At 38.5% G+C, this 58,664-nt stretch overlaps 4 protein-coding genes and 1 long non-coding RNA gene across 5 annotated transcripts in view; 3 read left to right on the top strand and 2 right to left on the bottom strand.

Annotated features, from left to right (window-relative positions):
- Positions 1-3,717: 3,717 nt before the first annotated feature.
- LOC121951888 (E3 ubiquitin-protein ligase RNF126-like) lies at positions 3,718-12,721 on the bottom strand. The gene is made up of 9 exons (XM_042498376.1): positions 12,601-12,721; positions 10,557-10,615; positions 10,397-10,457; positions 10,071-10,309; positions 9,463-9,531; positions 8,728-8,797; positions 7,587-7,680; positions 6,944-7,059; positions 3,718-4,865 (listed from the first exon to the last, which is right to left on the bottom strand). The coding sequence occupies exons 1-9, from the start codon at positions 12,673-12,675 to the stop codon at positions 4,713-4,715; spliced, it is 936 nt and encodes a 311-aa protein (XP_042354310.1). The 5' UTR covers positions 12,676-12,721; the 3' UTR covers positions 3,718-4,712.
- A 1,240-nt stretch (positions 12,722-13,961) lies between these two features.
- Positions 13,962-26,023, top strand: sugp1 (SURP and G patch domain containing 1). Its single transcript, XM_042497318.1, has 14 exons — positions 13,962-14,071; positions 16,785-16,953; positions 17,186-17,289; positions 17,701-17,949; positions 18,107-18,230; positions 18,327-18,427; positions 20,028-20,151; positions 20,228-20,556; positions 21,653-21,759; positions 21,964-22,141; positions 22,272-22,378; positions 24,021-24,166; positions 25,118-25,247; positions 25,455-26,023. The coding sequence occupies exons 1-14, from the start codon at positions 14,053-14,055 to the stop codon at positions 25,479-25,481; spliced, it is 1,914 nt and encodes a 637-aa protein (XP_042353252.1). The 5' UTR covers positions 13,962-14,052; the 3' UTR covers positions 25,482-26,023.
- A 2,931-nt stretch (positions 26,024-28,954) lies between these two features.
- On the top strand, positions 28,955-50,733 carry stk11 (serine/threonine kinase 11). The gene is made up of 11 exons (XM_042497524.1): positions 28,955-29,118; positions 30,466-31,161; positions 31,240-31,432; positions 40,085-40,168; positions 40,342-40,431; positions 40,801-40,933; positions 42,599-42,735; positions 43,401-43,528; positions 47,298-47,355; positions 48,113-48,306; positions 50,558-50,733. Exons 2-11 carry the CDS (start codon positions 31,152-31,154, stop codon positions 50,731-50,733), a joined length of 1,203 nt encoding a protein of 400 aa, XP_042353458.1. The 5' UTR covers positions 28,955-29,118; positions 30,466-31,151.
- Positions 50,734-50,760: 27 nt separating this feature from the next.
- Positions 50,761-54,131, top strand: LOC121951773. The gene is made up of 2 exons (XR_006106404.1): positions 50,761-50,798; positions 52,580-54,131. It is a non-coding gene; the product is annotated as an uncharacterized LOC121951773 (long non-coding RNA).
- Positions 54,132-57,474: 3,343 nt separating this feature from the next.
- LOC121951637 (voltage-dependent calcium channel beta subunit-associated regulatory protein-like) overlaps positions 57,475-58,664 on the bottom strand; it is a 16,243-nt gene continuing 15,053 nt past the window's right edge. Inside the window, exon 11 of the mRNA XM_042498037.1 lies at positions 57,475-58,664. This exon is cut by the window's right edge and continues 1,089 nt beyond it. Coding sequence (XP_042353971.1) covers positions 57,884-58,664 — 781 coding nt within the window. The 3' untranslated portion in view covers positions 57,475-57,883.

The raw sequence follows: 58,664 nt of genomic DNA, 5'->3' as shown, positions 1-58,664 counted from the left end.
CTGCTTTCAGATGAGGCCTCTCAGTCATGACCTAAAGCTTCAATTGCCTCAAGTAGCTCTTTCCGGAGAATCACACGGAAATAGATGCTTAGCATGTTGTCAATCACGGTATATACTAACCTCAAAAGTTTAATTACCACGTGTTAATGGAAACTCAAATGATGTCATATGTTTTAGAAGGTGCTTTCAATGACAACCTCCCTGAACTGACGCTGCCCCTACTTGGTGTTTAGCGCACCCTAGCGGCCACACAAAGGTGGCACACAAGGTGGAAGCCAAGTGTTCAATGTGATATGACTCTGACACAACAAAAATGTTACATTTTGTGGTCAGAAACAGAAACTGTTTAAAAAATTTAGGTCAATTTCTAAACAAAAAGGTACACTCACTACACCTTTAGGGCTACACATGTAGCTACACATGAAGCCCTAATGGTGCCTGATCCTCTGGGTGCTTGTGGCGGGGTTCATGCACCCCGAGGGAACATGCTGTACCCTCTACTTCTCACATGGTGCATTTTTGACTTTTTGAGTTATGCCCACTAGAGTCTGGTCTTGTTAGCATAGAGGCACAGATGACATGAATCCAAAATGGTGTTGGTGCATTGAAAGTACACAAGCAACAATCATTTGTACTGTTTTGTTAATGTGCATTCTTGGTTTCTTATTTTCTAAAAGTGTGAGCAGGCTACACCAAAGAAGCATGAGCAATAATCAATTAGCTATTCACATCAGCTCAGTCAGCTGCTGCATAATCCATGCAGGTACAGGGGTCAACAAGTGCAGCAGAGGTATTCATGTGGTGCACATGCTGACAAAAGGATGCTGCTGCAGTCAGATGCAGGTTCAGCATCACTCTTTTGGTGTTCTGGTTTAAACTGCATGTTATGAGCATAAAAGCAGCTGGTTCCACATGTTGTAATAACATTAGCATCTCTGTGTAAAAGAAAATAACATATGAGATAGCCTAAATAAATGTTTGTGCCAACCGCAGCTGCAGAGCTGCAGAGCATCACCTCAACACAGTCAGGATATGGGGCATGATAATCGAGTGCTTTGTCACTTCTCAAGCGACAAAGTAGTTAGCCTATTTTCTTTGTTCTAGTTTTGGTTGAGTCTAATTTTGGTCACATGCTAAAAGAATATAACAGCAATATAATCGGTGCCAGTCAGTAGTAATTTACACAGTAGCCCTGCTGCATACCAACTTTTCAAATAAAAATAGTATTGAATTTTCTACCTACATGTTTCTTACCTTTTGACATCAGTGCTGGGAAGTCATAAGCGTCATCACTCCCTCCCCCGCCCCTCTCCTCTGTCTCTGTCTCCCTCTCTCTCTCTGCCATCCTCACTCCACCTCATTAGACAAAACGCTGCATCTGCACCATGGTTGACTTTAATTTCCTGGTGGGATGATGTGGCGGCGTGACGCTCTCAAACTGTTTAACTGATGGAGACCAAGAAGACGTAGTGATTCACTTAAATGGCCATCAAAATGTTACAAATAACACAACCTGTAAACAAGTAGGCAATGGTGGCATGAATGACCCAGAAACATGTTAAAGAAAACAGAGGTTTTATCCACTGATCAACATGATGAGCATTAACCCATACGGGGAAGATAAAGTGATGACCTCACTGATTTGGAGCAAAAGACACACAAATATTTTGAACAAGTAAAAACAAATAAGAGGAACATTTCTTTTTACACAGTTTTACAACCAATTAAGTCAGCACTGAGCCTCTGTTCTGTCAAGGTCATGTAAATAAGCTATTAAAACCTATCTAACAGGTTTTTCTATTTGCAGAGGGTGGCAGCACCTCCTCTGTTTGCTTTGGTAACTTCGGGGCCATCAGGAATATTCATTTAATTTCTTATTTGTATTTCTGAATATAAAAACCTTCGGTCTGGTGACTCAGCCACCACCTGCTTGTTAATTTTTGCAAAAATATTCATGAGCTCGCTGTGAATGTCTGACAAACACGATTGGCATGGTGCCTTGTTTTGGGAGGTACTTGAAGACTTTTGAGTCACTTTATTCACATTGATTTGGAGTTTGTCATTATTTTAGCTACAAAGGTCTAACGTGCAGTGCCTTTAAATAGTATTTACATTCTGTGGAAGTTTTCATGTTTTTTTCCCCAATGACTAAAATTTTCTTGTACCAAACGCGGCTTTGTGTTTTTCAGAGTTACTTGGCATGTTCCTTTGTCTTCATGGTGTAGGCTTTGCCTCGATACTGACACAGCTAAAGTTAGACCATCCAGATACAAGTACATTTATACTACAATCAACTGGTGACGTATGTGTGTCCTTTAACCCTTTAAACCTGAGTTTGAGGTCTTTCAAAAACAGAAGAAAATTACACACACAAAATTCTTGATGAACTGAAGTCATTTGGGTCCCTCTTTAACAGCAGCAAAACTGTATCAAAACATCTGTGTACATATTGTAACATATCTCGTGCAATATAATCGAAATGTCATTTATCAGGTCATATTCTCAGAACCTCCCAAGCAGACAGGGGACTGAACTAAAAGTGAGTATCAATGCTCCCCCCAGAGTGAGCCTCCATTGACAAATATAGTAATTTATCACCTGAAAATAAGAACTGTTGTATTTTTGTTGCCATTGGATGATCCATTTATATTTCCACACAGAGCAAGACTTCATCCAGGCTGTTTCTACAGTAGCCCAAAAAAACTCAAACACTGGCTCTAGATAGGGTCATTTGCATTTTTGCGTCGACCACTGTTGTTCTTCGACATAAGCATTTCCCAAACCTGTCCTCCAGTTCAACTTGTCCTGCATGTTTCAGATCTCTCCCTGCTCCAACACAACTGAATCAGACGATGAGCTCATTATGAACTCCTGAAGCTGATCATCTAATTCAGCTGTGCTGCAGCAGGGAGAGATCTGAAACCTGCAGGACAGGTGGTACTCAAGGAGAAGTTTGGGAAACACCATCCTTCCTATTTAGAGCACAGAAGAAGTTTCAGCTGGTTACAATCTACAACCTCACCGCTAGATGCCAATAAATCCCAGGGTTCCTACACATTTTCATAGACAAATTTCAAAACTTTTCCATGACTTTTTAAGGATCCCATATATTCTTTTTCCTTGCCCCACCTGCCCAGCGTTTTTCAAACTTATATTATTCAAACTCTGTTCAAACATACTTCAGCGCTGACACATAATTAAGCTACATTATGCTGCCAGCTAAAGAAAATACATTCAGTGTTGTGTTACATAAATGTAATTTCATTTATCACACACGTCACGTTTCCATGACTTTTTCCAAATCTTCAAGTGATTTTTACGAGTTCCATTACTTTTCCAGGCCTGGAAAATGTGACTGTGAAATTTCAAGGTTTTCAGTGACCGTGGGAACCCTGAAATCTAACCAACTAAACTTTTAAAGGATTAGTTCGGATTCACCAAATTCACACAAAACCACCAACTTTCAGTCAAGACAGTGGTAAACCAGAAGCTCCCGTGTTCAGAAAGAAAATATTGTTGTTGTAAATGGAATCTGGTGCTGAAGAAAGCATCAGTTCAGTTTCCCTTTCCTTTCAGTTTTTCATAGGAGAGGGCTTTGGAGGGTTTTGGGTAGTACGACCAGACAAATGAGACTTGGATTACACTGCAGGGTTTGTTGGAGTTTGCAAAGGATAGGATAAAATTTAGAAACAGTTAATTACCAGCAGAAACTACAAATTTGTTTGTTTTAGCACTTTATTGTGACTGTACGAAAATTCAGTAAATAAAATAATTAACACTTGTTTTGTGAAACACATTTGGCCAGTTTCATAGAGGTAAGATGTTCCCATGCCTTTTTTTTTTTTTTTTTTTTTTTTTTACATTGCTCAATTTGTCTCATGGGCAGGGACTCAATAAATAAGTAGGTTTGTGAATTTTCTTGATTTACTTGAGGAATAAAAATGTGTCTGCTGTTAAGCTGTGAGGATCTTTACCTTGTCAAGATGCACCAAATACACCAAATAAAGCTCTAATAAAAAGAGAATCTAATAAAAAGAAAAAAAGTCCCTTAAGACTTATTAAATGCAAAATTGTGAAATCTTTTTTTTTTGTTCAGTAGTTTACCCAAATTCACATTCTCAACATCAGAGAGAATTTGTGCAAAATAAAAAAAAAAAGGTGCAAATAAATAAAAATCAGATGCATACACTCAGTTTCCTTTCCACATGGTTTTAGTTTGATCCACCAGCTGTACAGTGTTTCAAAATTATTCTCTATCTACTACACATCTATGGACTCTGCACCACCACAGGCTATGTTTTTTAAAAAAAGAGCATTCTGTCTTTTAAATATAAAATGTGCCCAGCCTTGTGGCAAAGACATGTCTCCATCAAAAAGCAGTCCACTCTGGCTCAAACTCCGCTCCAGTTCTGGTCACAATCCCGCTTTCATTACTATTCACAACCTCTCTGGATCCTCGTTCAACACTGCCCTGTCCCACCTCCTCAAATACTCGGCAACAATAGCAGCAGGAGCTGGACCCAGTGTCCGTTCAGCACAGGGGAGGAATGATGTCTTTAAGTCTGCAACTTCAAAGTTCAACTCGACTCACATCGTCCCCTAGAATTGAGACAGACTTTTGCCCTGGTCTCAGCTGTAGATGGGAGCTGTTGGGTCTCATTTAACGTACGTTGTGAGGTCTTCGGATGTGAGGTGACGGTGACTGTGAAAATCTATGAGTTGCTGGCTGCATTCTCATTGCTAGGTGAGCTGGGGGAGGAAGAGGATGAGGACGAGGGAGAGAAGTTCATTCCTGATAACCCTGGTGGGTCTGTGGCTGTGTTTTGTCCGCTAAGACTCTTCCTGCACACAGGACACGTATCATGCTGTGGGAAACAAGGAAAACCAAGACTCATGTAATCACTTTAAATATTTTCAATACATTTAAGTTATAATTTCCAAGATTTTCATTTAAAATAAATGTCTGTCATGTCCCTACCTATTACTGAATTAGGTAACACCATGGCAATTGAGCCTATGGCCCACTGATGGAAATATTGCAATAATAATGTTTGCAGTATTTTGATACTCACTATGTTACTGCAAATGCAACCATTTCCTACTGCTGATGCTTCACATTAAAGTTCCAGTGTGTAGCATTTAAGGGGATATATACAGAAATGGAATGTAATATAGTAAGTATGTTTTCTTCAGTGTAAAATTACCTGAAAATAAGATCTGTGTTTTCCTTACCTTAGAATGAGACGTTTCTATCTATATGGGGAGCAGGTCTTCATCTACAGAGATCGCCATGGTGCTACAGTAGCTCAGAATTGAAAAGCCAAACACTGATTCTAAATATGACCATTCACGTTTTCGCGTCGGCAGCTGTAGTTAGCAGCCCCTTCGCAACAAGGGCGTCGATGAAACATTCACTTGTAACGGGAAACTGCTTTAATCGGTGTTTTTACCCATTTAAATCCCCACGTCTGATTGTTCAGGAGAGGAAGAGACCTCTACGAATAATTCTGCTTCCGGTTAAAACCTCCTGAAAGTCTGAATCAGAATAGGGGAGAACTCATTAGCAGGTGCTAGGCTAGCAGTCAGTCTGCTGCTGCTGTTTATTTGTGTCGCTTTGCAGTTCACTCGCTCACACTGCAGCATTAAGAATAGCTTCAGATGTTTTCACAGCACGTAATGGGTTATAATTAACAAATTATCAGAGACAATTCAGACTTCACGGATTTGTTTAGCTGATATCAATCAAAAACCATGATCAGCGTCTGATATCAGTCTTGCAGATCTGTTTGGGATCTGCGTTTTGTGTACGAGAAATATTGATTTGGAACATGAAACTGCTTAATTTAGTCTTTTTACCAGTTTTAACCACCTGGTCCATTTGTTTTGGAGAGGAGGAGATGAGGAGAAATAATTCCACTCCCAGTAAAAAAAACAACAACAAAAAAAACCAAACCTGAACACTGGAAGAACTGTAACCAAGAGACGTTTTAGCTGGTTGCAGTCTATAATCCTCACCGCTAGGTGCCATTAAATCCCCCTAAATCTTACGCACTGTTCGTTTAAGAAATAATTTAACTGGCAAAACAAAGTTGATTGTTATTATGAAACAGTCACATTAAATGCAACATGTTTTTTAATTAAGCTTCGCACTCATGGCTATCATTCATCAAAAAAAATGCATCTCCAAAACAAGTCAATGTTCATTTTGGCATTTTTGATAGCAGATAAGTTTGAAATATTGCAAGAAGCTATGAAAGCGTCAAGAGCACCCACAGTGAGCTGTTAGACGAAGAGCTGCAGGCGACAGGCTGGACACCAACATAACGGGGTAACTAACTTTCACTTTCACTGTGCCCTGCTGTCTGCAGACTCACGCCATGTGCAGCATAAAATCAGATCGTGGTTGCTCACAGAAGGATGGAAAAAGGCAAACAAAAATTGCCTGACTTTTTCATTAAAAACGAAGAAGAAAGCTGTGACCTGTAATATTCAAATGCATTTGCTGTTACCACCAGAAACTACAGGTGTTGCCAAATGAGCCAGGACTTAAGTCTGTCAGATTGCCACGTAAACAAATCCACATTACTGGTAAACAAACAGTTACGCCCAGGATTATCATATAGTGTTTATCATGCCATACAGTCAACCTACAGCAGCACTCAGAAGTGTTTCTTAAAAGTAGGGGTGAAGCATCAGTTTTTTCAAACCCAAAGCATCTCTGCCTTACTTTTCGTGAACTGGCTCAGTGCCACTATTAATACATTCAACTGAAACTTCTGGCTGCTGTTTAAGGTGTTTTTGCAGTTCATGTGTTACATTAATAGCTTCAGAGGTTTTCACAAACCAACATAGGTTATAATTAACAAATTATCAAAGACAAATCAGACTTGATCACGCTGATACCAATCAATTACCATAATCAACTTCTGACAGATATACATACCTGTTCAAGCCATGGTACTATACAGTCATTGTGAAACAAATGATTGCACGGCAGTTGTCTAACATTCTCCTCAATGCTGTAGTCTTCTTTGCACACAGGACACTCTAAACCAGCACCTGCACAAACAGAAAGTGACATACTGTTCGTCTGTCTGTGTGTGAGAGACCCACAGACTCAGCTACATGAGAAATCGTGATCACACTGATTGTTTATTTGAGTTTAGGCAGTGTTGTGCCGTGTAAGATTCAATTCAAGCACTTCATTTCATACCACTAGAAAGGAGAAGAACATATATATGCAGGAATCTTTTAGCATTAGTCTGTAATTGTGTAAGACTAACAGAAAGTTATATATAAAAAAAGCATTTTCAGAGGTTGCTAATTGTCAGCTGTCTTCTCTTAATAGAGAAAACGGTTATTGAATCACAGGTCTATGCAAACAAAAAGTGTATTTTTTATGTGGCATGTTAGGAAGGTTCGGTGACGTGTGTCTGTATGAAAGCAGTACAAAGAACAGCACTGATCAAAAGGAGAACTTTTCTGTTTTGAAAGTAACTCAAAAAAGCTGCCTCTGGAGCAGAATGGGTGTTACATAATGTTTGAGTAACTGTACGAGAGAGTATGAGATAGAGACACAGACTTACCCACGTGCTCCTCTGTAATGGTAATGGTGGGTAAACTCTTTATTCTTTCTCTGTCTGCAGGGGGGGGGCCCGTGTTTTCAAACTGGTTCAATAACTACAAGTAAAGAAGAATCTCAATAAATCATTCAGCATGGCAACATGACTGTTTTGTGAATGACAACTTTTAGACATTTACTTACAATATCTATCCATGTGTCAGGTCTAATGGACAAAGTTAATTTACCAGCTAAATTCTGGCACAAAAGTGCTGCTTGTTTAGTTTGTTTAGTAGCAGGGTACCATTCATATATACTCCTTTCGAAAAAAGAAAAGCTATTTTTTGAAGGGGACCTACCTAAAACCTCAGGCTTCAGACCATTCTGAATACTTTGTTTTAAACAGTTTTTTTCTACTATGCCTACAGTCAAGGTATACTGATTTTCTTTACATAATCATTTTCTCCAGGCACACAACAGCAAGTGTTTACATTAGGTAGCCTCATGTATAGACTACGTAATGTAAACACTTGCTGTAGTGTGCCTGTAGTTTGGAGTGTGCCACCTGATGTTGGTCATTTCTCCCTGATTTTGGATCATAATCCTGCTAGAACACGTCCAGTTGTGTTTAGAAACTTTTATTGGCGATTTTTCACAAAAGAAAGTGCTGCAACTCAGTCATTCCCATAGCTGCAATAACGGTGCAGAAACAGCAATATGGAAGACCCCGATATGCTGACCAATGAGAGCTCCTGGGTTTTTTCAGGAGGGGAAAGAGACAGGCACTAAACAATGCCTTCTTAGACAACGGTTGAATACAGGTGTCCCAGCACAGTCTGTATATATATATACATAAAAGTGTTTTTGACCATTAAAGAATGTAAACATTTTCTATGAGAAACCTTATATACATGTATGAACCTGAAAATTAGCCTAAAAGGTTCCCTTTAAAAGGCAGAAATAACTTTAAGGACTTTGAATCCTGCCATTATGGCACTGCTATGAAATAAAATATACTAAACCACTATACAATGAATCAATAATAATGATTTTTAAAATAGTACTTTTCCTTGGGCTCTATTGAAAAGATTCTTAGAAGGCTGAAGCTGCCTAATTGACATGCAGTTTTATCTCCATTGTTACAGAACAAATAACCCATTTTATACCTGTGTAATGATAGCATCGAGACCATTGGCGCCCCAGGCATAGTCCATTGGATTGGAGTGTAGCATACCCCTACAAGGCAAGAGGACAATCAACAATAACAAAAAAAATACTTAGTAATAATAATAATAATAATACACTGGATTTATATAGCGCCTTTCCTGAACTGAAGGTCACTTAACAAACAAAAAGGGGGAGGGTCTAGGAATAGAGGACAATGCTCTGTCCCCAAAAGTGCAGACTATAGATTTATGGGTGGAGAGGAGGTTTGATGAGGCAGATCTTAGGGGCCATGACGGTTGGTAATGGGAGAGGAGGGCAGTGAGGTAAGGGGGGGCTAGAGGGTGAAGGGCTTTGAAGATGAGGACCAGGATCTTGAAGGTAATCCAGTGGGAGACAGGGAGCCAGTGAAGGTTTTTTCAAGACTGGGGTGATGTGGTGCCAAGATTTGGTGCAGGTGAGGAGTCGGGCAGCTGCATTCTGGACTAGTTGGGAGTCTATTGAGGTGGAGCTGATGCCATAAAGGAGTGAGTTGCAGTAGTCCAGATGGGAGGAAAGAAGGCGTGGATTAGTCTTTCAGCAGCGGGAGGTGTGAGAGAGGGTCGGATCTTGGCAATATTGCGGAGGTGATAGAAGGAAGTTTTGACAACTTGGCGGAGATGAGGCTCAAGGAGAGGGTGGAATCATAGTGATATGAAACAAGTAAACAGACATGGATCACATTTTTTTATACTTACCACGGCCCCATCCCGATATTTGGCATGGCTGTAGGAGCTATGATTCCATTTACTAACTGCTGGATAATTCTGTGTCCGGAAAAAAAAAAAATCACACAAAATAACAACAATTTCAAAACTTGAATCAAACTGAGAAATTAAACTTGTCTTTTACATTAATTGCACAAAAAGAAAATGCCTGTACGTAATAATAGTTTTACAATCGCAAAACTGCATTAATAATACAATCATATACAAAATATCTACTGTTTGGTATTAGTGGGAATATTGGCTCCTTGTTATTTATCTAGTATTACTAGATATTAAGTGTTTTTGTTGCTGTTGTTTTCTTTGAATTAGGTAACATGCTTTTACTAAGAAGCATACCATATAACTTTATGTTATTTTTCTTGGATCTGTTATTTTAGCAAAGTTCTACATTATGTTTACATGCATCTAAACACATCATGTCAACGTGTTCTAAAACTGGAAATAATATTGTTTGAAGTGTTTCCTACTATAACATAGGAGGCAGGTACTACTCATACAAAAGCAGCTTCTTGTTTCCCCTAAACCCTCTCGTGTCCCACAACAACCTCCAACACACTCAACTGCTGAAAATGTCTCACCCCTCTAATGTAGGCACTCCTTCATGGCGCGTGACCTGTCGTCGAGGAACATGTCGACCCCGCGGTTGCCGCGCACTGTATCGTTGCCGTGATGCCATTTCCCTTTCTCTCCTGTTCTCTGTCTCTCGGTTGTCCTCCGTGGGTAACCGCGTTCGAAGGTCAAAGTTCTCATCAAAAATCCCAAGGGCAAATGGACCGTATCCAGAGGGAAATGTGAACAAGTGTTGGTGATCCATGCTCTAACAGAAAAGACAGAGGCAATGTCAAATCATGGTGCAGTGTGCAAAATGTGTCCTGAACCAGCATATTTAACAAGTCACACTGACCTCAAAGGCTGGGCGGTTCTGCTCACTGGTGGAGGATGTGGATGCGGACCCATTTTCAGTACTGCACCAAAACAGTGGTAAAGACAGTAAAAAGCTAAGACTCAGAAATCCACTTTAACATGGAATTAATCAAATTGATGAGACACAAGATCGTCCATACCTTCTTTCCTCAGGCAGCTCCTCAATGAAACCAGATTCACAGCGTGGACAGGTGTAGTCCTACAGTAAATATATATATATATATATACACATGTGAATATCAAGTATGTATTAACGTAGCAACTGAATACATTTTTATGTCACAATTACAGTCTCAGAAAAAATGCATCACAGTATATAGTATGATGATTGCATAATGCATAATGATTATCATTATTAGAAGTTCAAATTTCCCTTAAAAAATGAAAACATTTTATTATTTTACTATAATGGGAAACTGGATTTTTTTTTAGTACCATCCAGTCACTTTTTTAAAAATTATTTTTAACACCATCGATGAGAAAATGTACATAGTATGATAACTGTCAGTTTTTATTCCACGATATACCTTGATGTCTAATGCTGGAAATAAAATACATACTTTCCTGTAAACATGCCTCTGTGATGTGCACACCATGCCAATTTGCACATCCTGCACAAAATTGTACAGCTTATTCAGATACAGCTACATTGTACATATTTGTTATGTTATAGCATAATCTCAACATTATTTTTTCTAATTGTTTCTATTCTATATTTAAGTTCTTTATTGTTCTTCTAACTATTTGTATTGAATGTTTAATTTATGCACCAAAAACCAAAGCAATTGAAAGTGAAAACCTACTTAGCAATTAATTCTTTTCTGATTCTGAGGTTGATGTGGACCATTAGGGTAATCAATACCATCCATCCAAGATGCCTCACACACACACACACACACACACAACACACAGCAGTGGAGAAAGTATTCACATCCTTTACTGAAGTAAAACCATCCTGTGAAAATAGAAGAAACTCGAAGTAAAAGTCCTGCTCTGAATTTTTAACTTAAGTAAAAGTAATTACGTATAGTCAGGAATATGTACTTTAAGTATTAAAAGTAAAAGTAACCAATGAAGTCATTTTTTTAAGGAAATCAAAATTATAATTACAATGTCAAAATTATTTTAATGAAAAAAATACTTAAATGATTATTGAAATATTTGACAATTAGTTCTCTGTGATCTCATTAATAAGTTAACTTTCCATTGCTGCCGTACTTGTTTAAACTGTTGGGTAATTTCATTCATAACAAATCATCATATTTTTTTACATAATTCTTGTGTTTTTTTTAAGCAAAAATCATTATTTGTAAACTAACTGAAGCTGCCAGATACAAGTAGTGAAGTAAAAAGTACAATATTATGAGATGTAGTGGAGTAAAAGAACAAAGGAGCATGAAAAGAAAATACTCAAGTAAAGTACTAGTAATTTATACTCAATACCTGACAAGCTTGTGGTTAAACAAATTTTACATGCTATGCCCAATTAGTACACATGATCAGCTGACAGTACGCTGTCACACAGGTGTGCAGCTGAGTTACTGTCCATAAAGTAAATGTTACTGTAACATTCAAGAAGCTTCCCATGAATGGCTTGACACACACTGCTGTGGCAGGCGGGCGGGTTGTTGCAGCAATGTTGACTGACTCTGGATAGGAGCGATGTGTGGTGAAAGTTTTACTTCTTTTTGCGGTATGACCACAATAACCTAAAAGCAAGCCTTATAGAGAAGAGGTTTAAATCGAGACTTTTACATTATCTGTCTGAAGTCATTAAATCAAAACCAGAATGAGCCATGCACCCCCTGAAATAAACGAAATCTAATACAGAAAGTGCACCTACGCTTTCTTCTGTTAGATCGCCTGCTTACGTTAAACGCCACCACTATGAGACCTAACAGACTGTTAAGATGGACGCTGACCAAAAGCCATATAATACACTGCGACATAACTTCGCTAAAATTATATATTTAAAACACAGGAGAGTAACGTGAGTGTACCAGCCAACTTAATTACAACCACTTGACTGTCACTGTGGACCGTTGTTACCAATGGGGCTAGCTAACTAGCGTAGCTCAACAGCAGTAACGGGTCGACGTGGGGTGCGCCACAAATACACACATAAAACAACACAAAATCATTTCTCATTTCTCAAGGAGGCAAATATCTCTCTTTTGTACTTACCGGTAAACGCGGACTTATCTCTGCTGAACACCGGTGACAAAAAAACCGGCAGGGCCGTGGGGGAGCTTCAGCCATTTCTAAGCAGGAGAGCAGTTCGTACGAAACGGACGGGTAGCAGCAAGGGACAACAAAACCTGATTTTTACAACGAGAAAAACGATGGTGGAAACGGAAACACACGAGCACCAACGTAACGTTACCATGGCAGCTAGAAAAAATTACTAACAAGAAGGTTTCCGGTTTAAGATTGACCTTCAAATAAAAGAGAGAAATATAACAAGTTTGTCAAGGGTCATTTATTTTTCGTTTTATAACACAGGGCTCTCCCTCACACACATAAAACATTTACAAGTATACAAAACAGATGTGTTTTAAATTATGTTTAGCCAGAGACTGTTCTTTATCAGAGGAGGAGGTTCCTGATTATTCCTGGTTCTTATTATTAATTTTATTATTATTAATGCTATTTTTATTATTTTGTTATTAATGTTATCATATCAATTATAAGTTATTCTATTCTATCATTTATAATAATAGTAGTAGTAGTAGTGGTAGTAATCGAAGTAGGCTGGTAGTAGTAGTAGTAGTAGTGGTAGTAGTATTACTATTATTATTATTATTTTGACCCTCCCCGAAGCTACAAGTAGCCTACTTTTGAGTTGAGTATCCCTTAGTGACTGGCAAAAACTGCATGACTCATCCCTCCACCATAAATTGGTTATTCAGTTTTTAAAAATTAAAAATAACTAAGAAACTACTTTAACTAGGAAAGTTAAAAGACTTGAAAATCCCTTCAAATAATACAGAACATTTAGGAGCTGTAGTTTGGGGACAGTATTGAGGGGAAAACTGTACATGCATTTTCTAAAAATGTTCCTTTGGGGCTGTCATAATAGAAAACTCTGATGTCTGATGAAGCTATGGTGCCAAATTGGTTAGTAGTTTAGTCCGTGCCTGTGGTCCTACAAATTTGTAGACATCAGTTGATAGCAATGATACTCAGCTTAAGGCCCAGCCAAATCTAGCCCCTGATGGGGTGGCCCACTAGCCCCAATAAAAATAAATTGATTTATGGATTATTTTGTACTTTGAACGTAACTTATGTTGCAAGATACAAAAAAGTGTTGAAATGGATCTTGTTGATAATAAATAAGTGCCAGGGGAACTGATTTGTCTTATATATTCTTGTTTTCTGATAGATATTATCATTGTGTGTTTATTAACTTTCCCCTGGCCTCATGCCATTTTGGAAAAGTGGCCCCTAGGCAACTCTTCAGTATCTAAGGTCCATAGCTAAAATTGGTGCTTTTATTCTGGAAAAACTAAGACCGGAAAAGTGGTTCTCGCGTTTACCAGTGGACTCACTTCACAGATAAGCTAACGTTAACAAAGCTATAGTGAGAGGCCGTAAGCGTCGTTTTTGAAACATATTTGTACTCCTGCTGCTACGACTATGGAGCCCAGCGATACAGGTAAATCTTTACTGTGAATCTGACTTTGATACTCACGCTAAATGTCTAGCAACGCCCTTTAGGAAACATTTTAGCTAGCCAGGTTAGCTGTTAGCTGTTAACGTAAACTGTTAAGCTTCGGTAGCCTGAGGAGAAATCGCTCGTTGGCGTAACCAGTATACAACGATAGCCAACAGTAGCTGTCGGCAACATTTAAGTTAGTTATCAAATAAAACAATATGCATTCACTCAAAAAACGCTAGCATATTTTTTTTTTAGCTTTTTTTTGCAGCCTGTTATATATGAATTTATTGACATGAATATTGTTTCCCCCCTCAGTTCTTAGCTTTTTAAAGTTGTTATGTTGTTTAATTTAAAGAAGCTTTCTTGTATGTTAGACTGCAATGCAACGTTAGATTAAGTTTCAAGTTTTATTTTCTATGTCTGCTTCAGACAGGGAATAAACATAGTTTTAAAACAGTTATTCCTGTAACGCGTCAGACATATCAGTAGACAATATTGTAAGCTACCATATGTTGCCATTTGTGAGAAGATGGATGGATGGATGGATGGATAGATAGATAGATAGAAAACTTTAATAATCCCCAAAGGATAATTGCATCGTCATAACAGCGACATATGATATAGATAAATTAAACAACAGTGATATATTAAAATAGACAACAATGATCGATCAGAACAAAATATATAAATTGAAACAGTGATAGATTAAGATTGAAAAACAGATGCAAACACAGGAGGCTATGTGACTAAAAGCAGGTAATTGAATACCTAGATAGACATATGAATAAATATATGTCCATGTTATTGGACTTTGTGAAGTTGATACAAAAAATTGCAAAAATTGATACAGCGTAGTATTGCAATGTTTTGCACGGCAATATTACATCAGTACATGACACCAATTATCACATTTTATGAATTAATAATAACAATAATTTTAACTGAAACAAAATGTTGCAAATGAAAATTAAATTTTTAGTATCCCAATACAATACAAGATCAATTGCTTTTTTCAGTTTACAGTTTGTGACAGTACAAATGGCTGAAGTGAGATGAACAGGCAGATAAACTTTATTGTATTAGATAAAATAGATGTTGTCAAAGTTTTCCTTTGGTATAACTTGCAGCAGAAATAACATAATAAATCTCAATATATAGAAATATATAAAGTATTATAATTAGCATATCACAAAATGTTTTAAATCACAATGACATTGTATTATGACTTAATTATTTTTCATAATATCATATCGTGGAGCCTCTGGCGATTCCCAAAACTAAATCTCAGTCAGCTAAAGATTATATGAGACAGCTATGCTTAAGGTCATGGTCAGGTCAGCAGCAGGCCTGAAAGAGACTGTTGTAGCCATGTTTCATCCGTGGTCTCCCGACTATGAGGGAGGGAGCACAGCTGTTCAGATAAGGAGGCGCTGCCTGGCTCCATCACTATAGCAACCAAGGTTAGAGAAAGAAGTGTAGCACTGTGTCCCGCACTGTGCAGACCAAATGTCTCTTCCTAGATATGTGATTTAGAGCCAGCAAGTTCAGCATAGTTGGCTTTTTAAAGTTAGCGACCAGTAGAATCTCCACACACTTACAGATTGGTGCAGCATAACCTTATTAGGGAACACATTGTGATTCTCAAGAGAAAACTGTTGGGGTTAAATACAAGGCTTAGACAAGGACACTAACACAGTGTATGCAGTCCGGAGATTTTGTCAAACTCTGTATGTTCAACTGTGATTCTCCTTGATTAAACCTTCATTAAATACTGTGTGTAATCAATGGAAATCTGCAGTTTTCTTCAGCCAGTAAAAAAAAAACTCCCCTCCCAAAAAAACCCTTTAACTGAGAAAAAAATGGTAGAAACCTCAGGAAGAGCAGCGGACAGATGTGCAATAGATGTTGTGTTTATAGAACAATAAAATTACAGTAATCAATATGGCAAAATGATACATAGGTAGAGAGAAAGAAGGAGCAAGTGAGAGATGCACAGCAACAATAATAATAATAATAATAACATAACATACACCAATAGTAATAGAAATAGGAATATTAATAAATGCAGTTTATGATAATACAAATATATGTGATATATATTGTAGTTTATGTATCTGGCAATAATAACCTCCCGCAATTTCTCCTTATCAATACATGTTGGCCTTTAAGAAGTTGGAACATAACAATATCCAGTAGTTTGGCAGATGTCATAGGATGCATGTCAGAAAATGTCAATGTTACCTTTGCTTATTGAGCTTATGACTCCATTGCACCTAAAACTTCAGAATGCTCTGCCAGCACCCTTATGGTCTGCTGACTCTGTGGTTTATTTTAAAAGCCAGCCAAAGATGCACCTGTTTAGACAGGCATTTTGGTAACCTGTCTGCACAAGCTCTGTATTTTCTTAATTTTCTTTTGTGTATTTTTGTTGTGAATTGTCATTTTTTTCAACATGTATTGTTGAAATAGTTTTGCACTTTTAATTATGTGGCTCAGTTACTCACTTTATCCTCTATGCTTTCATTCTGGTTTGTTGTATATTGCCCTTGTAAAACATCTTTTGATCTATGTCTGCGAAAAGCACTCAATGAATACATTTTTACTAACTATTAACTTCACTTACTTACTTACTGTCTCAACTGCAAGCTTTACAACTGAATAAAATGCTTTCTTTTTTAATATATTGCATTTTCCTTTTTATCTTTTTTAGGGCGAGGAGGATGGAAGTCAAAGTCTATCCCCCCACAGAAAAACAAGATGAACATGTATATTATCCGTCAAGAGAATCTGATAGCTCAAAAGAAGAAGGAGATTGAGGCCAGAATGGCAGAGCAAGCAAAAATGAACGTGCAAACCACAAGCAAACCTCTGCCTCCAAGGTAAGGACATACTTATGGAGCTGCAGATCTGGCACAGATGTCTAAAAATTCAACATATGGACAGTCTTGTGGAAATAATTTTAGTATTTTAAATACAGTGTCTACTGTATGTCTGGTGCTTCTCATCAGTATTATTATGTATTAATGTTTTCTTTGACACCAGCATTTGCCTAAAATCTATTTAAAAAATTCTATAATTTGTGACATATTTCATCCACTCTGATCCCATTAGTTCTCCCACTCTTCAAGGAGCCTCCTCAAACAAGTTTGCAAATGATGGAAGCTTCTTACAGCAGTTCATGAAGATGCAGAAAGAGAAGTCCAACAATGTGTCTGGTAAGTACCCTGATCAGTTTTAACTAAAAGGTTACAGTGATGTTTTTTGTCATTGTCTTATCACAAGTTATGTGTTACCTTAATGTTGTATATTTAACATAGCAAATGGGGAACAAAATTATAATAAACATAACAATGTTGTTGTGGCTTATGTAAAAGACAGATAAGAGGCTGTCTACTATGAGTTCTTGGCTGCTGTAGAGTTGTGGGAGGAAAAGGTTTTTTAAAAAGGGCTTCCTGACCTAATGAATCTACTAGAACAGGAAGCATAAAAATACCTACTTGTGTTGGTTATATGGCAAAAGTAGTGGTGATGAACAGACCTTACCATCTATAGCAGAAAGAATAAAACCTTTTCCATGAAGGCGTGTACTAAATTTTTAATAATTGGTCCTGTTTCACTCTTTCTAGGTTCCACAAGTGATACCAAACCTCCCACAACATTGACTTCACCACCAGGAGCAAATGCACTGCAGAAAAAGAGCATTCTTGTTGGCAAGCGGCCTGGCCTTGGAGTCAGTAGCATGCTTAGTCAGTTCAAGAACTACTCGCACTCCAAGAAGAATCCCGTTCTCAGCCAGAGGCCAAGTGTGTTTTGTTCTCCCGATGATGAAGATGAGGAAGAAGAGGCCGATTACTCCAGATTCTTAGAGATGAAAGGTAATTCAAGGCCTGTGTTTTTCAGTGTATCTCTGGACAACTCCGTGGCTCGGACATTTCAGTGCATCTTCTGCATTCTCCAGTGGCACAGTTGCCGTGTGACTGGCATATTGTCATAGGTGCCGTTAGAGTAAATGTACTCATAGCCTGCTTAAAGTCTCTCCCCCAGAGGATTCAGACACCAGACTAATTATCAACAAGATGGCCTCGTTTGTGGCGGAGGGAGGAGCTGAGCTGGAGAGAAAGGCCAAAGAAGACTACAAGGACAATCCTGTTTTCTCGTAAGTTCGAAGGACAGCAAGGCTTATTCAGATTTATTTACACATATATTGTTATATATAACACATCTGATTTCAAATGTCATCTTTGTCTTTCAGGTTTTTATATGATAAGAGCAGCCTGGAGTATCTATACTACAAAAAAAGAGTTGCAGAATTGAGAAAGGATTTGCTAAGACCCGAGGATACGTTGGATTATGGTAAGATTACCTCTTACACTCTGTCTTTTGTCTCTGTTTTCTTTGTCTCATCTTTCCTCACAGAAATACTACTATGTAATTGCAAGGGGGGTGAATATTATGTCAGAAAAGCATCGTCAGTTTCAGTTCAGCGTGACTAGTGATCACAGTATGAATTCACATAAACGTATGCGTATGCATTCACACTCAAGTGTGTGACTGTGTTATTGCTGCAAGTATTCAGTTGCATTTAAAAAAGCATCTTCATACTGGCTTTCAAGACCACACCATCATACAAAAATGGTTCATAGTCAGGGTTCTAATGTGGTTCACCATCAGACTGCTTCTTATTTTATGCTGAACATATACAGGCCATGGCTTTTTTACTTTTGTTCTTATTTTCTGTATTTAATAAAATGGGTTCCTATGCAGTATGTAAAAATATAGAATCTGATTTTAGGAAATTCCAAGTCTGTATAAGTGTGGAAAAAAGAAAAGAGCATGGAAGACATGTTTGTGTTTTTAGAATTTATCTGTTACAGAAGCCAGACAGTCAGCGTAGCCAAAATGTTAACCTCCGTGTGAAAGAGTGCAGGCCAAAACAAACTTGATGTTGACAAAGTAAGGAAAGAAGTATTTCGGTGGCTGAATTTACACTCTTACACAAGGTTGCCTCTGCACCTGTATGTTACAGCTTACAAATAGCTCAAAGTGCTTCATAACTGAACCAAACTCGGATATGTGCGACCAAATTAGTTTGAAAGAAAAAATGTGTCAATATCTTTCAACTGCAGATATTGACACAATGCTATTTTTACTGCACACAAGTACCACAAGTCACAAGTACCCAAATATGAAGCTTGGCTGAAAATGTATTAGTTATAATAGAATTAAGTGGTGATGTAGTTAACAGAAACAGATTATTGTTTCGGCCCAGGAAAATCATACCATTATCGCTGCATTCATCAACATTTACACGACAGTGAATTAACAAGACAGCACAGATACGGTGAATATGTAATTGTATAACTTTTTTCAACTTCTTTTCAGTTCTTATTCATAAAACAAGACAAAAAATTTGGGGCAAACAATTTTATTTATTCAGTATAATAAGGGAAAATTATTTGAGCAGGTAGCAGTACCTGGCTACAATCTTCTGGCAATCCATACATAATGGCATACATTGCCAGGATCCCTGAATTAAACATATTTGTTTTTGGAGTGGTCTTTGAAAGCTGCAAATTGAGTTCTGCACTTTAGCCAGTTGATTGTGATGTACACTTTTTTGTCCATATTGCTCACCCTATGTTGTGCTTCATTGAATTAAGAATTTAAAGATCGGGTATATTCTAGTCATAAATTGTTACACATGCAGACACAAGATTCACAGCAGGCAAAGTGTGTGTGGTGGAGCCTCTCTGGGCTTTACATGGTTTTCGGTTTTTGTTAAAATAAAAGCCTCACAACCATACAGTTCCCCATTTACCACCCCTGTCCCCCTTGCTCCTCCTTCCTCTTCTTATCCCCTACTGGCTCTAGACTGGTGGTGTGTGAGGGCCAGTTGAGTACGTTACAGTTGTAGAGTGTGAATTGAGTCCCAGTACTGATAGGCTGCTTAAAGTCTCCCCCCCAGTGGACGCGGAAACCCAGCAGGTGGCTGAGAAGCTGGCCAGGTTTGTGGCGGAGGGTGGCCCCGAGGTGGAAGCCATCACTGCTGAGCGTAACCGAGACAATCCTGCCTGCAGGTCAGTCACTGTTTCTTCACTCATTGTATTTTTTAAAGCCTGCTTTTACACAAAATATCTACTGTTCCTACTGCAGTTTTTTATTTGACCACCAAAGTCCAGCGCACCGCTTCTACAAAGAGAAAATACAGGAGTTTCGTGCTGCAGCCGCCCAGAGCTCTCCACCTCCAGCATCAGAGTCAAGGACAGACCTACAGCGACCAGCTGCTCCGTCATCAGCAGGAATCCCTCCACCGCTGAACCCTGCGTCTCTACCCCACATTCAGCAGGCAGAAACTCCGCCTGTCAAACGGAAGAGAAAGAGTCGATGGGGGTCTGAGGATGACAAAGTCGAGTTGCCCATTCCTCCCATTATTGTTCCTCCAGAGATTAATGTTCCAGACCCAAACACACCCTCTCTCTCCGGTACGTGAACTTGTTTTTTACATGCTGTATGCATCAAAGGTGCCCCTGACAAGAATTTACAGAGTCCAATCTGATTCATCAATTCTTGCCTGCTGATTGCTGACTTGAATCACTTTTGAATTTTTGCTCATTGATCCACATTCTTATTTGCAACTTTAGTTTCCATTCTTTCACCAGGAAAAAAAGAGCTTAATCACCTAAATGAATAATTTGTCTTCTTGACTTGGTATAAAAACTTATTTTGTAATAGGACGAATTCCACCCAGCACTGTATGTTGGAGGTACATGTATAGGTGCTGTCAGTGACGCTGTCCACAGTACTGAAAGGGAGCAGAAGAGATTGATAGACAGAACATCTGTTCATGCTTGCTTTTGTGGTTTTCAACAGAACTTTCCACTTTCTCTCAGAGAGGGAGAAAGAGATTCAAGCCGCAAGCTGCAAAAAGCTTTTTCTGCTCATCTACTGATTTTGATAAAGATTGGCTCATAAGCTCGAAAAAATATTTAGCACTCTGCAAGCGCTACACTCTAATGTGAGTTCTCTGATTAATACATTTACACCAAAATAAGTTTTATGTTGTGATGAATAGGCACAAACCAGAAGGTTCTGTGTAACATTAGGCATTCAGCACCCCCATATAGGCTGAATGGAATGATCCTTAATTTCATAACCACAATTTCTTGCAATTGAGACAATTTAACAGTGAGATTCAGGCTCCTTAGATTAAATCATCACATGGTGAACTATTACCAATCACCCTTAGTATGCATGCACATTTTGTTCTTTTGGGACATTTAGGTAATTAACATAAAACCTAAACTTGGTGTAACCCTTTTAAAAGGCAATGTCAATATGTTTTGGGAGCTGATGCTATTGTCCAATATTTTGCAACCTATATATACTAATTTTAGTATGCATTTTTGGAAGAGTCCTAGAAGATAATGTAAATATTATAGAGAAATAGGTAGTCCTGTCAGAAAACATGTTGATAAAATGGCACATAGTTTCATTTTTAATTTGCTACTTTTGCCACACTGTCAGTCTGTCCAGTAATTAATTTCTGAATATATAAGTTTGTTGTGACGTCTGTTTCAGCCCAGGAGCTGAGAGGCCTTGGTTATAAGAAGGGGAAACCTCTTGGTCTGGTCGGAGTGACAGAACTATCTGAAGACCAGAAGAAACAACTCAAAGAACAACAAGAGGTATAAATGTACCAACTAAATGTATTTATTAAGTGTAAATTAATTACACAGCTGTATTTTAACTAAACTTGAACTCAACCTCACAATACTTTTTTTCACAATCTATTGTTTTGTACCCAATCTTTTAGATCTTACACCCTGAATCTATTATCAGAAGATGTTTGCTCACTGCATGTGTGTTGCGTTTTCCCACACACTCTGTAGATGCAAGAGATGTACGACATGATCATGAAGCACAAGCGAGCGATGGCAGAGATGCAGGTGATGTGGGAGAAGGCCATTAGAGACCACCAACATGAATACGACAGTGATGAAGAAGTGGACCAGCAGGCGGGCACCTGGGAACATCGTCTCCGAAAGATGGAAATGGAGAAGACCCGTGGTAAGGCTGACCATCAGTGTGGAAAATTGCTCTTGCCTCTGTAACACTAGCAGCTTGATAGTAAGTTTTTATCAGTGTGAAGTGATCAACTGTTGCTGTAAAAAAAAAAATCTTGTCTGTGCCTTTCCAGAGTGGGCAGAATCTCTGACAGAAATGGGTAAAGGGAAACATTTTATTGGTGACTTCCTGCCCCCTGAGGAGCTGGAGAAGTTCATGGAGACGTTCAAGGCACTCAAGGTTAGTTTTCCTCTGAATTCACTTCAATTTTAGAGGGAAATGAAAATGACTTCTTCTTTGAGTGAGAGAAGGAGACAGCAAACTTTTTCCACATATATCTTTATTAGGCTGTCAATGCACAACATACATCCGTCTAAACGTACATGTTATCCGGTTTTAAATCATTATGAGAACAACAAACGCAGCACACAGCCCTAACATATCCCCCACCCCCACAAAGGGAAAAAAAACCAGGAAACAAACATATGCATGGGTAAGAGATTCAATACACAAAGACAAAGAAATAATATTTGCATATAGATAATAGTTCAGTTAATAAGTCACACTAATCCTCCAAGGAAGCGTCATCATTAACAAAAGACAGACTAGGGCCCCACGTTTTCTTAAAATTATTAGGGCAACTCTTAGTATTAAATTTTTTTTATCTTAATATAGAAGGACATTAAATCTTTCAGCCAAGAATGAGAAGGTGAAGGCTTTTGATCCTTCCAGTGAAGTAGAATTTGCCTATGGGCTGCAAGAAAAGCAAAAGCAATAATATTTCTCTCTTTGGTTGTGAATCTTGTTAATTCTTCAGTAACACCAAAAATAGAGATTAAAGCACTAGGAATCACAGGTTTATTGAGGGCTTGTGAGTGAATAATTATTTTCTCACAGGTAATTAAATGTTTGTGTAACCGTAAGAGGTGTGTTGTGGACAGAGAGAATAAATAGCTTCACCTCTTCTCTGCAGGATATTTTCAGAGTACTTGTTATATACATCTTTAATGTAATTTTTGGTAGCATTAGACATTAAATGCCTGCTTCTCCACAAGAGGGCCATACACATTTTCGTAGAGCCAGGGTCAGTTGGTAATGTCTGTAAACAGGATTGTGATCGTCCATCCATGCCTCTGTTTTCAAGCTGCTTATCCAGGTCAGGGGCACTGTGGTAACAGCCAGCAGAGCAATTCCTTTAGCTCCTCCTGAGGGATCCCCAGGAGTAGACTGTGATTGCCACTTGTTTGTTTGGAAGTTAAACCCAATGTGCCGCTGTTGTTGAAACCACACTTTTTTAAGTCCCTTTTGAAAGTTGAAAAAAAAAAGCACAGTATGTTATTAGAGATATATTTAAAGCCACTACTATATTTATGGAAAGTTATTTGAAAGTCAGCAGTCACATAAGATCCAGGATGTAACGGTTACATCCTGGATGCATTGGAGGCATGCAAGAAAAACAGTTTTCTGATATGTATAATGGTCATTTGGGGGGTGTAGTTTTCCTGTACTGTATTAAGTATGCTTCTTCATGGCATACCATTTGAGTGCAATAGCAAATAGAAATAAATGGAAAAGTCTTTCTGGGAGAAATATAATTAGTACTTGAGTCTTTGCAGGTTATATTCAGTGAGAACCACCAGTGCAGAATACACCGACTCTGCTGGATTTAACAGACTCAGATGACAGGCAGTGTTTTTGTTTGGTTTTTTTTTTCAGTTAAATCAGCTAAATAATAGAAAATGATCTTGCTTCACCTATATATTTAATGATTCAGTCATCTCTCCACCCTCCTTTAATTTTAGAAAGAGACAAAATGGTTAAATGGTTCAATACTTAAGTGTGGATGGCGTGATTGCACAACTTAAGTCTCCTTGACTTGCAGGAGGGCCGAGACCCAGACTACTCAGAATACAAAGAGTTCAAGTTGACGGTGGAGAATCTTGGTTTCCGAATGCTTATGAAGATGGGCTGGAAGGAAGGAGAAGGCCTGGGCAGTGAGGGACAGGGCATCAAGGCTCCTGTCAACAAGTAAGCATTCATCTTCAGTACGTTTACCTTTTGTTGCTCTCACTCGGGGTGCACTTGTCATTCTTGTAAGTGAAGCAACACTAATATTTTTTTAAAGCGTAAAAAAAAATAAATTTCCAGTTCTGTAAAGTCAACCAGATAAAGTGCACAGTAGATTACACAAGAGAAACAAATTTCAAGTGTTTATTTCCAATTATTGTTTTTGTTGAATAGAAATTCGTCTTTTGTTTTTCGTGAACACAAATTTCTTACTATCTCTCAAGTCTAGGCTGTCCACCTGTGAGACGCAGTGTGCATCTTTTGTTGCCGTTTACACCCGAACAGACCTTTCTTCACAGCAGACGCTTTGACTTGTTATAGTTGGCATTAACGCCGAAAACGCACCAAGTAGCAGCTCGCCGCAACAATTACATCTTTATACAGATGGGAGACGTGTTTGTCTTTTAGGCAGGAAGAAATTCTTTGTAACGTAGGTCAACATGTCAGAGAAGTCACTCTGTTTACTGACTGGCTGTAAGTATTTTACAGCTGCAACTGCTGCTAAAAGTTAAACTATCCTCAACGTTTAGTTTGGCTTCAGTTTGCTGCAGAATCAAACAGCCTCAGCTCAGAGTGGCTGCTGCAGCTTTCCATCGACATAGCATGAGCTCAGGTCCCACTTCGCTGCTGCTTGTTGTGCTTTTCGAGTGACAACAGCTCTGTTTCATTGAAGTGTCCCAGTAAGCCATTATAGTGTTACAGTGAGCCACATGTACAAGGACCCTGAAACTAAAGCAGCTAAGTGGAATTCAGCCATCCATTATTTTTTTATTTATGCCTGAAGTTCTTCTACTGTGATCTTGTGAGAAAAAGACCAGAATTGTAATGATTTTGCTTTTTCCAGCGAGATATTTTGTTGGTTCTCAAATTACCTCAAACTAATTTTGAGTGTCTCTCTCTGTCTCACTACAGGGGAACTACCGCTATGAACGGAGCAGGGTTTGGAGTTGACCGCCCAGCTGAGCTCACAAAAAGTGACGACGAGTATGACGCTTATAGGAAGAGGATGATGCTTGCTTACCGCTTCAGGCCCAACCCCCTGGTAACCTCTGTTTCATATTGTTTTCAGTTTGTTGTAACAATATTCGGTGAATCTGCATTAAGTGCAAAATCCATACTCATTGAATAGTGTTACTGGCTTATTAGCGTTTTTCATTCTTTCACTGTGCTGCTGATCCACTTAAAACATTAGAGTGTCCTTTGCTGTGATATTTGGATTTAATATTGTGTTTCTTTGTTGTTTCCACAGAATAATCCACGGAGACCATATTACTGATGTAGAGGACTGTTTTTGTTTATTCTCGTTTGTCATTACTTCAAAGTTCCTTGCTGCTGCCACAGTTCTGCACGGTTGTGAAGTGGACACTGTCGCACCATAGAAATTTTCAAATTTGAAATGTGTGATGAGTAGAGAGATTGGCTGATTCTCTGTCACAACTGAGGTTTAACTTGAGAAAAAAGAAGTCAAAATGTTTTCTTAAAATGATCGCATTAGATCAGTAATGATCATGTTTTGTTACATTTTGTTTTAATACTGTAACAGCTTCAAATCTCCTAAAATGTATACACTCACATCGCCTGACTTCCGGAATGATTTCACTCTTCGGTTTGTTACCATTTTGTTTCCTTTCAGACCTCGACTTTGAATTCCCAAATTTTATAACACGGTTCTGTATTAGGACACAATCTTATGTATAATTTTTGCATCGAGTAATTTATCTCACTGTGCTATAACTAATTTTTGATTCCTGTCATTATATTCATCAGTATTCACAATAAAACATGGCCACTTAATGAAATGTGGAGTTATCACACTTACGTCCTTTCTCTTTATTCTTATCATCATCATCATTTACATTTATTATTATCAGTATATTAGGAAATAAGTAGGAGCTAAACTCACCTTCAGTTTGTGTTGATATTGTTGATAACTGCCATCTGTATTAATTTCTGTATGGCTCCTGACAGCAGTCAGCCATGGAGTAGAGTCAGCCAGGTTCAGGCTGCGGGTGGTGAGGAGGAGGGTGACAGATCAGTGAAATCGGACCTTCAGTTTGCCATTCCCTTGGGCGGTTTACACGGGATAAATATAACTCCGAAATCCCAGCTAAGCAAGTGTTGGTGTTGCCTTCAGCATCAATCAGAGGCAACTTAAGCCATATTATAAGGTAAACTAAGGCTTTGGTTGGTTTGGTATTGTGAAGTTTTCAGTTGAATTTTAGGGTTCAGCTAACGATTATTTTAATTAATTATTCGGTTTATTTCAGAAAGGCAGAAGCAGAAAATTGTGAAAAATGTACCTAGAGCCAAATATAATATAATCAAACTTTTGGTTTTATCTCAAACTCAATCCAAAATATAAAATATAGTTGATTAGCCATGTTTTAAGACAGAGAAACACAGCAAATCCTCACATTTATAAGTGGAACTCTTATATAATCTTATATAATCTTTGCCAATTATTTTTCTGTAAATCACAATATAATCAGTGTTTGGGACTGTTTTTTCAATATATATATATATAATATATATATATATATATATATATATATATATATATTTATATATATATATTATATATATATATATATATATATATATATATATATATATATATATATATATATATATATATATATAGGTATTGACCAAAACCAAAAAATTCGAACACATCAAATAGAAAAGTGTCAGAGGCTTTACAGGATGAAGTCAGGTGTCGTGGGCTCTTTTAGGGAGATTACAATGAAAGCCACCGAAAACTCTGCAGACAACCTTAAGTGTTACTTTTATAATGTGGTGGTTCTCTGCTATATTTCTATGATGCAAATATGATGATACTATATATACTATACTACTATAATATGATGAAACTTTGGATCTTCAAACATGTCCACAACCCACTGGTTTGTTTTTTAAATGGCTCTATTTATCAGTTTAGTCATTTATTAATTCATAATATAACCTGTTGCAGTTCATTAAAAAAGATGGTCAAACTTTTCTGCCACACTTTCCCTTATTTTGTTGTCTGTATCATTCTTGCCATATTGTCTGTAATGAACATGTATGTGAATGTGACAGCTATGGATAATTCTGGAGTATTGTGGCCGACATGGACTCACAACATCATCTTTAATATTTTTTAAACAAAAGAAAAGTACTGAAAATGTCTGAAATGTGACAGGTTGGCACACAATAGCATGAGTCATGCTGATTATACTGCAGAAAAAGGTCCCATTTTACTACTCAAAACCCTTTCTCATAAAAAGTACAGGGTTCCCAAAGTCACAGATTTTCATAAAAACATTTTCCAGGCCTTGAAAAGTCATGGAATAAGTAAAAACAATGGACAATTTTTAAAAAGTCAAGGAATTTTATTGTATCTAATGAATTGTTTCAGTACTTTTTTCTTTGGCTGATGTTCATGTAACATCGAATACATTTTTTCATTTTCTCCCTACGTGTCAACATAATAATATATATAACATATATAATAATAATACAACAATAATAATAATAATAATAATAATAATAATAATAATGACCTTATTAAGACACAGAAAAAGGTCCATAGCATACTACAAAAATAGAGGAACTAGAGAATTTTAATTAACTGCTTCCATATTAATTTAAACCTATACTCTAATTAATAAAACATATGTGCATACACCCACATACCCAAAATCAAATATAAACGACTTTACATTATTATCTACAGACAGATATAGGAATAAAACTAGAAAAGAATAAATATTAAGTAACCAAATAATGAAGAGTAACCCCTGTAAACACCTTGTGATTTTCAAACCCCCTCTTTATTCCTGTGCCTCTTGAAAATCATGTTTTTATACATTATTTTAAACTGGTTTATTGTTTACAGCTTAAAACTCACTTTATAGGCTTGCTTTTGAGTGATGTCACCTTTATTTATTTATCTACGTATTTATTAATTTTATTTCTCTATTTATTTTGCTGCTCTTACTCTATTTATCCACATCTTATCCCTCTTATGTCTTGTTCTTACCATCTTTTCATATTTTATTTTATTTTTTTTAATCTTTGTTTAATCCCCACTGATGTGATGTCTTCTTATATTATTTTTTATATTATTTTTATTGTCTCTTATTGTGATTATTCTTATATTTTTCTAAAACTTTATTCATTTAGTACTTTAACTCCCTACCTGCCTGTTCTATTACTTTTATTTAGTTTGCTCTATTCTTGTTGACCTTTTATATATGCATTTTGGTCTTTTTGTTTGACTGCTCTGGACCCTTTTCTGTTTGGCATGTTTGTTGATGTTTATTTGATAATTCCCTTTGCCTTTGCTTTGTCTGTCAAAGCACTTTGTAAACTACTGTTTTTAAAGGTGCTATATAAATAAAGTTATTATTATTATTATTATATTTATTATTATTATCATTATTATTATTATTATTATATCATACTACCATTATTATTATTCGAAGTAGTAGTAGAAGTAGTAGTAATATTAGTAGTAGTGGTAATAATAATCGAGACTGATATCAATCGAATATTGTTACTGATGTGCCTTCCTTGCATGAATGTTAAATTAAGATTTGGAGGGGGCTTGAAATGTATCAGTGCTCCAACAATAAATAAATAAATAAATAAATGAAATAAAAATAAAAATAAAAATAAAAGCCGTCATGCGTCCCTCTTCAGTGTGTGGGAGGAAAAAACTTTGATTTGACGCATTAACGTATGGGCTGTCAGCGCGAGCCGGGGGGGAGGTAAACAAGATGGCGACAACCTGAGTAGCAAGAGTAACACGAAGAGTCAGAAATTTGTTACTGATATACTCACAAACCCGAGCTAAAAATCAGTTTCAGCCTGGACGGACGCTCAGACACGGAATAAAACCTGCAACGGGAACAAGATTCACATGGATAAAGGTGAGAGCCGGTAACAGGAGTTAACTAGTTATCTTGTTAACAAACTAGCTAGCTGGCTAACCATTTACAGTGGAATCTGAACGGCTTGCTAGCCAACGCAACTCCGGTTAGCTTGCGTTAGCTGGATGTGTCTGGTGTTTCTCCGGGCAGGTTTGGACCATAGAGCTGATGTTTTTGCTATTAAGTGAGCGTTATGCGAAATAAATAGAGGATAATTCCCGTCTCATACATTGCTGCTGCTCACCCGGCAAATGAGGTGAAGATAGCTAATCTCAACATCAGGCAAAGTTGCTAGCTGGCGCTGCATCGCAACCGTTAGCTACAGTTGTGTGACGACGTTTCGGTTATCCTCCCCGGTTGTCCACCGTTATTTACATTCACAATAAATTGGCTGTCGCTGGTTTTCAAGGAGGCATCTGAGTTAAAACATGCAATGGTCGCCAAAGCTATCGATGGAACCACAAAGTGAGAGTGTATGTTATCAAGGTAGTTCATTCAAGCAGCCGTGCTATGTTAGCTTTCCAGCTAGCTAATAGTTATCACTTTAAAAAATGTGTTTATTTAAACTGAACACCTTTAGTGTCACTCGTAACCCACACACGACTCTGTTTAATGAAAGCGGGATGCTTAATATGTACTTGCAGAAAATATATAATTTTGTGTGTGATGTTAGTCTCACAGCAAATATTGAAACCTGTGAGGTTAACCCTTTAGTGCTGAGCAAATTGGTTTGATTTCTTCCGAAAATATGGGGAAAAGGCGATGAGAACAATATGACCTTACTTTTACATGACATGGTCCAGAAATACGCAAAAATAGCAAAAAAGTTTACAAGAAAAATTACCAAATAAATACGCACAAAAAGTAAAAGAAAATAAACACGAAAACGACTTACAAAAAGTGCTGAAAAAATGTATTTTTTTTCTCTGTAACATAATTTTAAGCATACAAATAATGTAATTATAAATTCCGTTTTTGGGACAGTTTTCTCTATTTTTTTAAGTTGATTTTCTTGTAATCCTATTCTCTTCTTGTAACATTTTTAGGTAATCTTCTTGTCACCTTTTATTTATTTATTGCATTTTGTGTGACATTTCTTGCACAGTTGGTCTATGCCTGTTTTTGAAAGAAACAAACCGTTCTGCTCTGGTTTCAAAAGGTCAAATACCTTGTAAAAGGCATCTGAATGCAGCACAAGAAAACTGATGCCTATTCAGGTTTCAAGGGGTTCACTGGCGTTCACTAGTGTCTGAACAGCTTGTCTACCAAAGATTGCTAACTTAGTTCAGAGGGAAGAGAAAGCCATGTGAATATTTTCAATAATCTTTAAATGACCCTTGTTTTCAGGCACTGGGCAATAAGAACCGTGGTGGCATGGAGGACACCTGAGGACGGTTGGACACATTGGATGGCTCAGTCGACCTCCAGGAGCCGGGCTGATACAAGAGATTGGGCTGATACTGCTGCATGCATTTGGCTGTAGATCTGTGCTTGGATCCAGTCCAGCTGTACACTCATTTATCCTGAGGGAACCTATGCCATGAAGCATGGACCCCTGACAGAAATGCTGTGCTGCATGGCCTTGAAGCAGGACTGGTTGCCTCTACTTAAGGCTGTATGGTATTAAATTCATATAGAGGTGATTTAGAAGAAAAGACAAACAATTTAGAATCACAATATTTCTGTTCAACTGCACTTGTCACACACGTAGTACAAAAATGCACAGTACAAAGCACTAACTTAGCACTGGATCTAACCGGTTCTTCACCTCCGTTCACACCTCTTGAGAGAAAAGAGCCCTAATGTTTACAAATTGGGATCAATCCCCCACCTCCTCCCTCAACTCTCAGGCCTAACTATTTCCTCTCCCATGTTCAGTATTTTGTAATTCATCTGTATTCCATCTCGTGGAATTAAAACACTCGGCTCAGTGCTGAGAGGTTACCAGTGGATTACTCTCCAGCAGCAATCATAGCTATTTGCAAACGTTTTTGCACAGAAGGCTTTAAGTTGTCGCTGTCGAACTATCAGTCATGAGTACCGGTGAGCTTCATCTTGACTATCTAAATGAAAATGAACTGATGGAGATGGATACTTTCATTCACCGCATTGACTCCACAGAGGTGATCTACCAGCCACGGAGGAAGAGGGCAAAGCTGATAGGAAAATACTTGATGGGGGATCTGCTCGGGGAGGGATCTTATGGCAAAGTGAAAGAGATGCTGGACTCAGAGACACTATGTCGCAGGGCTGTCAAAATACTGAAGAAGAAGAAGCTGAGGAGGATTCCCAATGGAGAAGCTAATGTGAAAAAGTGAGTGTTTTATTTTTGTTTGTTTCGTTAATCTGCCATATTTGACCCTTTATCTTCCTCCTTTCTCTGCACTCTGACAGTTTAAGTGATAACACCAGTGTCACTGACTCCTGAACTGTAGAGTGTGGTTTATGTATGATAAGGTGCGGGGTCTTTTTAGTTTTCCAGTCAGTTATCTAGAGATTCAGTAGCATTAGCTTGACTATAATGCTTGATCTTAATATGAGTTAATTAATTTGAATCACCCTACTGAAAATGTACTGGCATCCGTCAACTGGGTTTCTTAGAACTGTAACACAGTGAGATAAACCCTTCATACCTGTCCCATTTTACCAGCCATCCTTCCCTGCGCACAGCTCCTAACCTGCATTTAACCTGCAAGTCAGATATTTAACTTGAAATCTAAACTGCTTTCGTTTTAATACAAATACCAAAATAATACTTTTTGATGACTGACTTTAAATTCTGCTTCCAAACTTGTCAAATGCATCAGCAATTAACACACTTCAAAAAATAGTTTTTACAGCATTTCTTTTCTGACCTTCTCTGGTCGAAGGTTTTATGTCTTTTGCACCAGCCTCACTGTTGTGTTTGGTAAGAAGCACGCTCTGTTTCACCTGTAACCACACCCAACAGTGATGTGTAGTTGCACTTACAATACACTAATGCATCATTGCATCAAGGTGAGAATTTCTGTACTGGAGGGCCACAAGAGGCTCCTTTAGCTTCAAAACCTTTGCCTAAATAATACATAGTTTTATATTACAAAAATTATGATTTAAATCCGACAATGGCTGAGCTTTCAAAACTCATTGCAGCAGGTGCTAATTATTCAGTACTCAAAAGTGTTCAGTGCCCGTTCATACTTATGAGATCATGTGTTTGGCTGCTGAATCACCAGGTATGACACTAATGCAACAACATGGATGGAGTCTTTATACACAAACAAAACATAGAGCTCTGTTGGTATTTAAACGTACAACATTCATAATACAGAGCAGGACTGCAAAAATCTGCACACTTCCAAGTGAAAATGCCTGAAATGAACAGGAGAAATAGGTGTTATACATCTGCTCCATACAGTGACTTTACATACACTTAAGTAAATGGGCCAACTTTTTGCAATAACCCATTTTTGTAAGTGTGGTGTAGACCAATATGGTTGCTGTGGCCAAAGTGAAGGAATAAGTGAAACTTCTTATACAGCTTATTGTTTGCACATTAATGTTGTCTTTACAACTGAAGTTGTTTTTTTTTTTTACATTTTAAATCTACGCAACACAAGAAATAATATAATTACAATGTACAACCAGTAATTGACATATATATGTATATATATTACATATATGTGTATTTTGTAATGATTGGTGAAAGTGTTTCTTAACATATTGCAGGAAAATGCACCACTTCATTGATTATTTGTTCCAGTAAAAACAACAAACAAACACAGAATTATTTTTCTGAGTTGCCTAATGACTAGTAATACTAAAATTAGTCTGTAATCTAATTTAAGTAGATTTTCTTCAAAAAATTCTAGTTGTTCTAGGCCTATTCGTTACCAGCTCTGTCTCTCTCCTCTGTCCTGATGCCTCTGAGATTTGGCTGTTATGTCTTCATATTCAAACTTTTTTTTTTTTTGCATCCCCTGTTTCCTGATGAATATCAGAAGTTTTAATCACACAGTAGTTTATTAAATATTACTCTAGCTTTTCGCTGCGGGCCTGTTCTAATTATAGCGGAAGCTTTAGAAAACTGTCAAAATGAGTTCATGCAGAGAGAAGGAAGAGCTGCGAGATGAGTGTGTTTTTAGGCCGCTGTCAAAACGGGAGCAGAAAAATGATGAAAAACTTGTCGTGACAGCTCAGTAAGAATAATGTTGTTATGACTGTTGTGTATTTATCAGGTATCCTAACTCACTTAACTTAAGTCTATCCCAGCATACTGTTTTAAATGAACTCTTCTAAAATAGACAATGTAAAGTTCAGAAATACCATATTTCCCCTTCTCAGTTTCCAGTTAGTTGGGACTGAAAGCAGCCTGTCAGCAGCTTGACGGCAGCAGCTGCAGTTCTCCATCAGTCTGCACTGGATCCCTTCAGGCCGTAGTATTGCCTTGCACTCAGAAGCATTTTGTAGTGCTTGCTGACATGCTTAAGTTGGTTGAAAAAAATTGACTGCTGAGGTTTGTTGAAAAAAATTGACTAAAAGACTAAAAAGACAACTCATGTCACATTAAAGTGTTTGATGTCCAGGCTGTTATGCCAGTGTATGCCAAGTGTTGCACTGAATAAAACTAAGATGTACATCTTTCTTGAGAGGGATGACTGAAAAATGTAGCTGTGGGCGATATAGCCATATAATAATATCACAATATTTCAGGGTATTTTTGCGAGAACAGTATTTTTGACTAGATAACAAAAGCACTGAGAATATTTTATTATTAATTTCAAGAACATACAATTGCAATAAAAAGTGTATTCGTTGTATATGTCAACATAAATGTAGTTTGTCTTCAAATATTCAGTAAAAACAGAGCAAAAATTATCTCTCAGTTCTTTAGTTTGTAAGACAGTAAGTCAGTGAGATTCAGATTCTGTATAAAATTTGAATATTACACAAAATAAATTGATCAAAAATTAACTGTGTATATATATATATATATATATATATATATATATATATATATATATATATATATATATTTATATTCTCCACCTGAACCTGTATGCACTGTATGTACTGCTATTTCTCCTGTACTCTTCGTGCTGTAGCATGTGTCACTCTGCACTGATGAAAAACCACCCAGCACACAAGCAGACAGTTTTGACAGGCTGTTAATGTTACAATGACTATTGCACATATATATGGATATATTTATGTGCAATATATATGATATATAAATATATAGAGCACACCCCTTACAAGAACACTTCCAGGACACACTCAGTAAGGCCTGTCCTTGTAAGAAGGCCACTAAAGAGGCCTGTGATGGCTTTGATTGGTGCTGCAGGGCTCCGTGACTGAGATGATAGACACTGAGTATGCTACAACTCTTGCCTGTGTTGAAAAAATCTCACATGACAGCTTGGCTGGTGTTTGCCTGGGACTGGAAGTAGAGGGTAAAATGAAAATGGCAAAATAGCGAGAAATCTGGGAGGAAAACCTGATGCTGTTTGTAAGAGAAATGAGACTGAGGAGAGCCAAAACTGCACAGTAATTACTTAAAAACAATAACTTGAAAGATGAAGTGTGTAAAATTTAGGGGGATTCGGTGGCATCGATGAATTGTAGATTGCAACCATCTAAAACTTCTCTTGGCTAGAATTCCTTCTTTTGTCAGGAGCTGAATTATCCACTGAAGTCTCTTTCTCTACAAAACAAACAATGCAGGTGATTAAACTAGCTATACATACAGAATAAAGTGGTTTCATATTACAAATCAGTAAATCTGCCGTTTGGCATTTCGGGGATGGGCTGCTAGTCCTCAACATGCTAATGTGAAGTCACCTTTTCTCTCTGATAACTTTAGATCCAGACACTTAGGAGGTTTTCACTAAAAACAGAATTACCCACTGGGGTTTATTCCTCTCCAAAACAAACAGGTCTGGTGATTTAAACATAGAAACACTGAAAGAAGCACTTTCACATTACAAACAGTATAACTCTGGTGCTGCGCATTGCATTTGGGCTTCTTACTACAGTGACCGATGCTAAAACGTGAATGGTGGTATCTGGAGCCAGTGTTCAGATTGATTGTTCTGGGCTACTGTAGAAACATGGCAGTGCAACATGTCAATCTTCTTAAACTAGGGGCCGGCTTCCTATGTAGATATAAACGGCTCATTCTTAGGAAAGCAAAACAAGATTTTTCTTATGTCCAGATGATTATACACTGAAGAAAACTAATTATATCATATTCCATTTCTGCCAGTTAATCCCCCTAAATCTTACACACTGGTTCTATTATGTCCTTGAATGGCCAACCCTACAACCAGGTCTCAGTCGAAACCAGTCTGTCGGAACTAAAAAAATTACTGTTAAACAGGGTGTATATTAAGATTTGCACAGCAGATGGAAAGCTACTTAAATTTATAAACTGGCCCCACTCTCATCTTTTCCTATTGTTGACTTATGATGGTACTGAATACTCTTTGCTTTGTCATCCTGAAGTTGTCCCAATTGTTTCTCATTCCATAAATGATGATTTTAATCTTCCTCTGGGTGAAAAGGTTGGTAGTCTGAAGCTTTGTTCTCGCTTTTCTCGTTTTCAAAGGTGTGTTTTTCTTATCCTTGCTGTATTATATTATCAGGACAAAGCCTCAGTGTTAGACTAAATGGTTGTGTCACTCTGTTAATAAGAGCACAGCAGTGTTCCTTGAAGTGTGAAATTAATTTGTTTGTGTTGCCTGTGTGTTTTTGTTTTCTACAACTGTCTCCCTTGGTGGTGGCCTTATGTTACCCAGCATGAGGAAGCTGGATCCTTGAGCCTGTGAAGGCCCGCCTGTGTGTGGATGCTGTAGTAGACCCCAGCATTCCCATTCAGCCTCTGTGTAGCATTCCTGTCTGCCAAACACTTCCTGCTTTTACAGGGTTGTCATGGGGATGGACATGCTCATACCCGCATTGATTGAGCAATGCCACTCCTGTTTCTACGGCAACACACCAAGAATGCCGTGCCCTTGTTTGGAATGACAGGAGCGCACATGGGCAGACACACATGCCCTAAAGTAGACACACACTCTGGCCCAGCAGACTGTTGATGCAGATTTTGATCAGTTGGTAATGTTGCCGCTGCGTGCCAGAGACACTGCCGTATCGCTGAGTTCTGAAATCCTTTCAGCTCTGCAGCCTGCAGCAGTGTTTCCCGCAGGATTTTAGGAGACCATGAGATCCTAGAGGGTCTGAGGTCTCACCCCAAAAGTAAATTTTGCACATTTAATGTTAATTCATCAATCTGGTACACTTTAAGAGTAAAATTAGAATGCTAGATCTATGAAGAACTTATTTTTGTAAATATTCTTGTGCTTTGTTAGACAGCTAAATGTACCAATGTTTACGTAGGTTTTCAGCACCTCACGCTTTTATAATGCAGCTATGTGGCATAGATCTGGGACTTCATGATTTGGCGCTAAATTTTGTCATTCTCTAAATTGATACAGTGAAAGTGCCTGATTTTGAGTCTGTGTGTAGTGAGAAATGTCTTGAACTCAAATATATCATTCATCAGCCCATTTTAGGCCGAAATTGCGCTATAGGGCCGCTACTAAGTTCCTTCTTTATGCCACCTTTGCATTTTTACACAGAACTAAACATATGACATACACATAGGCAGTGCTTTCAAAACATTAACAATAGCATAACATGGCAATAACAATCATTTACTCTCTTTGTTATATGGCGGCTCATCTCGTCCTCTGCTCAGAGGGTAAGAAGCCCCCAAAACTCATTGTTTTACATTTGCAGACATGTACGGCTGCTGTTCTTCTTTGAGTTGGCAGTTATACGCTACTAGCTGCTTTTTAAATCTCTTGCGGTTGTTGCACACATGGGTCATTACAATTTACACAGTAGCTGGTTTGACCACAGAGATACGAGTGATGGCTAGCTTGATATTAAAACATCACACGCATCCTCTGGACTACCCAAGAAGCACAGGAGAACAGGATTTGATCTAATTTGGCTTATTGAGAAAACCACTGTGGTCAGCGAAGGTAGAGACCAACACGGACAGAGCGTATTGAAGTCTCTGGGAGTAGAACAGATATAATATTGTGTTCTTCGATTATTTAAATTAAATGATTATTTTTTTTACCTTTTCGATCACTGACTTATTCAAAACAACAGCATGATTGCACATACTCGCCTAATGTAACTTTAACTACCCTTGAGCAGGGCCATTTGGCTGTCCTTATTGTAGGGTCCTGCTTAAACACATTAGTTCTATAAATATGAATCATAATAGAACAAAAAAGTCCCACCCATAATGCATTGGGGCTGACTGACTGAGAGTGAGCGATGCTTTGCTAAAGCAATAGTACAAAACAGGGTTAGAAATATTGCGAAACTGGTGGGACAAATTGGATTGTAGCCGGTCGCCACATTCTACGTAATTAATGGGAAACACTGCTGCAGGCCTTGAACGCGCAAGGTCTGTCGGCACAGATATGAACTCAGACTGCAGATGGACTGCAGCAGTCACTCTGCCTCAGTGGCAGCGCTGCCTCTATTTTATGATTTGTTTTATGGAAGCAAGCCGTGATGCAGATGCAGCTTGGTTTGCTCTATTTCAGACATGGTATCTGCTCTAGCTATTCAGCTCAATAGCAGAGATGATGTACATCTTGAAGTGAAGCTATTCATTATGCCTTACCATATTTTAATCATAGTTCTGTTTTTATGCGTGCATGAGTCAGTTGTGTCTTTTTGCCAGTGCAGTGATGCAGCAGTAACTGCTTGTGTGTGTCTGTGTGCAAGCAAGAGGCTGACGACGCCCAGAATATCCATTTGTCAGTAGTAAGACTCTGTATGAGGTACTGACACAGCTCAAAAACTGCAGGTTGATAAGGGACAGAAATACTCCAAAGTGTTTGGTGTGAGATTGTGTCAGAGTAAAGAAGAAGACAGATGATGCCTCAGCACTGAAGGGGCCATGAGAATTTTATTTCTTTTTGGCACAGGCGCCCTCCCTTTATAGCTTTGGCTTGTGCTTAAATCACGTGTATTTCCAGGAGGGGAGGGTAAATCTATATTACTAAGAATCAAGATTTTTTTTTTATCTTGTAAAATTCTAAATACATAATATTTCAAGCTACAGATTGTTATTAACCGATATTGGTTCTAAATAGGCATAATAGATCAGTGGTCTCTATAACACAAGACATGTGAGGCAATGAATACTTTTACATGCACAAAAAAGTCAATGTTTTGCTCCTATTCAAAAAAGACAATATTCCTACTAAGCTGGCTAATGAAAATGAATATTGCAGCTGTGCACACTCTAATTAATGTGCGCTAACAAATAGGATTTTTTCACAGTTTCCTACCGACTTGTTGGACTCTCTTTCCTCCCTTCACCTTCTTGAAAAGGTCGGCACTGTGATATTTGCACATATCAAAAAGCCTGTTGATATCTTAAATCTGTCATAAAGTGCAGAAACAGGTGTGTTTCTCTTTCCGATGAGAAATGTGGGATTTTCTTTTGCGTGCATCTCTAACCCGAAGCTTTGCAAACTATTGGCGAGTTGGTTTGTATACAACTTATCCATGACAATGCACAGTGCCGACCAAAAACAGACGAGAGGCCGAGTGTTGCAAACTGAGGTGAAACCCCACTTGAGACAAGTATTCCGAATTGGCTGTATACATGCCCCAATTATGCTCCAAAAACTGAATAAAACCGGCATATCCCATGTCTTGATCGGAAAGTGCTAAATTCAGAAAACGTCTGCATTTTGAATAAATAAGTGGAATATGCTCTTCATATGACTGGATCAAATTCAGAATATTGTCATATTTGGACTTATATGGGAAAACCAGTGTGCATGTTACTGTTGCTAATTTCTCTGCGCACCATTAAAATGACTTAACCAATCGGATGGTTCTGACAGACTGTAGCATTTTAAGACGCATTATACATGGGCATGAAACTCTACAAACAAATATCTGCATATGAACTCTGAAATAAAAAGCTAAATCTAAATCATACAGTATGCATGCTTTTAGAGGCATACTTTTCATTGTGCTCATAGGGCTGTGCCTTAATACAGGAGAAGAATTTACTGGTGTTTATCATCCACTGCAATATGAAACATAACTGCCAGTTAAGCTGAGTGCACTCATTGAAAGTCATTGTTTGACTAAACATATACAGAGTATAGCATGTATTTAAAATTCGATACTCACCGCTGCTAAAACACTCTGTAAGTATTATGCAGTAATATGAACAATGTAGCTGTGAGACAAATTGAATCTAAATCTAATCACAAGAGATTCCTGTCCCTAATTGCTTGGCAAAACCTCAGTATTTCCTGTGTGTGAATGTGGGAAGCATGTGTAGGGAAGTCTGCGGTTTGTTCTTGTGCTCTTCCTCTGCAGATCCAAATTCATTAGCGTCCCCACTTGCAGCTCTCTGATGAATGTTGAGTCTCCAGGGTGGTTTGCCATGCTGGTGATTTAAAAAGCCTCTCCTCGGGTAGCTAAGTGAACTGTCAGGTTATCTGTCTTTATGAGACCAGCGTAATTGACTGCAACTGCACGCAGACAGTATCAAGTCTATTCTGTTTTCAATGATTCACCTTTTAAAAGAGTCTTACATTTGTTTTTAATTATTTATGTAATGGATTTACAAATTAAGTCAATTATTACTTAATCACAGAATGTTTTTGAATTTGATATAAAGAGAAACACAGAACGGCAACTACTGTATCATGAAATGATTAGAGTTGCTGCCCCTGCTCATCTTAATAGCTGAGCTTATTAGAAATGCCACTAATTAAATGAATGTGCCGTTATAGTGCCAATGTGCTGATGTATGGCACCTGACCTTAATGCTATGATCTCAGCAGACAAGTGCCAGTATCGTATGATGTAACACTCCCTGCACATTTCCTTAATTAATCTTTTGCATGATTTTTGTCCTTGTGTCCATTTCTAGGGAGATTCAGCTGCTAAGAAGACTCCAACACAAGAATGTGATTCAGTTGGTGGATGTGCTCTACAATGAAGAGAAGCAGAAAATATATCCTTTCATAAGAGGGGATTTCATGATTTTTGATGTTAGATGTTAAAGTCGCTGTTCGTGAGGGTTCTTTCTGTATCTAAATATTTCTCCTTGGGAGTTATCAGCTTTATAACGGGCTCACTTTATTAAAGGATTTATTTTTTTGCAAATCCCCTTGACTCCTGACTTACGTATATGGTGATGGAGTATTGCGTTTGTGGGATGCAAGAAATGCTGGACAGCGTCCCAGAAAAAAGGTTTCCAGTATTTCAAGCTCACGGGTAAGTGTCTGTTTTTCTCTCCCCTCTCCCCTCTCCCCTCTCTTCCCTCTTCCCTCTTCCCTCTTCCCTTCCTCTTTCTCTCAGCCTCTCTGCTATATTTAGATTAAGCCTCTCTGCATCCATTGCTCCAGGCCTATGTTTAGACCTGAGACTGCAGGGGCCTCTGCTGTTAAAATAACCGACCATAGATCGTTGTGAATGTGTGGTCACTGCTGAAAAGCCACGGTCGCATAAGTGCTAAGTGATGAACGTTCCTGTGACCACAGTGACAAATTGTTTGATGTGCTTATTGTTTTTTTAACATTGCATTGTATGAACACTCCCACCCCTCTATTCATTGTGTCCATCCATTTTGTTTCTTTTTTTCAGGTACTTTTGCCAACTCTTAGATGGCCTTGAATATTTGCACAGCCAGGGAATAGTTCACAAAGACATTAAACCAGGGAATCTGCTGCTGACCACAGACGGGGCACTTAAAATCTCCGACTTGGGAGTAGCAGAGGTGAGCTTGGGCTGCAGCATATTGTTGTTTACTGTCCAGGGGGGCATGTTTTTTTTCTGCAGTAACTACCTGATTTCAACAAATGAAGCATCTTCTGATTCATTTTTTTCATTTCCAGACAGCTAATTTTTAGTGGTAGTTAGTGAAACTTTCAATTATGTTGTGGACACACACAGCTCAGGTATATACAAATCGCAGACAGTGGAAAAATAGTCTATCAGGATGCCTTTAAGCTTCAGTAAACTTCATTGTGTAAAACAGTTTCTATGTATCAAATTTTAGATATGTGTCCACTTAAGTGGGTAAATCTACACACATCACTATAGCTGTTATATTTGTGCAGAGTTTTTCTTTTGTTATGTGGCAGAAGTGAAAGTGAGAGTGTTAAATTGCGTTAGATTTTGCGTCATGTGTCAGTGTATTCTGTCTTTTACCACAAAGTTTTATTAGTAGATTTGGTTCTAGTGTTTCTTAAAGCTGGAGTAGGCAAAAATGGGGAAAAGGCAAAAAAAAAAAAACAGAATATGAAAATACACCTTCCAGCAGCTCTCCCCTCTCTGATCTAAGACCCTCCCACTTGACAATTTTGGGCATATGCACACGCTTTATACATAAACCCTGTGTTTCCTATACTTTGATTCATTTAATCTTATTTCATTGTAGAGCTGCACGGAGCTAATTCTCACAGTCCATCCTTGCTCTGCTCTCTCTGTTAATAAGTGCAGAATAAGACAAGAATTATCTAGCTAGCCACCCACAGTCCCTCCGCCTTGCTCCCCAGCGCTGTTAACTGCTTCCCCAGGAGGAGAGCAGGCAGCAGCTCAGGAGCTTTGGTCATTGGCTGTAGCAGCTTAAATCCGTCGTGCACAAACCCCCAGCGCCATATGCCACATTGGGCTGGAGACCTGTGCAACAGCGGCAACAGGCGTGGGGATTTGAGGCTGTCGTTTCCCCCGGAGCAGGGGTTTGTATTAGTTGAATATGGGTTTCTGCTGACCTGGAGTCTGTCTCTGGAGCTGCTGCCCACTCTCCCAGTGAGGTGGTCTGTAGTGGTGGAAAGTGAGGCAAAATACACGCTGTAAATCAAGGCTCTGTCTCGTGTTAACAATAAAGACATGAGCTGTGAACTTTTGGCTCCAGTTAGCAGAAGACTAAACTACATTTCCTTCTAATCTCTATCTGAAACACTTCACCAGTATTGCCACGTGTTTTATTTTGTTAATTGCCTTCTAGACTCTTCTTAATAAGGCCGTCTTCCTTTTTTTGGTTGCTCTGCAGTGAAGGCAGCAGTTGTTGCCAATGGTGGAATAACAATTTTCTCTGCAGGATTCTCTGCCATTGATATCAGGCTTTCTCAAAACAGATGCTCATCTGCATTTGTCCATAGGAGCTTCCTCTCTCTGAAATGACCTGTGACTGACCATTGTCTCTCGTCACTTAAGCCTGAAAACAGTCTAGTGTTCTCTCAGAGCACTTGATATACAATATACTCATAGATTATTATGGGATTTTTGCCTAATGACCCCAAGAATAAACTGCCTACCCCAGAATTAAGAAAGGAATGGAAACAAATTATTCAGTCATTTCATAATTCATATATGTGGTTATTGATATAGAGAAGCACAAAATTAAAGTCTTATTAATCCTATTAACTCTGTTTTTCAGGCCCTTCACCCGTTTGCGGAGGATGACACATGTCGCACCAGTCAAGGCTCTCCGGCCTTCCAGCCTCCAGAGATCGCCAACGGACTGGACACCTTTTCAGGGTTTAAAGTGGACATTTGGTCTGCTGGAGTAACACTGTGAGTAGTCAAATCCTCAGCATGCTCAAGTTTTTACAGAGTCCTTTAAATGTTGTAGCATTTTAAAGGCTCAATTCTAGACAATGAATCTGTTAAGGTTTTTTTAATATCTGGCAAAATTAGATGTCGGTTGCCTGTGGTACTTAATGGATTGTCGTCGAAAATGCTCTTGCTTGTCATTTTCTCTTAGATAGCTCAAAGGGCAGAGCAGCAGCTATGAAGTCATTAGAGAAAACTACTTTAAAGACAACCTCACTGATCCTCAGTCCTCCCTCTATGTACATACATTGACATGCCTGTGGACTCATTCACACTCTGTGGTCCACCTGTAAGGTCCTCAAATAGAGATGTCCCTGTGAAGGGTCTATCTTTGTAAAGCTCAGAGTGTAGGAACAAATAGACACACTTCCTAGAAAATAAATAGAGGATGTCATGATGTATGTTGTCATGTTATACTGTTTGAAATAGCCAGAGCCTGGGTTAAAAAGTATCACAGTATGGTGCCATTAGATTTTAAAGAACAGTCAAAGAAAACACCTGAATCGTCTATTTTGAATTCCCTTATAAAACATTGGGAATGTGCAAACCATTGTGGCAACTGTTAACAGTATCCCAGTTTATGATACACTGACAGCATTTCTTGACTTCTTGGTCCGTCCATTCAGATACAACATTACAACGAGCCTGTACCCATTTGAGGGGGACAACATCTATAAGCTATTTGAGAACATTGGAAAAGGAGACTACACTATTCCTGAGGAGTGTGGACCTCTCCTGTCAGATCTGCTGCGAGGTGAGTGTGGTAAAGAGCTCAATCAGGGCCTGAATTTCATTTTGGGATTGTGGGTATTGCATGTAATTTGTTGGACCAGGGGCTGAAACGTAGATTTGTGCTCAGAAAGAAAGCTCCAGAACCTGAAAGGACTAGCACAAATGGCAGTGCCAGTGAAGTCATCGTTAACAATGGTTATCCTCAGGATGCTCAGACAGGTGACGCTAACGTTACTTAGGCGAACCAGTGGTCCGCAGACATGTTTAGAGCTAACAGGCTTGGAATATATCTGTGCTTCATTTATAAAATGTAAGGTGCTGCACGTTTTACCAGCTGATGTTACAAAATGTAAACTTTAAGTCGCTACTCAGATGATGTTTTTCATACAGCAGAGAAAGAATAGTGCATGGAGACCAAAAGAAAGACTTAGGATCAATGGTGAAAGAAGTATTCGGGTCTTTGAACTTCAGTAAAAGTGGCAATACAGCAGTATTGGAATACTTACAAGAGTCCTGAATTCAAAATTGTAAGTAAGACTAAAATATCGGCATCATAATATACTCAGTGAACAAAAAGTAAAATTGCTAATTATACACAGAATAGTATACATGCAATTTTATTATTATTATCTATTATTATTAATGAATCTATTTTGCAGCTTGTAAACATAGGGGCTAATCTTTTTATATACTGATACTGACAATATACTGAATAGCTTTTGAATTTCACCAAGGGATCAATAAGTAGTTTTATCTTTATCAGTACAATACATTATTTTTGTATTAATAATCTGAATTGGAAAAGATGCTAGCAACTAATCTTATAAAATAATAAATAAGTGATGGCTAAATTACAAGAAGTAAAAAAGTATGACACTGACTTTCAAAATGTGGTATGTAAAGTACAAAGACTGCAGAGTTCTACATAACTACAACACATGAGTAAATATATTTTGTTAAAATCCACCACCGCTAAGGAAGCTGCTGCAGAGAGATGACCACTTGAGAGAAAGATAACAAAAAATTACAACATCGTATGTAGTTCAGAGAATCCCAAAGACAGTGACAAAAATCAATCTGGAGTGAGAATAGGACCAAGGAGTAAGTTCCCTCCAAAAGTGTATACATTTCCCCTTTGTGAAGCATTTAAAGAAGTATGTCACCACTGGAATATGGTGTTTTAATAAAAATAGGCTGTCTGTGAAGAAGAAAGATGTAGTTTTGAAATTGGTGCTACATGGCCAGAGAAAATAGAGAAAATGGACTGTGGCATTCACTTTTTCTTAAGAGGTAGAAAACCTACACCTACTTGAAAGACCTGTGAGTGCTGAACCACTTACACTTTCACTGGCAGGGCAAGTAATGCAAACTTGTGTGTTTGACACAATGGCAGTCGGTAACACATCATCACATATTAATCTTAAACAGAGCATTAAAATGTGCCTCTGAAAATATTTTAGGAGAGAATGCAGTAACATATTCTTGATTTATAGTTGATCAGCTTTACCTGGTTTTACTGTTTGGAGTTTGTTTGAGAGAGAGGGGGGCTGGTCTGTCTCTTGATCCACTTCTATATTCCTTGTGTCCACGGTGGCGGTATGTGTGGCAGGCAACAATACTTAAGTATAGCCTGTATAAAAGATGACTCTTTTTACATCATCCGGCGGTGTTTGCAGGGAGATAGAGGCACAAGTTAGATGGAGGAAAGTTAACCACAGTTCATTGACACATACTTGCCACATTGGCTGTGGTTACATGCACTCCAATATCCCCCTATTATTCAGAATGTGACAGTACTCTGAATTTGATGTGAATCAAACAGCATGTTCTGTTCGGATATTCCCAATTTGGCTGTTTTCCAACCAATTCGGAACATAGAGTTTTTACCACAGTTTGCAAGACACGGCTTTTTGTTCGTTTACAGTCAGCTCTGTGCGTTGTCATGGATACGTTGTAAGCAAACAGACTTGCCAACAGTTGCAAGACTGTAGGGTAGAGATGCATGCAGAAAAGATTTAGACAAGATAGCAACTCAAGACTTAGATATCAACAGTGTTTTGGATATGCACAAATATCACAGTACCGACCTTTTCAATAAGGTGAACAAAGGAAAGGAAATAGTCCGTTACTGGTAGGAATTTGTGAAAAAAATCTATTTTGATGCAAAAAAGCAAAATGACAAGTTGTTCTACATAATAAACGAAATGTCAGGGCACGTTAGACAGAGTGTTAGTAGAATTAGTCATTAGTCATTTAATTTCATTAGCCATGTAAACAGCTTAGTAGGATTATTGTTTCTTCAGAATAAAAGCACAAACCAAACTATTTTGTGCATGTAAATGTACTCAGTGTTATGATACGAAGCAGGTTGAAAATCTGCGAAGTATCCCTTTAAGGGGGGAATTCCCCACCATTTTGAAAATCACATTTCCGACGCTGTAAATGATGCCATAAGGCCAAATTATACTTTCTCGTCAAGGTGTTGCCGTGGTTACATACCTATGCCGTAGTAGTGGATGACTCATAGTTCAGTGTGGGTGTAATCTATTGAGTGCCGTGTTTTTGTCATCACGGTATGACAGTGTCATGCATCATCAGACAGTGTCGTACATTCATTTAAACAATGGTTGAGATTTGCTCTTAATATGTTTTACACAAAATAAAAGAAGTCGGAAGGAAAACTGTGAGATGAAGTTGGTCCGGTACTGTATGTAGTGAGATCAGTAATATAGCGCAAGAAGAGTCCTCACCAGTAGCACTGTAATCTTTCCTGTTTGCGTCCAGTAGGTGGTGCTGTGACACTGGAAGTCGCTGTGACTCCTCAGCATGCGAGGCTTCCTCCAAACTGTAGAAATCCCTCCAGCTGTTGACGTAGTTTCCATTGATCTGGAGCCAGTAGCAGAATACTAAACACTTTATGGTCAGGCATTGCTTTTCCTGAATGGTGCAATGCTTCTGACCCTTGAAAAAAAACTAAAAAAAGAGTCAAGAGTCTTTCACAGTGAAACATATAATCGGCTAAATGGGTGTTTAATCCGAAAAGGATGTTGGGAAGATTATGTTTGCATTACCAAATGAAACAATGAAACTGAACACATAATGTTGCAGCTTGTTATCCATCTTATCTTAACGTGGTGCCACATTGAGGGTTTTTTGAACAATGTCTTAGTTGTGAATATTAAAAAAAAACTGCCAGATTCTAGCGCTGTTAGAACTCATCCATCCCCCATTTTGTGTGTGTGTGTGACGTCTGTGTGTGATGACGCAGCACCTGAGAGATAGTCAGTCCATAATTACATGGTCTAAAATAAGCCCAGTGCCACAAAAGGTGTCCTTCAGCAGGCGCAGCATTACTATCAGCACTCTGCACGCTGCCCCTCTCTGCCTGCTGGGAGACAATTACATTATTAGGTCTGGATAGGCACTGAATCACTGCTGCCTTATCACACTGACATTCTGCTTTTCCCACAAATTCAGCCCACATTATGATAATTAAGGGACAAATCTTCATTACATTTGTACAGCTGTTAATGCTACTCATATTGATGTTTCCTTACTGTACCTCATTGACTGCTGTGCAGGATGCCTACACACGCAGTGATGAATGAGATTATTCTGTGCATTAATTAATGTTTCTTGGACAAGTTTATCATCTGTCTGCTATTAGCTTGCCCCTCACTGCTGTGGCCTCCCATCAGTTTATGTTTAACGTCTAACAAAGAGATGGTGTGGATGGAGAAATAGTTCAGATTGTTGGGATTCAGTTGACCTTTGTGATGTTTGTTTTACAGGAATGCTCGAGTACGACCCAGCAAAGAGGTTTTCCATACAGAACATCAGGCAACACAAGTGAGTGATTTTGCGTGTGAATCCATGTAAGATTAATTATGTGCATATTAAAAAAACACTAGGGTTCCCAAGGTCATGGAAAACCTGGAAAAGTCATGAAATCCAGGCCTCGAAAAATTGTGAAATTAGTAAAAAGCATAGAAAGTTTTGAAAAAGTCAAGGAATTTTGTTTAATGTAATGAAAGTGTTACAGTAACTGTCGATGGATAACCTTACACTAGGGTTGAAACTTTATGAGATTTTCACAGTACAGTAACCGTCTCACCAAATATCCCTCTACCATGCAATTTATATTTTTCTTCGTTATAATGGCTGAATGAGTGAAAACGGAATCAACAGAAAGGATGTGTAAAAAGAAATAACAAAAATAAAGGTGAGAATTAATCTCCGGTTGTATTTTTTTTCCAATATCGTAGATAAACAAAAGTACACGGTATTACAACTGTTAATTTTCATACCATGGTATACCTTGAAACCTCTAAACCACTACAGTCCTACCTTACACATAATATAACATAATGACAGTTTAATTTTCTGTAGCTAATGAGGTAACATTCTTCTTTTCAGCTACCTGACATTATGCTCGAATAGAGTTTGAATCTGATATGTTTGAAAAACTTTGAGCAATTGGGCCAAGAAGAAAATAAACTGTAATTAAAGGTCCTTGAAAAGTCCTGGAAAAGTCTTGAAATTTGGCACATGAAAATGTGTGGGAACGTCGATACATGACCGAGATTCCTGTCCCCGTCCCTTCTAGCTGGGTACGTAAGAAACATCCTCCGTCGGAGCCTCCGGTGCCCATCCCTGCCAGCGCGGAGAGCAGGGATCCTTGGCGAAGTATGACGGTGGTGCCCTACCTGGAGGATCTGCACGGTTACACAGAGGAGGACGATGACGAGCTCTACGACGGAGAGGATGAGATAATCTACACTCAGGACTTTACAGTGCCAGGTCAGTGTGAGCTCAGACAATTCTTACAGTTAAACAGAACAATTGAGCTTTTCTTTCCAACATTGTGTGTTATGAGAACAATTGATGTTTAGTCAGTGTGTTTTGGTTTATTTGTGTCATCTTCTCTTCTCTCTGTTTGACTTTGAAAAGATGAGGAGCTGTATGTTGGTCTCATGTTAGCTACTTCCTCTTCTTGTACGACCACGCTGAATCATCCTTTTAAGGAGTGTGTTCCAGAAAAGCCTGTTTGTTTTAGGGCAGTTTTAGGGCTTGTGTTCTTACCAGTTAATCTGTATATTACTTTCTTGATTAATCAATGAATCACTTGGTCTACAAAACATTAGAAAACAATGACAAAAGCTTGTTGTAATATCCTGAAGCCTTAAGTGACCTCATCAAATGTAGGGCTGGGCAATATATCAATACTGTGATAGGAATTTATATATCCTTGATTTTTTTATATAAGAAAAGATACAATGATATTTTATTGTCCATTTTCAAAGAAATTTGTCTTGCATCCTCAAGCTCTAAACACTCAACGGTGACATAAAAACAAATTTAACATAAAAAAAACATCTGTATAGTAACCCTACATATTGTAACATTGTAAATGTTGTCTTTTCCTGGTTTTAAAGGCTGCATTTCACTAATTGGTGCAATATTTTCAAAATGCTCTAAAAGTCTACATTACTGCAGAAATATGAATATCGAGGTATTTGGTCATTTTGTCTGACCAGCATTTTCAAACCCAAATACATTAAATGAACTCTAATTTAGATTTAAATTTCTAGAAATGTGATATTTTTGACGTTTTTGCTTTAAAATAACTTGAACAATTAATTGATTATCAAAATAGTTGTCAGTTAATTTTCTGTAAAGTAATGCTTGATACTTGTGAAAAGTGCATGTGTATTCACTCTGTTTAAACCCAAAATTTCCTCACAGCTTATGAAGTAAAGATTTGGCTACACAAATATTCTTACAAAGGGAGCCACGCACATGTACTAACAGGCTGTTGTTGTAGCAATCTAATAGTACCATAAATTACATTTTTTCAGGAAAGAAAGTTGACTTTAAAAAGAAAAGACTAACTTATTTAATCTTATGCTTCACTTAATTTAAAATTATGGTTTTCTTCAAGATTTTTTTTATATTTATTTTAGGGTTTAGGGTGATGATGTCATAAAATGTGGTGACAGACATTCAAACCTTCAATGAAAAACCTCAAAAGAAGACCCCAATGCAAAAAAAAAAAAAAAGAAAAGCCATTTCGGTACAGTCTGTGTAAACAGGGCTTGATGTGGGCAAAGATTCAGAGGTTTAGAAGAGACAACAACTTTTCATCAAATCGTGCTAAATTTAGTGTTAGAAAATGCCGACATACTTCTTGCAGTGAACTGTGTGTACAAACTTTATCAGTGTTTACTGACTTTGCAGTGAATAGATAATAACAGCATCTTTACATTTGATTTAATTTGTTCCCCAACTCTTCTTTCATTTCCCCTCCCAGAATTCAGATCCTTTATCTGTTGCTAGGCAACAGCCGGTAATAATACATGCAGTCGTCGGTGTCGGGTATCTCGAAGTGGTGCCCCACATAAAAACCAAACGGAGCTGCAGAATGTGAATGAAGTGATCTAAAAATAGTCCTGTTGAAATGGTTTTGGTGTGGGTGTATGAATGGTTTTCCAGGGTTCACTCCCACACACGCTGTGCGACAGGATGCTTCATGTGAATGAAATGAAATGAGTGTTTGGTAAATTAAACAACAGTATTCCCTGATGTTTCTCTTAAGCTGCAAGTACGTCTCGCTCCTTTTAATATTCTCCTCGGTGTTGCAGTTTCTGTGTGGGAGGTAATTTAAAGTTTATCCTGGCCCCAGCCATACACACACACACACACACACACACACACACACACACACACCTGTACTCAGAATGAACAAGTCACATTAAGGTTAAGTCCTATTTTTCACTCAGCTGATTTCCTGTTGTGTAGGTTACTATTCCTCTTGTTTCTCATGGTTATCTGACCTGACATTTTGCTGGTGCTGCTGACAAATAAGCTTTTTAAAGGTCCTCTGTTTAAAAAAAAAAAAAACAGCCATGTTTACAGTTTTTACGGCAGCAGCTCCGTGGTAATTTCCATCCATGTGACCACTCACCTCGTGTGTGCTCAGTGAAGCAGCAGTCAAGTCAGCACTTGTGTGAAACCATGATGGATTTGTTTCTGATAATGTGCGTTTCTTTAGGACAAGTGGTTGAAGAGGATCAGGGGCACGCAGACCACAGTCCAGCTCTAGCCAAGCCAGTTTGTGTGAACGGGACAGAGGGGGGGGCTCTGAACAGCAAGGCCAAAGCCGAACGCCGATCCTCCTCTTCATCTAACCCCTCGCGTAAAGGAGTCTCCACAGGCTCTGCTTTCTGAATATCAACTCTCTCTTTCTCTCTCTCTCCCCCCCCCCCCATCCTCCCTCGGCAACCACCCACCTGGTGAGTGTGTAGACTGTTAACAAAAAGCGTGTGCTTCAGAAGTGCTTAGAGGACACCTTCTCTACAGTAGACAGAGAAAAAAAGATAAAGGAGTACAGATGAAAAGATAGGAGCGCTTTAGAACATACGTAGATATGAGTATCAGGAAGGAGGAAGGGGAAAAAAAAGAGGGGGGGGGGGGGGGGAGAGAGAGAGAAAGAGAGAGTTGATATTCAGAAAGCAGAGCTCTGACTCACCACCACTCCCCAGGCAAACACATGGGCGGTTTCCTATACAGTCACATAAACTAGATCTGGACTGGTCCGGTTTTGGAGTATCACTCTCCGACTCTCTGTCAGGATTTTATCCGGACTGTAGCCTTCCAGGGGTTCGTCAGCGGCCCTCGTTCAGTCAGAGAAGTGGGGCAGATTTATGCTGCAAGCATACAGACTAATTTAACAGGTTGTCCTCTCTTTCCAGTTACCACCCACAGTTTGCTCTTTCAATCTCTCGCACATACAAACCAGTCACGGCGTGAGGCTGTTTGTCATGAGTGCAGTGCAGAGGAGATGCTGTGTATTAATTTGTTCAGGCGATGACTCACCCTGGATGAGATAAAGTGGGCTGTGGGATGTTTGTCTCTCTCTTTCTCACCCCGTGGATGAGTCTTTCCGTGTTAACAGCACCCATTAGTACTTTCTTGTTGTAATTCTGTGATACTTTTCAGTAAAGGAAACCTGCTGCTGGTCGTGATATGTGATGAGATAAATAGGGCCCTTTGATTCCGTGATTTGGAAAACAGGCGTAATTGTAGAACTTGGCAATTAAGATGAAATCAGCTGTAAAATGCCCGTATGTCGCATCCTTGTAAGGCAATATCTCAAGAACATTTGAGGCAATTTTTTTCAAATATGGCAAAATTATTTGACTGGACACAAGGATGAAGTGATTAGATTTTAGTGGCCAGTGGTCAAGGTAATGGTGACCCGGCATTTGCCTCATTCTTGTGAAAGCAGTGTCTTTCAGACATGGATGTAAACCGTAAGTGCAACTTGACAGATGCACAGAGGCAAACAACTGCATCAAATCCTGTCCTAATGTGCTTCTCGGGTCATCCTGAGTCAGCACCTGATGTTTCTGCATCATGCTATCTGTTGCTCACATCTCCTTGATCAAACTGACCACCGCCAAAGTTGGAGCACACCTTATTCTGACCTGTATTAAAACGGCCCAAGATATACATATGACTACATCTGCTTTTAAAATAAGGCGTTACATCAATATTAATGTATCTATGGAAAAGAGATTTATTGGATTATATCCACATGAAAGAAAAAACTATATGATTAAAACCATTTTAGAAAATGTTCGATATTCTTTGATGCTGGCTCGCTGGAAACAAAATCATGACAATGAATGTTATTGTTGGATTCTGTGGTCATGTGGTAAGTCATCCAAAAATTCTACACTAACAGCTTAGTTTAGGGCATGGAGGATATAACGTTTTGTTTTATGAATGTACTGAAGCACTTTGTTCTATACAAAAATTGAAATATTGTTTTACATCAAATTCAATTGATATTCATGACATTTTAAATATTTTCTTGCTGAATTTTTAAAAATTGTATTCATCCACCACATTATTAGAAACTCTGTGATAACAGAATGTGCTTCAGTCGTAAAACAGAATTTGTGAAAAAATAAAACATCTGGGAAAGAAAACTGATTTCACTGGGCCATTGACAAACTAAAACTCTGATACATGTCTGTTATACTCTCTCCTCCATTTGTGTCCCCCTCAGGTTGATCTGTCCCCCTCCTTCTGTGTCCAGAGTCCTCACAGTTGTGAGAGAAACCTGCTGACGTTAATGCCCCCAAACCTCCTTGGACCACTGGCCTGCAGAGTCTTTTGAAGATGTGGTATGAGTGACGGGAGGGAGGAGGACAGCATGAAATGTTCTTTTTGCTCTGAGACTGAGGCACTGGCTGTGAAGATGGTGTTTTTTTTTCCTCCTTTTATTTTGCCTCCTTTCAACTCTTGTCATGCAGTTCTGTTTCATTTCCTCTCTCCATCCTGTCGTCCTCTCAGGACGGCCCAGTGTTGCACCGGACATTACAAACACCATCACCCCTGTACCCCACCCACCCACACCCTCTCCCCACCTTCTGTTTCTTTGATTACCTTTGTTTTTACAGAACCCTAATGGCAGTTTTTAAAACACATTGTGATGTGTAAAAAAAATTAAAGAGAAAACAATAAGAAAAGTTATGAATAATTCTGTATTTAAATCTATAATGAGAATAATTATCATAGTACTCTTTTACCACCAACATAAAAAACTGCATGCTGTACAGAGCTGGAAGAAAGGGAAAGTGCTTGGTTTGTGGACAGACTGACAGACTGAAGCCTTGAGATCCACCGCTGACCTGTTGGGGATTTTTGATTTCCATTTAGGTTTTTTTTTTTTTTTTTTCTCTTTCTTTTTCCAATTTTCCAATGAATATTTTTTAATTATTATTTATATAAAATATGTCCCAAACAGGCTATTTTGTTGGATGATCCTTTCTGTTTCATTTTGAGTTGAGCATATTTTTATTATGCGATACACCCCAGTGGTTTATGTCCTGTTTCTTTTTTTTTTGTTTGTTTTTTTTTAGTGTTTATTATCATTTCACCTGTCCTATACAAGGTTATACTTTTATAGGAATACAGCACTCGTTTTCTCTTTTGTCTGCAACTTGTTTGTAGTCAGATGCTAGAATATCAAGAGCCGTTGCCGCTTAGCTGCAGGCAGTGTGCTGTCACAATCACCTAGATGCCTGTTTTCCAGTTATGATGCTCTTTGTTGCGCTGATCACATCAGCCCTGCCCCTCCTTTCCCCTTCTTGCGCAGCCAGGCCCATCGTGAGCCCCTCTCTGGGAATAGATCAGAGAGCAGGTGAGTCACAACTCTGAGGGAGGGAGAGAGCAGCGCTTCCCACGTCAGCAAGGTCGACAGAGAGATTCTCCTTTCAACAAGAGGAAGGATGAAGAGATGTGTCGCGTTAACAGGCTGCAGGATGTTTCAGCGCTATGATTAGTATGTCAGGACACCTTTTGCTTTCTGTTCTCTTGGTAATGATTCTGCTGTTATGACAGTTTCACACAGTACAGCGTCTTACATGAATCACATACAGAAGCATAAAATGACAGTTTGGGGAGTCACTTTTTTTGTTTTTAATTCAGAAAAATGTCTAGTCCAAAATGAATATGTGCCTCAGTTGGTCCCACAAGGTCTAGCCTTTGTGAAGTCGGCAAGACATTTGAATTTTCTGAACTACTCTTTTTACAATAAAGCAGATGGTTCACCATGAGCGAGCACAAAGACATGAGTTTCATAACATACACACATTAATGTAGTGTAGCACAAACCCAAGTCTGTTAAAGGAAAAGGGACAAGCTGTACCTACCATCGCAGTTTCCCTGGTGACCTGACACGTTATAACATGCGGCGATGTTGTCATGTTGGAGAGATACAATTTGACATGAATGCAGACTGAATAATTACATTTTACGTCCATAATGGAAGAGAGAGAGAGAGTGGAGGCTGTTCATCCTGCGATTTTAACATGTACACACAGAGGATGTCAGTGTATTACTAAAAGGTTAGGGCTGCCAATAGTCTGTATTTTTCTTAATGTCAACACATTTAATTTTAAACCCCAAAACAAGGGTTGTCTCTCTACTTTGACATCCCCAGCCTGTCTGTTTTCCTGATGAAGACGATTTTATTAAAATGGGTGAAAATAGATGTTTTTTTAAATGCAAAACACTTTCCTAAAACAGCTGGGTGCTGTGCTTTTTTTCAAACATGATTCAAATTGGAGTAAATAGTGCATTTTGGGCCGTTATGTGCTTTAGTGCAAATTTACCACAGCATGTCTGCAGGTCCTTTAAAGGTTTAAAAATGTTTTTTTTTTTTGTTTTTTTTTTTTAAATATTGGGCTTTTAAAGTAGCCAGTCTTAAATTGGAATTTGTGATGTCTTAATTGCCAAAAAATATTTTCTGTAAATTCATTTTTCTATTTTAATTTCTTTTTGTCAAAATAAGTGAAGCTATTTTGCCTAAAAGTCCACATTTCAGATGTTACAGTGATGGTAATATTGTGTTAGGTTGTGTGGGGTGGGGTTGATAAGCCATAATATCGCGATATTTACATAAATCAGTCAGTATTTGTTTAAATTTTTAGACTAATCATGGCCAACCCCTCACTTTTATTTATATATACTCACTTTTATTTATATATATATATATATATATATATATATAAATTTCAAATAAGTAACATCTCTTTTCACAGTGGAGCCATGCCCTGCTGTTGCTCTCTCTCACTTTATTGTGATAGAACTGCTGCAGGAGTGGGAGCTCCACACCTGGGAACAGTTGGTGAGTGTCCACTCACACACACACACACACACACACACACACACACACACACACAGTCCTCCTAGGTCTCGGTGTGAGTGACGGAGATAACTGTTAGCATCACATAGCTAGCAACAGGGTCGAGCCTTGTTTGTGTAAGTTTTTTGGAACTGTTAACGGCTCTTTGTTGTATGTCAGCCGCTGCTGCTGTGTTAACTCGTGCTAACCGGGCAGGTGTTAAACTGACCCAGAGGAGAGCCTGAAACATTTTTTAACTTTGAACTTACAGCTGTGAGGGCTAATTGAACCCAGTGACCCCTTGGCTGAGAGAAAGACAGAACAGGGACTCCCAGCACAGGTGTTTTTAACAACAGTTAGCTTTTTATGGGAGGTCCTGGAGTTTGTGCGTGCTGGCTCACTGAAATAGCTTACTGGGACACTTGAAGGAAGTGAGCCATTGTCAGTGTTGGCAACTTCAACTGTGCTTTTCCTACTGTGACAAGTCAAAATGTCTGCTGTGAAAAAGGTCTGTAATGTGTAGGTGGCCCGGTGCCATGAGCAAACATACCCTTTTCAATCACTACTAAGCTATTAAATAATGATTATTTTTAGATTCATATTTTTATACATCATGTTTCGTTCTGAGGTGGACAGTGTCATAGTCTCTTGCTTGAGAAGTTACAACGTAATTCATTGTTGCTCATAAGAATGTCACACAATTGTAAAAAAAAAAAACCAATAACGTTAAATGGCCAAAACGTTTCAGTAGGGGGAAAAGGTTAACTATCTTGGTCATCTCACCCTTATGGGCAGTTATGTTGTTTTTTGTGTTTGTGTACATGTTTATTTTTAGACATTTTAACTTACAAAAAACAAAAACAAAATAAAACTTAAATTACCAACCATAAATTTGGCGGCCACATTGCAGTAACTCTGAGGACCACGCTATTGGAAACCTAGGCTCTATAGGCTAATGATTTAAGACAAATACTTGAATATGTGAGTTACTTAAAATGCCCATCCCTGGTTTATAGACAACAATTGAGAGTAAAATGCTATGTCAGGCTTTGGCCGCACAGGTAATTTTTAATAGAAGGATAAATTTATTGTTACTTTTTCTTTTTGTGAAACATTTCTTGACAATAAGAAAAACATAGACTATCACCAGACTTCTCTTTTATTTAGTAATACAGAGCCAGGATGTCCCATACTGCTGGATTGTGGGAGCAGACAATGCCACAGCTATTCAGTTTCAACCTCCACTTTCACAGCATCAACTCTCTGTCACTGAACCATCTGTCTGAGAGCCTGAGAGGCTCCTGTGTCAGTCACTATAAGTATCATCTGTCAGTCTCCCCCTCAGCAGAGTCCCAGCAGTGATACAACACTTTGCTCGAGCCCATGGAAGCTCCTGGATACCGCCTCCTTAATTAGGATGAACAACAGGGACAAATGACTAACAAAAATCCTATAAAAATAGATGAAATATGAGTATAAAAAATTCTTGATGCACATATTTTCGGCCGCTGTTTTGGCTGGGTATCCCGTGTTTTTCAATAGTGTGTGTGTATTTTCCAGATCTGCTGATATGTTGTTGATGAGAGAGGGCTGTTTCATGGTCAGTGTACTTCCTATCGCCAAATGCAGAAACCACAAGCTTTCACGGAGACATTTACCCTCATGGTGATCAAGACAAGAAGGACACTTGAGAAGGATATGGTTTTAAAATGAAAGGAATGGTTGACAGAAACTCCACCATTATCTTTTCTTCCCATCAAAGTGCTTTTTGTTTTAAAGTTAAAACTGTATAGTATTCACATACACGTTGTTTGGACATACAGTAGCATGCTGAAAATTCACAGTTAAGTCTGAAAATATTCAGTTTTTCTAAAGATGGGTCTATAGTTTTTTAAAGCTATGTAATGACTGACTTTGAAGAATAATGTTACCAATAAAAAGATGGAGGGCATCACATGTCACATGGCATCACAGTGGAAATTAACCCTTTGAAACCTGAGCAAACTGGCTTGATTTCTTTCAAAAACGTGTAAAGAAGGCAATAAGTAGCAGAAGACAAAGAAGACATTACCCAAGAATTAGTAAAACATACAAAAAAATTACCTAAAAATTATGCAAAATAAAAAAGAAAAGACAAAATGTAAGTAGGAAAAACAAACTAAAGAAATTACCAAGAAAAAGAAGCTTAAAAATAATATAATTCTTAAAATATTATTGTAGATATGTAATTATGATAATTATAATATAATTTTCTGAACATTTCCCTAGCTTTTTAAAAAATGATTTTCAAAATCTACTCAGTCTTGCACTTTGTAGGGCATTTCTTGCCTAGATACTAATTCCCTTTTTCCCTGTGCTTTCAAAAGAAATTAGACCACTTTTCTTAGGGTTCAAAAGTTTAAATACTTGTGAAAAGGCATCTGAACACAACAGAGGAAAAATGATGTCCATCCAGGTTTCAAAGGGTTAAGGTCTGAATGAAATGCTGGAGGAAACTGGCCATCAAGAAAGAAGGTACCTCTGTCCTTATATATTTTTTGTTCTGATGCATCAGTTATGTTAAGCTTTGTCCAAAATGTAGGGGACACAGAGACAGACCAAGTCTCTAACACATGATGAGTGCTATTTTTTTCCAAGTCTTTCAGTATTCGATAATGGACTTTAAATAAAGTTGATCATGGGTTATATGGGACTGAAGCCAGGTGAGGCTGTGTGGGTCACGGTGAGCACACACTCTGTTCCTCCCTGGCTGAGCTTCTCTGCACTGCGCAGGCCGCCGTAGAGCCTCTCTTCCACCGACGCCGCCAGCTTGTCCGTCAGGCTGCTCTCCGCCTGCAGGGAAACCTCTGATAGAATAGCTTGACTGCTGTTGTTGTTTCTGTTGTCAACTCTTGGATCCATGTGGCTCGTCCGTGTGGTCACAGTGGTCAAAGACTGGCTTGTTGTGCTTTCTGTGTCCTTTTTTGTAGAGACCTGGCTGCCGTCACCCTCACTAGTTGATTCGGCAGAACCCCTTGTTGCATCAGAGCTTTCGGAGGTTGGGTCAGCTCTACTTTGTGCGGCGGATCCTTCACTCGACGTATCTTTGTTCTCTGTGCTCTCTTTGGCTGCTTCCTCACAAGCCGCAATCTCACTGGCTTCTTCATCAGCGGCGCTTGCGATGCGTGAGAGTGTGCTATGATACCTGGTGTCCAGAGGGTAACCGGCGCTGTCGCCTCGCCGCAGCGGAGTGAACCTCTGCCTCTCCAAAGACGGGGAGTACCTGCCCCCAGTGCCGGACCCTGGGTCGCTGTATTGCTTGTGTCGCTGCCACTGTTTCCGAAGGTGAACTCTGGATCGGTGCCTCGAGCGCAGTGGAGAATCCTGCTGGTCAAAGCGTGGATCATGGCGGAGGAACTCATTGAAGAGAGCGTCTGTTTTCTCGTCGATACTGTAGTCACGGCGGCGGAGACGGGGTTTGTGA

Source organism: Plectropomus leopardus, chromosome 12 (genome assembly GCF_008729295.1).
Source record: "Plectropomus leopardus isolate mb chromosome 12, YSFRI_Pleo_2.0, whole genome shotgun sequence".
Taxonomy (NCBI): Eukaryota; Metazoa; Chordata; class Actinopteri; order Perciformes; family Serranidae; genus Plectropomus; species Plectropomus leopardus.
Note: the sequence above shows the minus strand (reverse complement) of the source record. Positions and strands in the feature narration are given on the sequence as shown.

Bases quoted from the DNA above. Each gene is read 5' to 3' on its own strand.
- LOC121951888 (XM_042498376.1), bottom strand. From the start codon at position 12,675: ATGGCTGAAGCTCCCCCACGGCCCTGCCGGTTTTTTTGTCACCGGTGT. The intron at 10,616-12,600 runs GTAAGTACAAAA...TATTTACTGTAG, and splicing joins AGATAAGTCCGCGTTTACCG to GACTACACCTGTCCACGCTG. The intron at 10,458-10,556 runs GTATGGACGATC...GTTTTGGTGCAG, and splicing joins GAGCTGCCTGAGGAAAGAAG to TACTGAAAATGGGTCCGCAT.
- sugp1 (XM_042497318.1), top strand. The intron at 17,290-17,700 runs GTAAGTACCCTG...CACTCTTTCTAG, and splicing joins GAAGTCCAACAATGTGTCTG to GTTCCACAAGTGATACCAAA. The intron at 18,231-18,326 runs GTAAGTTCGAAG...TTTGTCTTTCAG, and splicing joins AAGGACAATCCTGTTTTCTC to GTTTTTATATGATAAGAGCA.
- stk11 (XM_042497524.1), top strand. The intron at 40,432-40,800 runs GTAAGTGTCTGT...TCTTTTTTTCAG, and splicing joins CCAGTATTTCAAGCTCACGG to GTACTTTTGCCAACTCTTAG. The intron at 48,307-50,557 runs GTCAGTGTGAGC...GCGTTTCTTTAG, and splicing joins TCAGGACTTTACAGTGCCAG to GACAAGTGGTTGAAGAGGAT.